Source organism: Miscanthus floridulus, chromosome 3 (genome assembly GCF_019320115.1).
Source record: "Miscanthus floridulus cultivar M001 chromosome 3, ASM1932011v1, whole genome shotgun sequence".
Taxonomy (NCBI): Eukaryota; Viridiplantae; Streptophyta; class Magnoliopsida; order Poales; family Poaceae; genus Miscanthus; species Miscanthus floridulus.
The window spans coordinates 34,008,328-34,080,416 of NC_089582.1; the positions used below are offsets into that span (position 1 = coordinate 34,008,328).

At 43.6% G+C, this 72,089-nt stretch overlaps 3 protein-coding genes across 3 annotated transcripts; 2 read left to right on the forward strand and 1 right to left on the reverse strand.

Moving 5' to 3' along the window:
- Positions 1-19,117: 19,117 nt before the first annotated feature.
- LOC136543495 (uncharacterized) lies at positions 19,118-35,266 on the forward strand. Its single transcript, XM_066535925.1, has 3 exons — positions 19,118-19,240; positions 33,316-34,884; positions 34,967-35,266. Exons 1-3 carry the CDS (start codon positions 19,118-19,120, stop codon positions 35,264-35,266), a joined length of 1,992 nt encoding a protein of 663 aa, XP_066392022.1.
- LOC136543496 (uncharacterized) lies at positions 20,290-55,153 on the forward strand. The gene is made up of 6 exons (XM_066535926.1): positions 20,290-20,364; positions 21,149-21,233; positions 52,620-53,198; positions 53,253-53,676; positions 54,281-54,894; positions 54,981-55,153. Exons 3-6 carry the CDS (start codon positions 52,655-52,657, stop codon positions 55,151-55,153), a joined length of 1,755 nt encoding a protein of 584 aa, XP_066392023.1. The 5' UTR covers positions 20,290-20,364; positions 21,149-21,233; positions 52,620-52,654.
- Positions 55,154-57,686: 2,533 nt separating this feature from the next.
- Positions 57,687-58,379, reverse strand: LOC136545420 (uncharacterized). The gene is made up of 3 exons (XM_066537441.1): positions 58,075-58,379; positions 57,887-58,003; positions 57,687-57,813 (listed from the first exon to the last, which is right to left on the reverse strand). The coding sequence occupies exons 1-3, from the start codon at positions 58,377-58,379 to the stop codon at positions 57,687-57,689; spliced, it is 549 nt and encodes a 182-aa protein (XP_066393538.1).
- Positions 58,380-72,089: the final 13,710 nt, after the last annotated feature.

Genomic DNA, 72,089 nt, shown 5'->3' on the forward strand with positions numbered 1-72,089 from the left:
CGTAAAAAAGTCCGATTTGTGCCATCATTTACTTGTTTTGTAGTAGTGAGACTATTGTTTGTAATTATGTTTGTATGGACTTCGGTTTGTAATGACTTTATCTCTATCTATTATATATGTATGGTCATTTAATTAGAGTAAAATATTTGAGCTGTTCTTAAATTTGTCTCGTGGTGTCATTTAATTAAGTTTCGAAACTCTCAAAATATATTTCTAGGTACCCAAACTTATCTTGACTGTCATCTAGGTCCAAAGCTCTCAAAACTTTATTTTTAGGTCTTCGAACTTGATGTAGAAGCTAGTGCTCTGTAGATGGATCGGAAGAGGTAGGCGAAAGATTCCTTTGTCATTAAGTTCTTACCATGGTCAAGAATGTTGCGGAATATGATTGGGTCTATTAGATCTAATTGACATACTATGGCAAGTTTAGGGCCGGGACCTGGATGACATACTAAGACAAGTCCGAGATCTAAAAATAGCATTTCAAAGTGTCGGACCTAGATGACACATAAAGACAAGTTTGAGAACCTAAAAATGCATTTTAAGAGTTTGGGACCTAAATGACACCTCTAGGACCGAGACAAGTTCAAGGATCACCCATGTATTTTGCTCTTTTAATTATGATGTATTCATTATTGAATCATGTGAGATATATATAGGATGAGAGTGAAATATATGTGATGCATTAATAATATCAAAATATAAAACATTAGATAGTAACCTCTATTTAACAATAAATAATGTATATAGCATCGAGTCTCATGCTATCACTGTTAGGTACGGTGGAAGCTAAACTCGACAGTGTCGGGTCAAGATTAGACCCGGCAGTGATATGTTCATATCATTGCCTGCCAAGTGTGGCAATGGGCAATGATAAGCGAGCCCTTCACTGTTAATTGCCCGCTGCTAAATCTGATTCCGAAAGTAATGCTGGATTTAGACCCGGCAGCTTTACGCAGATCTACATTAGTGGATGCTTCTAATTATTATGATAATTTTTACTTTTTAGGTTTTGTTGAGCCTTCGCTGGACAGAATTGCGTGCACGAGATCGAGTTGCGCAGCGTCGCGCCCGTAGAGGGAATAAATTGCATGGACCATTGGACCTGGGGATTTTGCCTCTAAAACCTCTCGATATAACGGTTCTGAAATCCACTTCCCTCACCGGAGCCCACGAGAGATTCCGGGGATGCAGTACCCCAGGCTGTTTTTCTCCTGACGGGGCAGAACCGTCATGGAAAGGGTCCCAAATCGTTAGGGAAGCCTAGCCCTGATGGTTACCGTTAGGGATCAACCGACAGGAAACAACTGTCAGGGAAAGTCGCCCTTCCTTGACAGGAAAACCATCACGGATTGGTTTCTGACGGTCATACTCGACATGGAAAACTTTTCGTGTCGGTTTCCACATCCCCGTCAGGAATACAATCCCCGTTGGTGTCAAACCGTCTTAGGCGGGCGACGTTGTTTGATAAGCTGCAGGGATGGCTTGGATTTCCTCCGTGTTGCAGCTTGAAATGGCTACATGCCAGTGCATATTTATCAGTGGTATAAATAGGCTCTACTGATTGTGATGGGCAATATTGTCAAGTGTCAACTATCTTTGGAGCTTCGAGGTAACTTCATAAAGCCACAAGGATATGGGTAACCCATGGATCAACATGTACATCCGGTGGGAGAAGCAATCTTGACAAAAAAAAGTTCTACTGAGATTTGTGCCATCCTTTACTTCTTTTGTAGTAATGAGATTATTATTTGTAATTATGTTTGTATTTACTTTGGTTTGTAATGACTTCATCTCTACCTATTATGTATGTATGGTCATTTAATTAGAGAACTAGAGCACTACTACAGCCGAGATTTGTAGAGGTGGCTGGGATGTCTCATAGGGATGGCTGGCCCAACCGCCTCTAAGTTTCCACCTCTAGAAACCAATGATTTCTATAGACGCTCAGCCAACCCTAGAATTCAGATTTCTAGAGGCGGCTCGGAACAACAATCACCTTAGCAAATTGATTTCTAGAGACATAAACCACAACCACCATTACAAAATATGTTCTTGCTATCGCTACATGGACAAAAAAATTCATTTTTGTTCTCAAACGCCATTGAATGGTTGTCTTCAGCTTCAATAAATCTATCAACTTCTTGCCAAAACCTGGCTTCCACTTTAATGAACCATACATCCAGTAGTCCATATTTTCCGACAATGGTCAACAAAACAAAACAAAAAACAAAAAGAATAAGTGAGATATAAAAATCATTGATAACCCTAAAAAATATAATTCTTTTTACCGAATCAGTAGGGGAATCCCCTACCCAATATTTTTTTGCTTTTCAATTAAATGAAAGAATGTTCTGTACAAAGGGAAAAGGAATACAAAAAGCTAAGAACAGGCAAATACAAGGCAGCAAGGCCCAAAAGAAAAAAAGGAATAAAAGCTAGTTATAGCTATCTCTCCAAGTTCTGAGTGCAGCCTGTCGACTTGGCTTGGCCTTTGTGCACACAAGGCCAAGTTCCTCCTTGAACTCTCTTTTCCAGTTGGAGAGGTTGGCTTGTCCATTGTCAAAAATGGTTGCATTTCTTGTTGTCCAGATGACCCAACAGGCAGTGATGAAGATTTCTCTGAAAAGAGCATTACCAAAGACTGTTCTGGCTTCTATGATCATGTCTAATTGCTGCATGTTTGTATTCCAGGCAATGGGAATTGAGCTCCAACAGTCCTGACTGAAAGCACATTCAAAAAACAGGTGGAAGCTGGTTTCCTCACAACCAGTGTTGCACAAGACACAGTTATAGTCATCAAGTATCATGTTTTTCCTTCTTAGCAGGTTTCTTGTGTTCAGTCTGTCCCTGAGTAACAGCCAAAAAAAGAATTTGTGTTTACCCAGATTACTTGATGCCCATAGCCAGCCAAACAATGGAGAACATGGTGTATGCCCAATAAGTAGTTTATACACTTTCTTACTTTTGAAAGTGGATGATCCCCAAGAGTAGCACTACTTATCATCAATAGTCTCATCCCATGATCTTTGCTGCAAAAGGACTTCTACTTCTTCTAGCTGTGCTTCTGCTTGTGTGGATAAAGGCAAGCTGAAAATTCTGTTAAGATCTTGATCAACAAAATACCTGATGGAGCACTTTTGTTTCTTGGTGAAAAAGAAAAGTTGTGGGTACTGATCTTTGAGAATTACTCCCGACCATTTATCTGACCAAAAAAGAGTTGTGTTGCCTTTGCTTGGAATACAATCAGCAAAAATTTTAAACATGTCAAAAAGTTGCATGATTTCTTTCCACCAAAAAGATCCAATAGGGCTTCTAGCCTGTGGAGGAGTCTGTGTGTTTGAATACAACTTGGACCAGGTTAATGATACCCATGGGATGTCAGCCTTGCTATAAAATTGTCTAAGAATTTCATGAGCAAAGCATTGTTTTGACTCTTGATGTCTATTATTCCCAAGCCCCCTTCATCCCTGGGTTTGGTAACTGCTTCCCAGTCAACAAGACAAGTGCCTTTTCTATTGATGTCCCTTTTGTTCCACAAACAATGTTTTCTGTAAACATCAATTTGTTTTATAACTTGGGGTGGGACCTTAAGACTACACATAATGTTGGAAGGGCAGAGAAAACAGAGTTCACTAGAATGAGCCTACCATTATATGATACGTGTTTGCTAATGCTAGGCAGTCTCTTCTCAATCTTTGTTAGAAGAGGTGTGTATTCCTGCATGGTTGGTTTTGTTGTACCCAGTGGTAATCCCAGATAAGTAAAGGGCATAGTGCAACTTTGCAACCAAAAGTTCTAGCTAAGTTAGTAGCTCTATCAGCAGTGGAGTTAATGGTATTAGAAAAGACTTCTGAAAATTGACATGGAGCCCAGTTGAATCAGAGAAGGATCTCAGCCAGCCTTTGAGGTTAAAAAGCATCACCAGGGAGGATCAGTAGAGTATCATCAGCATATTGGATGATTGGGAAGTCTCCACCATTTTGCCAAGCTCTATTAACCACAGTCTGTAAGAGGTCAGATGCAAGTACAAAAAGGAGAGGGGATAGGGGATCTCCCTACCTAATTCCTCTTTTGTAGGTAAATGATTTCCTTGGGATTCCATTGGGAAGGACAGAAGAGGTGCCAGTGCTCAGAATGTTGTGGATCCAATTAACCCATTTTTCTGAAAAACCTTTGTTCCTTAGAACTTGGAGTATGACTTCATGCTCTAGTTTGTCAAGGGCTTTCTCAAAGTCCAGTTTGAGAATGACTCTCTCCCTCTTTGAATGATGACATAAATGGGGGAATTGGAAGGCCCAAGCCAGACAATCCTGTATTGTTCTGCCCTTTATGAAGCCATATTGGTTAGCATGAACCAATTGTAAAATAACACTTTGTAGCCTTTTTGAAAGAATCTTTGTAATACACTTAAGAGTGTAGTTCAATAGAGATATAGGCCTGTAGTCATCAACTGTTTTAGGGCTACCTTTCTTTCGGATGAGTGCAATAATGGAAGAATTGACACTCCTTAGATCAATGTTCATGTGGAAAAAATCTTTGAAAAATCTTAGATAATCATCTTTAACAATACTCTAGCTTTTCTTGATGAACAGACCATTGAAGCCATCTGGCCCAGGTGCATAACTATTTGGCAGAGTTTTGATAACATTTTCTATTTCCTCAAGGCTAAATTCTGTGTCCAAGTGTTCAAGATTATGTTCTATCAAAAGATAACTGAGGTTGTAGGATATGCTGGAGAACTCACTGATTCCAAGTCTTTCCTTGTAGGACGCCCATAGCAAATTTGCTTTCTGATCATGGTCTGTTACAACACTACCATCAGGTTTAGTGAGAGAGACTATGAAATTTCTCTTATGTGAAATAGTTGCCATGGTGTGAAAGAAATTAGTGTTTTATCACCAAGCTTGACCCATCTAACTGTGTTTCTCTGTTTCCAGTATATTCTCTTTGATTCTAAGAGTGAGGCTAGGTGACTTTTGACCAGTTTTCTGAAAGCCTTTTCCAGATTGGAGAGTGGTCTTTGATCTTCAAGACCATCAAGGAGGACCCAGTTGCAGTCGTAGATTAGCTTGCTTAGCATGGAAAGACTTTTGCTCCATTTTTTAGACCAACCCTAACTTGTTTCAGTTTGGATGACAGATTCCTGGCTGCAATGGCAAAAACAGCAGAGTTGTTCCAATGGAGATCAACAATCTTCAGAAATTCAGCATGCTCAGTCCAATAGTTTTCAAATCTGAATAAATTGGACCTCGGGATAGAGCTCCCAATATGTAGAACATAAGGTATGTGGTCTGAAATGGGTCTTGCAAAAGGTTGCACATAAGTGGCAGTATAGGAGAGAGTCCAAGCAGATGAAGTAAAAATGAGACAAACAACCTAGCAAGAGTGGTTGTTAAGGTGTACCTCAATGATGATGCCAAGATCACAGATTCAGTCAAGGTGAATGCCGGGCTCCCCAAGAAAGGTCGCTCCTGGACTGTACCTTGCTTCATTCTAAAGAAGAAAGACATCATCGAACCACAAGATGAAGAAGGTTTTGCCACTGTTGGGCCTCTGCATCCTCATCCACCACAACCCCCTCGTTGGTTGGGGATTGCTCCACCTACATCAACGAATGCCACCCCCACTAGATCTTTTGCAGGAACTGCTATGAACATTGATGCAGGGGTCCAAGTCGCTGGCAGGAACAGGTTGCCCCCCAAGACTCAAAAATGGTAAATGTGTTTGAAGGCCAAGGAGAATCTGATCCTTTTGATGTTTAGAAGCAGATTGGACAGACAGCTCAAGTTCAGGTTGGCAGTGTGCAGATGCAGGCAGAAACTACCCCTATGCAGAGGCAACCCCAGGCTCAAGTCAGTGATCTATGGTCCAAGTGTTCCCTCTAATCCTCTCATCACTATGGTTCCCTCTCTCCTACAAAAGGTACTGAACTTCATTCCTGCCAGCCCTGTTCCTAGTTTCCTTTCCTTTCTAAATCTGTTGGACATTGATCATGGCACTATAATACCAAGTTATTTTCAATGACTCTCACATTCTTATCCATCTAGCCTTCCTTTTGTATCCTCAGATTGGTGGGCCCTCCCTTGAGAAGATTGCCCTTGACTACCTCAGTGCTGGTGAAGAGGATGATGTGGAAATTGAGGTCCTAGAGGAGGCCCTTGCTGTCTTCCAAACGCCACGCAGGTGGACCAGGAAAGGTGTGAAAGAGAAGCTTGATGATAGTTGTCTAAGGCGTAGCAGGAGGATTTCCAAGAAGAATGATGGTTTCAAAGATGCAGAAAGTGCAATGAAGAACATGCAAGCTGAAGAGCAGGCTGCAGCTGAATAAGAAGTTCTTGAAGCCACCCCCTTGGCCATCATCCCAAGGCCTTCCAAGAATGGTGCTACACCCCACCTCTCCAAGGAGATCATAGAAGGAATTGCCAGTGGGTTCCTCCAGATTTAGCCTGAGGCTGCTTCTACTGCTATGTTAGATCAGGATAACTTAGATGAATAAGTTCAGAACTTATGTCCTACCCTGTGCACTAGGAAGAGTGCATCTTTTGTCTTTTGAACACTTGTTTTATCTCTGTGTGAGCTGGTTGGTTAGGTCCAGGTCCCAGTCTGTGTACTGGACAAATAAAATGATGTACTGCCAAATCTGGTGTTGTGACACCTCTGGAAGCCATGTCAAGCACAATGTTCTTAATATCTATCCTAATGTTAGTATTATCATGCTGCTGTGTTTAACCCTGTTCTTTACCTTTGTGTTTTTCACATATTTGTACTTTACTCCCATCTTTACTGTCATGCATCTGATGAAGCACCTTTTACCCTTCTGGGCTTGGATTGTTTTCTTGTTTGACATTTGTATGTTCAAGCAGTCTTTTTATTATCTAAATTGTCTTTATGAATAACACAAGATACACAAAAATCTTGTTCTGGAATATAAGAGGGATTAACTCCTAGGAGAAATGGGATGCCATTAAAGACAAGGTTTCAGAAAGTGCCTGTCAAGTTATTTGTCTACAGGAAACCAAAAGAGAAAATTTTGATATCTTCTACATCAAGAAATTTTGCTCTAGGAACATAGATCATTTTGCCTTTTCCCCATCCATTGGTGCCTCTGCTGTCTTCTTAACTGCTTGGAATAGTAGCATTTTCAATGGTATAGTGATTCAATCTAACTCTTATGCTATCACTGTTAAGCTATCATGCAGACTTGACAACAAAAGCTTCCATGTTACTAATATCTTTGGTCCTTCACATTTAACTAAAAAACAGGGTTTTATCACTTGGCTCATGAACTTTGACACTAGTGGATTTGATGATTGGATTCTTGGTGGGGACTTCAACCTGATTAGGCAAAACCTGAAAATAGAAACAAACCAGATGGTGACTTATCAGAGATGAACATGTTTAATGAATTTTAGATTTGGATTTGGTGGAGATACCATTCAGTGGCAGAAGTTACACCTGGACTAATATGCTGAATTTTTAAAAAATATAATTAGTACTCCATCTGTTCTAAATTGTAAGTTGCTTTGACCTTTTTTTGATATGCATCTAGATATAACCTATGTCATCTAGAAACATAGCAAATTCTATGTATAAAAAAATTAAAGCCACTTATAATTTGGAACAGAGGGAGTACATAACAATATAATTATGGAAGGTCATTCTTATTTCAAATCATAGATTATGTTGATAAACTTTTTTAACCATGATGTTGTCCTAAAAACACATATACCTGCTACATATTCTTCAAGCAAAAATGAGAATAAACAACCTAATCAACCAACTAATGTACCACTAAACAAGTATTTTTTTTACTTTCTTAATTATAGTAAACAATTCTAAAGAAAATAATTAGAACCAATTAATATTTTATCCATTATTGTTCATGTAAACTTAATCCAGTTTATGGAGAAAATAATATAAAAAATAATATGAATGTTGACAATAAAAAAACTAATCCCAAACCCTAGTTCTAGTTCTAGATCTAGATCCAAACCAATCCCTACCTAAAAACTAATAAATAGATCACTAAAACCAAGACATGGCCACTAAATAAGGGTATAATCTTGTTCCCCTACTAAATTCACCGTACTACCTCAAAGATTTGATATATTTTCATCCATAAATGCCTCAACCATCACTACAACATCAAAAAAGGCTTGGAATAGCATTTACTTATCTTCTAAAGCCTCCTCCACCAAAGGAATCAAAATTGAAAAATCATCCTCCTTAGATATGCAATTTTTGGGAGGTAGCCAAGGGCCCCCCTTCCTTCCTCATTGGGTTATGGTAAAATTTGTGAGGAGGAAGAAGAAGAGAAGCTGCTACATGTACCTTGGAGCTTTTGTAGAGTTGGCTCTATATACTGATGCCTCTATAAATGATCTTTAGAGGCGTCTGTTATTACCATTCTAAAGATGTGCGAAGCCGCCTATGCAAATGCATCTTTAGAAGTGGCTTGTATTGCCAGCCACTATAGAGGCGGCTCCTGATTGAGTTGTTTCTGTCCAAAATGCCTCCCGTTGCTATAAATCAATTCTGTGGTAGTGTAGTAAAACATGCGAGCAATTCTTAAACTTGTATTGTGGTGTCATTTAGATCCCCCGAACTCTAAAAATGCATTCAGATCCCAACTTGCCTTGGGGTGTCATCAACTCTCAAAATTCTAGCGCTCCATCTACACGCTCTTCCTATGTTTTCTACCTCCATCTGCATGTTGTCTCCCTCTCTTCATGCTCCAATCTAGTGTAGCATCGCATCATAGTCGTCCACTCACCATATGTGGGGGTATGGCCCCCCGGTATCCACAAGACAAGACATGGGCCGCACCATCAGAGGTGGCCCAGCCCACAAGATCAAGGCGTGCACGGCGCTGCTCGGCGTGCACCGCAAGACATTGTATAGTACCAAATATGATACTTACCTTGTAATCCTACCCCTATAGAATATATAAGGAGAGGCAGTGGTCCCCTAGTGGACAAGATCTATCTACTACATCTCAATACAATACACCAAAGACACAGGACGTAGGGTATTACATCGATCAGACGGCCCGAACCTGTCTAAAATGCTGTCTCTGCGCCTTGTGTCACCATCCGGTTTCTAATTACGCGCACCCCCACCGACAAATCTACCATCGCGGGATACCCCTCGATGGACTACCGAGCATCTTTTGTCGAAAGTTGGCGCTCCAGGTAGGGGTGTGCGCTTGATCCATGACGAGCCAGATGGCAGTTTTCATCGACAACTAAAAAAATCGGGTGAGTCATTCTTAGCAACGTTCTTGATTAGATCGATTTGCTTTTCAAATATCTGATCCAGATTAATTTTTCTCCATGTACCGATCGGATCTCATCATGATGCCTGGCTGCCAACAAGCGCTAGATGATTCCCTAGAATGATGTGGCGCTACACCCATACGACCACCAACAGCGCCGCGGTGGCTGCTACCCTTCACGACAAGATCCAACCACGCCTAGGAGCAACCACCTCATCAAGATCCTAAACCGCTTCATTAGCAGCGTCATCGACAAGCCAATTCCGCCCGCCGAATTCGACTACCCCAACCAGATCAAGAACTCCGAGAAGTTGTGTCCGTCGTTCGAGCTGTCAAGCGAGCGTCCGAGCTGCCTAGCCATATGCATCTACAAGGACATCGCGACACGCCGACTACTCTATCCGGCGACAATCAAGCTAAGTCGCGCTTTAATATTTTTCTAAATATTCTCCGATCTTTGTATATCGCCATAATATTTCTCTGAGTTGTTTTCTCCATGTTTGCTCTCCCAACGATTTTCTTTCATGTATACCATCTTAAAGATGACATACAAATAAGTCTAAGACAAATCCCCGAACATTCATGTTGATGCTCAGATGTCCCCAGAGACGGTCCTGTCTCCGGCTCCTCCCTACACGTGCATGAGTGTCTGTCTTCTGTGTTATGGATGGTCGACATCGGCCCCTTAGCAATGCTTTGTTCTTCCTATATGCACATGGGCTCCGCGCTCCGCATTATGGTTAACGGGCTAGCTAAGGCTGGAGACTCAGCTACACACTAACTGATCGGGCGGTTTGTAATAAATATAAATACATCTACACATCAATTGATCGCCGAACTGCAAACATTATTTCATCACCGTTGCTGATTCTTCTTTGGAGTTTATATATTTTTACATCATGTACTACCCGTTCTATATATTTGTATTGCAGGATCATCGTCCAGGTGATCAGACCACCTAGTGCTCGGACTTCTCCACCGATCAACTGGTCGAACCGCTAGGTTCATGGACTTCGTCGCTGACCAGTTGATCGGACTGTTCGCCGATCGTTTCTACTCAATGCTCACTTCACCGCCGACCAGTTGACCAGACTGTTCGTCGCTCGTGCTTCATCATCAGATACGTCGGGAGCTCCTCGATGCTCGGATATTGCTAGCTACGCCGGGGACTCCTCAGCGCTCGGATTCTTCGTGCTCGAGGACTAAGTGCGCACACTTCACCTTACAGACATCGTTGGTTATGCTAGGGACTCCTCGATGCTCGGACGTCACTAGCTACGCCAGGGACTCCTCGGTACTCAGACCTCACTAGCTACACCGGAGACTCCTCGGTGCTCGGACATCACCAGCTACGTAGGGGTCTCCTCGGCGTTTGGTTTCTTCGTGCTCGAGGAGTAAGTGGGCACACTTCACCGCACGGACGTCGCCAGCAATGCCGGGGACTCCTCGGTGCTCGAACATCGCCGCCTACACACGGGGACTCCTTGGTGCTCGGTCATCGCCAGCGACGCCGAGGACTCCTCGCTCCTCGGTGCTCGGACCTCGCCAGCTTCGCTAGGGACTCCTCGGCGCTCGGACATCGCCAGCTTTGCCGGGGACTCCTTGGTGCTCGGACATCGCCGCCTACACCGGGGACTCCTCGGTGCTCGGTCATCGCCAGCAACGTCGGAGACTCCTCGCTCCTCGGTGCTCGGTCATCGCCAGCGACGCCGGGGACTCCTCGCTCCTCGGTGCTCGGACATCGCCAGCGACGCCGGGGACTCCTCGCTCCTCGATGCTCGGTCTTCGCCGCCTACGCCGGGGACTCCTCGGTGCTCGGTCATCACTAGCGACGCCGGGGACTCCTTGCTCCTCGGTGCTCGGTCATCGCCAGCGACGCTAGGGACTCCTCACTCCTCGGTGCTCGGACATCGCCAGCGACACCAGGGACTCCTTGCTCCTCGGTGCTCGGTCATCACCAGCGACGCCGGGGACTCCTCGCTCCTCGGTGCTCGGTCATCGCCAGCGACGCCGGGGACTCCTCGCTCCTCGGTGCTCGGACATCGCCAGCGACGCCGGGGACTCCTCGCTCCTCGGTGCTCGGTCATCGCTAGCGACGCCGGGGACTCCTCGCTCCTCGGTGCTCGGTCATCGCCAGCGATGCCGGGGACTCCTCGCTCCTCGGTGCTCGGTCATCGCCAACGACGCCAGGGACTCCTTGCTCCTCGGTGCTCGGTCATTGCCAGCGACGTCGGGGACTCCTCGCTCCTCGGTGCTTGGTCATCGCCAGCGACGCTGGGGACTCCTCACTCCTTGGTGCTCAGTCATCGCCAGCGACGTCGAGAACTCCTCGGTGCTCGGACCTCGCTGCTTACGCCGAGAACTCCTCGGTGCTCGGATCTTGCTACGTCTCATCGGTGTGCTATCAAGCTGCTCCATGCTGTTCGGATTAGGGTGCTGATCTTGGGCAGCGCGTCTAGGGTCTTGATACGCGCATGTCAGACGGCGTCGGCAAGCTTTCAGACTTCTTTGATCCTGCTACAAGATTCATTCTTCATCTTCCAGTAGGCTCGGGGACTAAGTGGGCACACTTCACCTTGCAGTGAATGTGCTTGTTCTCATCTCGAGGCTACGTCCAGAGACTGGCTGCCTGCTCGGCTGGTCTTCTACTTTCTGACCCTAGCACCACGCGACTATGTCACCTACTGTCAGGCTCGGGGACTAGCTGTGGGCGTATGGCCCCCGGTATCCACAAGACAAGACATGGGCCGTACCATCAGAGGTGACCTAGCCCACAAGATCAAGGCGTGCACGGCGTGCACCGTAAGATATTGTATAGTACCAAATAGGATACTTACCTTGTAACCCTACCGCTCCAGAGTATATAAGGAGAGGCAGGGGTCCCCTAGCGGACAAGATCTATCTACTACATCTCAATACAATACACCAAAGACACAGAACGTAGGGTATTACGTCGATCAGACGGCCTGAACCTGTCTAATCGCTGTCTCTGCGCCATATGTCATCATCCGGTTCCTGATTACGCGCACCCCCACCGACAAATCTAGCGGGATACCCCTCGGTGGACTGCAGAGCATCTTTTGTCGACACCATCCCTAACCATGATTTCATCATCTTCCACATCAAAGGCCACGACTTCATCTATAGTGGTGGCAGTAAGGCCAAAACTAGTGCTCCTTAAACGGAAGGGGTTAGCAAAAGCTCTTACCCTAGTCAAGAATGAGATCTCCTTGGGCATCGCTTTTGCCATTGTGATATGGCAAAGGCAGCAGAGCATCCAGGAATGATAGGGGAAGGTGTGCCTTGTAGTTCCTTCGGTCCTATAGGTGCAAATCTAGAAAAAAATTAGATTTGTTATTAGCACTAGCAAAATATGTCCGTGCGTTGCAACAGGAAGTATAATTTATTATATATATTGCTCATGCTATGAGAATGAAATAGTTATCTTAGTAGATTTATTAATTGAGCTTGACCTAACCTTAAATTGAAAATAAAAAGTTGATACCCATAATAATGCTGGAGACGCGGAGCGAGCGATGAGATCTGGCCAGGGGAGTCACCTGCGGGCTCTTCCTCAAATCGAGCAACATGAGTTCGGCGGCCAGCGAGCCCGTCCTTTTGTGCAGCGGTGAGCTTGTGCAGACATTGGTCGCAAGCAACATGACGGGCCTAGTTGTTATGTGCGCAGATTGCAGGCAAGCAATCTCACACAAATAGATGGAGCACGACATCTCATATCTCCACTGGACAGATCCAACTGTCGGCTTGATTTTTTTTGTTCTCAGAGGCACCGGAGTCGACTCGACTTGATTCTGTTTCAACCTTTTGATTTTGATCATGATTGACCGGTGGAGGAGGCCGACGGGTGCAGTATGGTTTTGAGGTGTTTGAATCCGCGAACTAAAGTTTTATTCATGTCATATCAGACATTCGAATATAAGATAATTATAAAACTAATTGTATAGACAAAGACTAAATTGCGAGACAAATTTATTAACCCTAATTAATTCCCTAAGTTATGGCTGCTTCTTTTATCCGCTGTTTGCGTGTACATAAAAGCTATAGGATTGGAACTTGCGTAAGACTGTCTCCAATAACGTTACCTAAACGCAAAATGCGTTGGACACAGTGTTTTGCGTAGCCAAAACACCAGTCCAACAGAACACCCAAACACCGGACCCATTTTGCCTATCAGCCGAAGCGAAAGGCAAATACGCGTCTTCGACTGCAGGCGACGCAAATCTCTACCGCGGGCGCGAGCTCCGGGCCGCAGGCGCGGCTCTGCCGGGCGCGAGCTCTGCCGGGCCACGAGCTCCGCCGGCCGTGAGCTCCACCTAGCACGGCTCTGCCGGCCGCGGGCGCGAGCTTCGCCGGGCGCGGCTCTGCCGGCCGCGAGCGCGAGCTCCTTCCCCGCCGAGCGCGGGCGCGAGCTCTGCCGGGCCGCGAGCTCCGCCGGCCGCGGGCGCGGCTCTGCCGGCCGCGAGCGCGAGCTCCTTCCCCGCCAAGCGCGAGCTCCGCGGGCGCGGGCTTCGCTAAGCGTGGGCGGGAGCTCCGGATCCGGCCGGGAGAGGGACGGCCGGGGAAGAAGAAGAAGGGGAGGGAGCGCCGGATCCGGCCGAGAGATGGGTCGGTCGGGGAAGAAGAAGAAGGGGAGGGAGCACCGGGGAAGAAGATGCGTTTGACGGTTGGAGAAGGCAAGTTTTGGGTGCCCTCTCCTTTTACTGTCTGCGACCTAAACCGCTGAATGGGTCTTCCTGCTGTTGGAGATAGCGTAACGATGGACGAGGAAAGGGCACCGCTAGTGCTTATTTTAATTTTTTATATTCCTTTATCTTTTTTTTTCTCATCAGACCACCATGGCACCATCCGTTGAATCCATCCTGCATCTGACCGATGTTTCCCATCCCCGCACATCCCGTCGCCTCCACATTGCGAGTCGCGCTCCAGTCCGTCTCCGTTGCGGCTTCGCCCTGTCCCCGACGACGACTCCTCGCCGCCCCGCGCCACGCCCGTCCCGGTGGCTCATCTCCCCGCCCCGTCCACTTTCACGCCTGGGACTCCCAACTCCATCCCAACCCGACCTAGCTACTCCACTCTGCGCCGCCGTCTTTGGATCTCGTCCGCACCGCCGTCTCTCGACCTCGCCTGTCGTGACCTCGCCCATCCCCACCCCCACCCCGTTTCGGTTCTGTGGAGCTTGTGCTGCACCACCTCTAAGGAAGGTGGCGGAGATCGACCTCTACAAGTTCGATCTGTGGGATTGGATCTGCCTGTGCCAGTTGTGTGCTCCTCTTGCTCCCTGCTCCGTCATCTTCTTGCTCTACCTTCCTCTGTTTTCTCCCTTTTCCTTTTTTTATTAAAATTTAACTTAGTCCGCTCTTCATTCTCGCAAGAAGCGTGGGATCCGACCTCAAAGCGCAGGGAGCCGCGCATCCTCTACCCGAGGAGAGGAGACGAGCGAAAATTAATCGGAGAGAAAATTTCTCTTTTAGACCGTGTCCTTGTGCTCGGATCCATGAAGGATACCGGCTACTGCCGGCTGGAAACGTGATTTCTCTTTGATTGATCTGGAAACGTGATTTTGTCTGATGTTTATTCCTTGGTTCTTATCGGGGGATTATATGACGGTATATATTTGTGCTATAAAAGATAGAGCTTTGTTCTGATCCCATCCATGCTCGCAATCTTTTCGTTGTTGTAGTCTGGATTTAACATCCAATTCGTTTTCTATTTTTGATCTTGATTTTTGATTCTGAATCCTAATGGAACACGGAAGAGACCCACGTATTGTACCTGAACTTCAGTTTCTTTTCTTCCCATCTCTGTTGCGTCCGATTCTTGTTGCATTTGGAAGTAATTTTTTACCCGATCTCCATATAAGGAGCTAGGGAGGCCAGACCAAAAAAAAAATCCAGCCAAAAAAAGATGGCTGAAATTTTGCCTATCTAGCACCAGGTATAGGTATAGATATAGACATTAGTAGTGTTTAGTTTCCAAAATTTTTTAAGATTTTTCGTCACGTTGAATCTTTAGACTAATATAAATAAAAAATAAAACTAATTACACAGTTTAGACAAAATTCACGAGACGAATTTTTTAAGTCTAATTAGACTATGATTGAATATTAATTGCTAAATAACAACGAAAGTGCTACAGTACCGCTTCTTAAAAAATTTCGTCAACCAAACGAGGCCCTAAAACACAATGTTGGACGCTTTGACCAGAAAAATTGGTTCTCAACGCTTCCTATGTAAAGCTTTCCCACATTGGCACTAACAGTTCACCAATCAATTTGACCAAATAATTCACGCCCAAACAAAACTGACTATTCCTTTGTTTCTATGGCATCAAGAGGGAAAATCATGGGCTGAATCCAAACAGCAAAGCAAAGGACGCTTACCTGATGCAGCATAATGAACAGGACAAAAGTAACTCATTACTGCACATAGATATCTTAATCATTTAAGTACAAAAACTTTTATTCATCCGTGTTATATTTTTAGCTGGTAATGGTATACCTGGGTGCTTACCATAAACTTTGGCAGTGGTGCTAGAACCTCGTACACCCTGGCCGCCATCTCCTCCTTATCACATCCACCTGCAGTTTCGTAACAATTAAAAAAACTCATCATCATTAGTTCTTTTTGATGAGACGTCGCTACAAGAAATGGTGCAAAGAGGAACATCCCTGTTGCCACAAGCCCACAACAACAAGCCGCGTCCAAAGACCTGGCCGGCCCTCGTGCCGCGCCATAGCGCCTGTACACCACCCATCCCCTGCCCATACCGTCGAAGCTCCCTAGGGTCAACCTCTGGCTTTGGTGTGGCAGTGTGATGTCCTCGTACACACTAGCGAACCCAGGGCCCCGCGATCCTGGGCATCCGCCCGGGCTTGTCGCTGTTGAACTTTACTAAATTTAACTGGGCAGTGTTTAGTTCCCAAAATTTTTCAAGATTCTCTGTTATATCAAATCTTTAACGCATGCATGAAGCATTAAATATAAATAAAAAATAAAACTAATTATACAGTTTAGACGAAATTTACGAGACGAATCTTTTGAGCCTAATTAGACTATGATTGGACACTAATTGCCAAATAACAACGAAAGTGCTACAGTACCGTTTCCCAAAAATTTTCGCTAACTAAACAAGCCTTTAGGCCATGTTTAGTTGGTGAAAGTTTGGAATTTGGGCTACTGTAGCACTTTCGTTTTTATTTCGCAATTAGTGTTCAATCATGGACTAATTAGGCTCAAAACGTTCGTCTCGCAATTTTCAACCAAACTGTGCAATTAGTTTTTTTCCGTCTATATTTAATGTTTACTGCACCTATCGCAAGATTCGATATGATGGCTACTGTAGCACTTTTTGGGAAAAGTTTTTGAAACTAAACAAGGTAGTGTGCAGGGGGTTAAGCCTACTTAGTTGCATAGCCCACTAAACTGCCCAGGCTCCCAAGTTGCATAGCCCATGTATGCATCCTCGTCTCATTGCAGGCAATGGCAGTAGTGGGGCTGGCTCGAGTCGCACAGTTTGGGAGGCTACAAAATGCAGGGCTCTCGAGGGGATTTGGGGATTTTTGTCTGGGCGGAGAGGCGCTTCATGGGATTTGAGAACACAGCGCCATGTTACTAGACGTCGTTGCTCCCAGCACCGATGGTGAAGAGGTCGTAGTCGTACTCTCCCTCGGCGGAGGTGCCATTGGGGCTACCTTAATGGACGAGCGAGACTTGGTGGCGGCAGGGGCGGATGAGCCTCCAGAGGGCGACGTGGAAGGGGAGGCGGAGGAAGTCATGGCAGAGCTGGCAGGCCCTGTGTTGGGAGAGGGTGCAGGTCAGGGTTTGCAACGTAGAGGGGCATGAGAAGGGGAGTGTCGTGTGAGCCACCATGGCTGGCTCCTCGCCGCAGCAACAGTGGCGGCGCTTCTGAAAGTGTGCGGGAGGGGAGGGGAGGGAGCGGAGAGGCGAAGTCTGGTGTGCAGAGGGGCCACCAGTCACGCGAAAAAAAGCACTGGAGTGGGATGCGAATCGCGGATGACTTCACAGCCGAGTAGATGGGTCCGTTTTAGATTTTTAGTTGTATATAAGAGAGAGAGAAGAGAAGAGAAGAGAAGAGAAGAGAAGAGATAGAATTAGAGCAACTTCAGAAGACTCTTTATATCTTTCTAATTTATAGGAATAGAGATTTGGATGAAAAAAATACTCTTCAACGACCTCTTTAATTGGATTTCTAAATATAGACATTCTTTTTTATGGATTCTTCGCTAGCCAAAGATAGAGTGATGATGGCTCTATACAGTGCACATAAGATATAGAAAATCTGCTGGAGGGTACAAAGGAAAACATTTTTTTTACTGAAATGACTCTCCAAAGTCTAAATGATGATTGAGAGAGTAAATCTTAGAAAAATTCTTAGAGATGCTCTTATGTTTACTTGACCACCTGAGGCAGTTACTTAACTACGCTGTGTTGCTTGACAACAAGAGTTTTGCTTGAGCAACTCTAAGAGAGCTGCTATTTCTAGCATGGAACCAGATTTAGACATTTTGTGCTACAAAATAGACCCCGACAGATGTTGTATCCGGAGTTGTAAAATAACCAGCCATCTATCTTGCGAACCTCGGTGGCCAAAGAAAGCTAGCGACTGTGTGGCTCCGCACAAACGCGGCCTGTTGCCGCGCTGTCCTAGCCGTTCCTCGTCGTGAGTTGCCGACTCGTCGGCTAACCTTTCCGGCACTCCGAATGCATGTTCCTCACCACGCTGCCCCACCCCTTCGAGCTCCTAAAAAAATCACGCCGTGGCACTACGCAAGCTTGTCGCATCCGCTATCTGCAGGAGCTCCGCCCTGCGTTGTACATACTCATTCCCCATCCTTCCTAGTCAGACGGCGTCATGGCGCCAATCCCTTTTCCAACCGGCTACATTCGATTTTGATAGATAGGGTGACCTCCAAGTGCTAGCCAAGGCCGGTTGCAGCTGGCCATGGCCAGATGCACGGGCGTCAATACGTAGCACGGCCACTGGCCGCTGCTGTAGCTTGGGTGCAATTAGCCAACGAGACGAGCTACCACCATGATGGTTGTGTGTAGGTGGCAGGTCACGGAGGAAGGCCTGGTGACGTTCCGGCGGCGGACTACTGCGCTATGGAGCCTCAAAAAAGATGATGTGACGAGCTATTTAGAAAGACTGTTGCAGTTCACTGTCTTTTTGAGATGTTTTCTATTTCACACGGTGGCTAAATCAAAGGGTTTAGCATATATTTTTAGCACATCTATGGGAGATGCTCAAGTCTTGGTATGGCACACCGCAGCCGTACCACACCAGTACCTCAAGAGGTGTAATAAATTTTATTTATTTGCTTGCATGTTGAACCGTTTAATGGCCCTGTTCGCTTCTCCTATAATCCGTCTTTTTCAGCTCGTTTTTTCAGTCGAAATAGTGCTTTTCTCTCACAACAAATCAATCGGAACAGTGTTTCGGCTTGTTTTTTCAACGATGCGAACAGGGCCGATGTGTATGTACGGGGATTGATTTCTCGAAGCATTCCAACTTTGAAACAATCACAGATTTTGAGTACAACATTGTAACTTGTTGATACTGCTTAGGATCTCGTTGACACTGCCCAGGATCGCCTGCGCGATCACTTGCTTCCTGCCTGAATTTGAGGTTCCTCTCCTGCCGTCCTTCCCCGAATTCCTAGCACCGCCTCCAATCCCTGTGTATTCACGGTGACATCGTGGTCGAAGACTGGTCGTCTCCGTCACATTTGCGGTCCGGTTCACTGGTTCAGGAAGACAGCGCTTTGCTTGTAGTCCCATGCATATGGAGCTTTGTGCGTGCATGGAAGGGGTGAAAGCAGCAATAGCGCTGGGTATCAGAGACATTGTTCTTGAATCAGATGCAGCCCAAGTGGTGGAAGCTCTCCTAGGTGATGATTTCAGGCTGTCGGTGCTTGGTGGTCTGGTGCATGAGCTGAAGGAAATACTGGCTAAAATTTTTATCTCGCCTCAAGTGAAATTTGTACCACGTAAATGTAACCGACTAGCACATGAGCTAGCTTCCATACGAAGTTTGAGTACTGGGGGAATGCCCTCTGTAATGGCCAGAGTGCCAGACTCCACCGCTAACGATCAAGTTGGTATGATTGATTAATAGAACGTGAATTCCTCTAAAATAAAAAGTAAAACTCCACCGCTAACGATCAAGTGCTTCCTCCTCCATATGAGCTCCACCTGCGTCAATGTTCACTGTGATCCATTATTCTTCTTATTGTTTTCTACATGTAGATCATATTTTCCAGACATTGTTCCAATAATTTCGTTAATCAAATGCACAAAGTCATGTCTTCATTTTCTCTGATAACTGTAATGGGCCATTATGGGTATTGCCGTATTGGCACTAGAATATAATGATCCGCAACGATATGGCCGTCTCCCTTTTGCCTTGCCCGCGCCAACTCTATTATATTTTCCTGAAGGTTTTCTAACCTACAGCTACAGGGCATTTCCTGTGGTGATGTGGGGAAAAAACATCTCTTCTCTCTTTTTCTTACTTCAAGAAACGCATCTATAAAAGGAAAGCATGCCACCCTAGGATGGTCAGTACCCTCAGCTTTGCACCAATCGAAAAGTGAGCAGAATCATGTTAGAGCAAGCCTAATAATCCAGTCGGTTTGCTGGCGGTAAAGTTCCTTGCAGCCTTCTCTCAGCCCACTCATACAGTAGTTAGCTCTTTACAGTCAATATATGGCCCACTTATCTCTCTCACAGACTTTCTTGGTTCTTGTGCCTAAGCCAGCTGTAAGCTTACAGCCCGTTTCTCCTCTCTCTCCTCTCCTCTCTCCTCCACCTCAGCATTTAGTCGGCTCACAGCCTGCTATTATACTTGCTCTAAGAAAAGCATCTCTTTAACTATTCTTTGCTCTTCCTGCAATAAATGCATAAAGCTCGGATAAGACTACATGCCTACTCTTTTGCTCCTTCAAGGAAGAGCTACAAACATATATATATAAATATCCCTGCTAGAAACGATCATACCGTGCACTAGAGATTCAGAGACACAAATTACAATTTGTCTGATTGGCCGAGGTACGCACAAATACTTTTTGAGTACTTAATTAGTCAATATGTAGTCCATTTTCTTACTGTGATACTCCATAGGTGTACTCTTAAATTCTTATCGGTTCTTCTATACGGAGCTTTTGAAACTCCACTCAGATGTCTTATATTGCTCTTATAGTACTAAGGGTATGTTTGGATAATAGCTGTTAATTTTTAATAGGGGTTGTTTGGATCCGCCTGCTAATAGATGGTTAGATAATGAATGAGTTAAATGTCCATATGAACTATTAGCACCTGTTAGCAACTCCAAACGTGCTAATGAACTAATAGTTAGTAGCCCTCCAGCTAATAATTAGTATGTTTATTAGCAGGTCTATTTAGATCAATTAATACTAATTTTAGCTGCTAATTTTTAATGATAATAGATCCAAACATGCTCTAATAAAGAGGAGCGTCCTGAGTGCTGACTAGAAACCCGATGGGGTTTGGCATTGGGCTAGTCTAGCTCAATCATGAGACTCCTAGCGTTTTGTTGTTTAAATTTACTCTTATTTTTTTCCTTGTCTCTTAGAGTTCCTGTTCTTTTAGGAATTTGGCTGAGAGGTAGAAGTCGTTGAACGTCAGCTGTAAATTTCTTTTTGTCTCATATAACACAATGACACACATACCTTCTGTGTTGTCACAGAAAAGGAAAGGAGTAGCCCACAATACTGAAATAAATATTTGCTTCAGTCATGAACAATTGTATTTGACAGTTGACACCATGAAATCTTTCCGATGATAAGCTTTTTCAATGTTCGATGACACCAAGGCAAGAGGCAGCAACGTGTTACTACCTCCATCGACGGCGCCATCAGGGCTTACTTTCTCACCAAGATTGACAGTGGTAAACCGATGTGAGTATCCAAACCATACAAGACAAATTAAGGCAATAACCCCTTCCCTTACAATTTCATTTTGTCAATGATATATTCAATGTTATTTTTGTTTGAATGCTACTACTTGAATGCCATATTTCTTAGTGATATAACATATAGTTCAATTGGGAATTTAATAATCTTAGTACCTCTAGGTTTCATGATCTAAGTCATCTATAATACTCCACCAGTTCCAAATTGTAAGTCAATTGTTCTGACTTTCTACATACATAACTTTTGCTATGCACTTAGATATATAATATGTCTAGATACATAGCAAGGGTTATGTATCTTGAAAAGTCAGAATCATTTATAATTTGGAAGGGAGGGGGTACTAGATTCACTGGTTGAAAATACATACTTCCCCATCCTAGAATACAGTGTATATAGGCATTAAAAAAAGAGTAAAGTTTGATTGACCTCTTGAAACCAGTCGTCGCACCTTAACTTATTAAATCAAACAAAATACACCCTTGACAATTTTAAGCTGGTTTGACAGACACGGCCGTGGGGCTCACGTGGCAGAACCGCCTAATCTAATATCCTCTCAAGAGCACTTGTCTTCCATTAGACACTAAATACCCAAGAGAGTGCACTAAATCATGCTATTCCGTCGAGCACATCCTAAGAGAGAACTCGAAAATCCACATTTTTCCATTAGGATCATAAACGAGAGTGTAAAGCTTACAACATCTTTAGTCATTTCTTACATCACTTTATTACAGTAATAGAATACTACCTCAATTGATTATAACAGCGGAATATAACAATGTTATCAGAGTTACAGAGGAAACAAATATTAATTTAATGACACCGTGGAGTATTAACGTAGTGGACATTTATATACAAGACATGCTAGCAGATTTTATATCTTTTTTTATAAAAACCTTTAGTGAGGGTTATGAATAAACACTACGGTCGTAGCGTGAAAGGAATCTTCTCTGAGCCCACCAGGAGATTTCCACACACAAGAGTCAGCTCTAAGTATCCTTCGATCACCTGCAACAGGGGGAATAAAACCCTGAGTACTCGATTATACTTTGCAAGACTTACCCGACATGAGGAAAATAAAAGACTCCAAGGTTATGCAAGGCTTATTTGTCTTGTGGGTTATTGCATCTGTGGAAGCATTACTAAACGTGCGTCCTTATATTCAATTTTATTAGCAGTCATCATTAGTTCATTAACTAACCATTCTATGTAAGCACCTATGCTACTTTCAAGCAAGTGGTAAGCAATCAAACCCATTTTATCACCGTTCAAGTTCCAGTTCTTACTAAGGTGCTAGACCCTAGCCAAGTCATACCGTCTCACAGAAACAGCAATTCACGAATCAATGTATCCCAGCTGGGTACTCCGAAACACATGTGCCGTTTGTACCCCTGACACAAACAAGACCAACCCATTCCACTCCTATCGAGGGGTCTAGGTCCCCGTTCAAACTTGGACTCCAAGCCCCCACACTTGAGATCCGGTCTCAGCATGGTGCTTAGACCTCCACCTTTCCCCACCTCCAATCAGTCGGTCCAGAAAGAGTCAGAACCCACAACAAGAGCTTAACGAGCATTCTCGCTCCCATAAGCAAGTATGTGCTCAGGATAATAAGTCTTTGACCTGACTACCATCCACAGCAACAGACGGTTCTCAATCGACATAAATAGGGAAAATAGTGTAACTAAGCTAAGCCCCATTGGCTGCGGGACACAACCTGTTACACTCACCAATACCCATACCATATCCATACCCTGTCTTCATTTTCTTTTCATTATTTTATTATGAGAGTAATAATAATCACCTATTGTGAGTAACGGTAGGTTACTCACGCTATCGAAAGCCTAAGCATAGCAGCTACTCGAACCTATACTAGTAAGACTCATAGAACAGTTATATCTATGCAGGTGGTTTCCATAAAATTCATGTAACGTAAATGCACATAACATATATAAATAGTGATTATAAAAAATAAGGGGTTATACACCGGAGTTTGCCTGGGTAAGATATAACCAAAAGTTAACATTCCATTGTGGTGACACGATCATCAAGGCACCATCCTTTCCGCTACTCCAATCATCTCCGCGTTCCATCGTTGTTCCTTTTATGATATACGTGGATGCAACGCAAGGACGTAAATAATCAACGGCAATCGAAACTCTTAGAAATACAATTACGCCTCGCAAGCTAACGAGATAGCTCTAATACCTAACGTGCTAGGCTATGTATCCACGTCATCAGGTAAGGCATTGTTTTCGGAAAAAATGTTTTAGTTCTAAAATCCCAAGGTGTTTCGGCATTTTATTGATTAAACATATATTTTCGAACTTGGGCTCATTTAGCTACCTTAGCAAATTAATTATTATGGTGCTATAAAAATTACAGTGAGCACCTAATAATGTTAGGAATTTACTATGAAAGTTTCAGAGCCAACACTATCACCAATCTATCACAAAAATTCATACAAGTTTATATCTTAACAATATTAAGCATCTCAAATTAATTATATAACTCCTAAAAATATTATAAAACTATGTGAACAAAATATACTAGCAGATAGATCATGATTTTAGGGACCTAACAAAATTAGTTTCACAATTTTTTGCCAACTACATAAATTTATATTGAATTTACAAGTTTGCTTAGAAACTAAATTAGAAAATGCTTTAGAAAAAGAAAAGGGCCGATGGCAACTAATTTGGCCCAGCAGCCCGGCTTGGCCCAACGCGGGACGCGGGCGCGTGCAGCAAGTCGGCCTAGCAAGCGGCCCAAGGCAGGATCCCTCACGCTCGCTGGCTATTTTGCAGAGAAGACCATGATCTATCAATTTATTACGCGACATTATGCGCACTATTGTAGAAGAGACACGCCTCGCATCTAACACCCTGTAAAAACTCGCCTCTGTAACGGCATGCCACTGGGCACGTGCGCGCGACGGTGTGGCTCACCGATGGCATACGGCAGATATGTCGAGCAACCCAGCAGCACTCTGGTGAGAAAGAGGGGTCGACTGGGCTCTATGGCCAAACACGTAATGATGGGTTGCGGTAGGGAGCTTAACGGTGCACTATCGAAGCCTAGCCTCGACGATGGATAGAACCGTGTGGCAGCGCGACTATTTCGGTGGCCTAAGGCACTATCGAGGTAGTGAAGATAGCGGGTAAGCACCAGTAGCTCACCGGGATTCGCGCTATGGTGGCGGTTGAGGCAAAGGTGTGCCGAGGTGGCCTGGCCATGTGCGCGCAGTGATATCAGCGGCGCTCCAAGGTTGACACTGACACGTCAGGTCTTCACTCGCGTCGTTCCTGGTCCAACGAAGATGAGCAACAACACAAGGGGACCAAGGTGAGCTCATAGGAACAACTAGTTGAACCCCTATCAAGGGGTAGGGACTTTGTGGCAAAACCACCTCATCTAATGCCTCCCAGGAGTACTTATCTTTCATTAGACACTAAGTACTTGAGAGAGGACACTAAACTACGCAGTTCCGTCGAGCACACCCCAAGGGAGAACTCGAAAATCCACATTTTTCCATCAGGATCATAAATAAGAGAATAAAGCTTACAACATTCTTAAGTCATTTCTTACATCACTTTGTTATAGAATAGAATATTACCTCAATCGATTATAACAATGGAATATAACAATGTTATTAGAGTTATAGGGGGAGCAAAGATTAATTTAATGATATGGTGGAGCATTAATATAGTGGACATTTTATACAAGAGATGCTAGAAGATTTTACATATTTTCTTATAAAAACCTTTAGTGAGGGTTATAAATAAACACTATAGTTGTAGCGTGAAAGGAATCCTCTCTAAGCCCATCAGGAGGTTTCCACACACAAGAGTCAGCTCTCAGTATCCTCTGATCACCTGCGACAGGGGGAATAAAACCCTAAGTACTCGATTGTACTCAGCAAGACTTACCCGACATGAGGAAAATAAAAGACTCCAAGGTTATGCAAGGCTTATTTGTCTTATGGGTTATTGCATCTGCGGAAGCATTACTAAACGTGCGTCCTTATAATCAATTTTATTAGCAATCATCATTAGTTCATTAACTAACCATTCCATGTAAGCACATATGCTACTTCCAAGCAGGTGGTAAGTAATCAAAACCATTTTATCACCTTTCAAGTTCTAGTTCTTACTACGGTGCTAAACCATAGCCAAGTCATACCGCCTCATAGAAACGGTGATTAACGAATCAATATATCCTAGCTGGGTACCCTGAAACACACACCCCGTTTGTAGCCCAGGCACAAACAAGACCAACCCATTCCACTCCTATCAAGGGGTCCTGGTCCCCGTCTAAACTTGGACTCTAAGCCCCCACACTTGAGACCCGGTCTTAATATGGTGCTTAGACTTCCACCTTTTCCCGCTTCCAATCAGTCGGTCCAAAAAGAGTCGGAACCCACAACAAGAGCGTAATGAGCCTTCCCGCTCCCATAAGTAAGTATGTGCTCAGGATAATAAATCTGTGACCTGACTACCATCCACAGCAACGGACAGTCCTCAATCGACACACGTGGAACAAATACAATCTGAGCCTCGCTCGAATGCCTAACCAAGTCCAGATCCAAAGTACCATTTTGCTCGGTCTTCAATTATCCTCCTTATATATATTCCATATGATAGTAATATAATAACAACAATAATATATTTCTTATCTCTCGTGAGTGATAGGTAATCACTCGACTTCTACTGGGTCCTATAGCATAGCAATCAACACGATCCTAACATACTAGTAGGACTCATAGGGTAAGGATATATATATGCAAGTGGGTTTTTATTCAACTTCTTAAAACTTAATGCAAAAGCATAAAATAAAGTGCAGAATAATAGGGGTTATGCACCGGGGCTTGCCTAGGTAAGATATAACCAAAGATTAGCATTCCATCAGAGTGACACGATCATCAAGGCACCATCTTTTTCACTACCTCGGTTGACTCCATGATCCATCGTTGTTCCTATTATGATATACGTGGATGCAACGCAGAGACATAAATAATCAACGACAACTACAACTCTAAAATACGATTACGCTCCGCAAGCTAATGAGCTAGCTTTAATGACTAACGTGCTGGTCTACATATCCATATCGTCAAGTAAGGCTTTGCCTCCAGAAAAATGTTTTAGTTCTAAAATATCCTAAGGTGTTTCGGCATTTTATTGATTAAATATATATTTTCAAACTAGGGCTCATTTAGCTACCTTAGCAAACTAATTATTATGGAGCTACAAAAATTACGGTGAGCACCTAATAATGTTAGGAATTTACTATGAAAGTTTCAGAGCCAACACTATCACCAATTTATCACAAAGATTCCTTCAAGTTTATATCTTAACCATATTAAGCATCTCAAATTAATTAGATCACTTCTAAAAATATTATAAAACTATGTGAACAAAATATACTAGCAGATAGATCATAATTTTAGAAACCTAACAAAATTAGTTTCACAATTTTCTGTTAACTACACAATTTTATATTGAATTTACAAGTTTACCTTAGAAACTAAATTAGAAAATGCTTAGAAAAGGAAAAGGGTCGGTGGCCACCATTCGGCCCAGTAGCCCGGTGGCCCAGCCGGAGCACGGCCCACGCGCGAGATGGCCCACGGTGGGGAGCCCACGCTGGCACTTTAGCAAATGAGCCCTTAGACTTTTCCCGAACCACAACTAGGTCCTAATACTATTTCTTCCTTTCTCTAGCGAATTCACTTAACCCCCTGGATTTTTCCAAATTTCCCCGCGTGCACCCCCGGCCACCGCATGCACGGTGGCATGGGGAGCAACGGCACTGGGCATCCACGCCGGCCACAAGGGGCCTACGCGGACCCATTTAGCGGGTCAGTCGCCATCTATGGCTAAACGCGCTAAGATGGGTGGCGGTTAGGGGCACAGATGCGCACTGTCGTGAGCTGCAGCGGCGAGCGGCGTGACTGTTTCAGCGAGCCTACACCCACACAGAAAGGTAGAGATGGTGGAGAAGCATCAGTAGCTCATCGTGGTACACGCCCTACTAACGGTTAAATCAGGGGAGCACTACGATGGTCTAGCCATGTGCGCATGGGCCCGGCAGCGACACCCTGAGCCAGACACCGACGCGTCACCACATCACCGATGAGTTCCCTGGCAAAATTAGTGCGAGCACCGGATAAAGGGAGTCAAGGCGAGTTCCGGGTTATGAGGAATTGAACTGTTACCACTCCTACGGCCTTACCCCCAACCCTCTAGTCACGGCGGCGCACATGACCGGCGGTGAGGAGAAACCAAAATTGACCATTGATAGACCAAGGTGGGCTCGATGAGAATGCGACACCTAGCTAACTTGCTATGCTACCCACCGATGCAAAGAATTGGATTGGGAGGGCTTGAGCTAGTGATTAAGAAAGGGGAAGGGAGAGTGGTGCACTACCACCGCCATGTCATGGGAAGCGGCCCCGGTAGAGGTGGCCCGACCACGACCCCATGAGGCATGGCAACGCGGGGATATGACCTCACGAGGGAGGGATAGGCGGTGCGTCGATTAGTGCTTCGACAGAGCCATTGAAGGTGTGCCTGCGTGTGGCCATGCGCATGTAGCAGCACGGCGTCGCGATGCAATAAACTGTGTACGACGCTGAGCTCAGGCTTGGTAGGTGGGTTGTGCGGCTGGGAACAAATGCTACAGCGCTCGGGTGAGTCGGAGGCCTGGGACAATGCCATGAGCAGTGGTGTGGCTCGAGACAAGGAGGGCAGCGGGTGAGGCGGCCGTGTGGTAGGGTGGCAGTGGCGGCCAAGGGGCGAGTGTCGAGGCCATCGGCCGGTAGCAGGCGTCGCAGCCAAAGGTGGCCAGGCCACCGCCACGCCACAGCCAGGCCAAGGGCGGCCACCAACAGCCTGTCCATGCACGCACGCGGCTAGAGGCAGCCATAGCGCGCACTGAACGCGGTGACCACGCACTCCCGGTCAAACGGCCAAACACGTGCGAAGCACAAATTTTAAAACTTCAAAACCAACCGCTTAGAGCCCAGTTGAGATTAAAACAAGAGTTCAAGATCCTAGTAGCCACTAAGGGCTTCTCGTCCGAGCAACGAGCATGGCCAAAGAGTGAGCATTGAGGGAGATAGAGAGGTGCAAACAGGAGCTCATCGCGCTGAACACTAGTTCATGACCGAATCCTGAAACAAGATTGATAGCGCATTCTAAGAAAGTTAGGGCAATTTCTGCGACGCCACGACAACTCCAACTCATCTGTGGACTTCACCATGCTAAAGTACTCACTTAGAGGCAACTAACACTATGAAATCATGGAGCTAGTGTTTAAGTGTTTTAGCTAGAATTCAATTGCTAAAATATCATTGTCTACAATCCTTTTCGGATTTAGAAAAGGGCAAGAGTTTCAGTTCGAACTAAACAACCACTAACGCTTTTGCCCTAATTTTTAAAATGTCTAAACCTTATTAATTTCAACCAACAAGCATTTCACACAATAGTCCATACTTCATACTAACCCATAGGAGCAAAATATTTAAGCACCTTTTAACAATTCTGGTCAATATAATTCACGAAAAATGGCATTTTGAGCATAAGTTCAATTTCTTGTCGATTTAACAAAAAATTCTAGTTTAGATTCCGAATTCGATTTTTGAGCTCCCAAAACACTAGTTATCAATATTTATTTTCCAAAAGTTAAAGTTGCATTTCCATCTACTAAACTTGTACTTTGATTTTTATTTAAGTACTAAATACAAGTTATATTTCATTTTTGTTCATACAAATTGTTTTTTCGTGCCAAACAATTAAAATGACTTATCCCATTTTTCTCGTTAGGGTTTTCATTAGGACTTTTACGAACCAAGTAAGTTAACTTGGATATTTATTTGTGTCCACAAAAGTGAGTCACATATGATTCGCTTATCATTTCACACGCGTTATAAATTTTTAAAACCCGAAAACTTGTTAGTCTAATCCTTCTAGGACCTAAATCTTGGTGCTAAGTAAGCTCGTAACACCAGAGGTGTTATAGCCTTACCCTCAAGTCATCCTCTGTTTTTGAGGCGTGATGACCAGCGACCGCGGAAACACTAAATTTGTCCGTGCCGAGGCGTGGCAAAGCCTCACTAGGGGTTGCCTGACTAGTCGACTCCCTAGGCCACTTGCTGGTGCAAGGAATTGAACTGCGAAGCTCCGAGCTAAGCGAATCGAGAGGCAGAGTGCACGGTGCTCCCGCTGTGGTCATGTCGTGGAGACGCACATGAGTGAGCTCGAGTGGATTAAGATGGCGGCTTCGACCGATAGCTGTAGTATGAGCACGTGCGCACATGTGATGAGACTAGGGAAGGCTTGGTGTGACACGCTTGAATTGGAGTGGCCGAACCCAAGCAGGTCGCACCAGCGTCGGCTAGCGAGGCGGGACAGGGAAACGTCTCATCACCACGGTGACCGGGGTCATCAACCTAGACGCGCAGGCAGCGCCACATGCCTAGAGGCTCGACGTGGTAGGTAGGACAAAGGGTGGGGCAAGCGCCACGTCATCAAGGTGGCGACCGTCGTAGCTCCGCCATGACCCCGCGCATGGCTCGGTGGCTGGACGTTGGCACGCGTAGACCGCGGCAGTGGGACCAGACCATCTCTAGCCGGGTCGGGCCACGCAAGGCCTGGGCGCAGCGCGGCATTGGCCTAGCGCACGCGCGGGCCGGCGGTCGTGGCTTGGTTGCAACGTGACCCCGATGCCAACCGCGCTGTGCCCACGGTGCTCATGAACACAGTCCGAACGGCTGCCCTAGGTGACGTGCACGTGTTTTATAGCATAGCAAAAGTTACTAACAATCACAGTTGATGTTCAACTAACTCCCCTATCGTAAAGTCCACATTGCCAATGACCTAGCAACCAGGGAAGGAGATAGATGGATGCCAACACGAGCCCATCGCGCTGAATGTCAGTTCGTGAACAAAGCACCAAATCATGGTTCACAACGCGTTCTAAGGAGGTTAGTGCAAATTTATAGCGGGCAACGTGACATCCAACACAACTTCGACATACACCATACTCAAGTGCTTACTTAGAAGCAACTAACAGTACAAAACACATGGATCTAGTGTTTAAACATTTTAGTTAGAATTTAAATGCCAAAATAACATTGTCTACTACCCTTCCATACTTAGAAAAGTTAAGGATTTCAGTTGGGGCTAAGTAACCATTAATTTTTTTGTCGCAATTTTTAAAAGGTCTAAACCTTGTTAACTTCAACCAACAATTACTTCATGCAATAGTCTATACCTTATACTAACCCATAGGAGCAAAATATTTAAACACCATTTAACTATTTTGCTCTATATAATTTGCCAAAAATGGTATTTTAACAATAGTTCAAGTGTTTGCCGACTTAACAAAAAGAGCTTATCTTAATGTCAAATTTGATTTTTTGAGCTCTCAAGAACACTAGTTAACAATATTTATTTTCCAAAAGTTAAAGTTGTATTTTCATCTACTAAACTTGTACTTCAATTTTTATTTAAGTACTAAATACAAGTTATATTTTATTTTTATTTATAGAAATTATTTTTCGTGCCAAACAATTAAAACGACTTATCCCATTTTTCTCGTTAGGATTTTCATTAGCACTTTTACGCACTAAGTAAGTTAACTTGGATATTTATTTGAGTCTACAAAAGTGAGTCACATATGAGTCGCTTATCATTTCCCGTGCGTTATAAATTTCTAAAATCCAAAAACTTGTTTGGCTAATCCCTCTTGGACCTAAATCTCGGTGCTAAGCAAGCTCGTAACATCAGGGGTGTTACAGCTCACCTATCATTAGATTTCTCTTTATCTTATATAAAAAGCATAACTTTTTTATGGTCATATATATGAATACAAACTTTATGTTAAAGTTATAGAGTTTGACACGATCTACACGTTGATAAATTTTTATTTAATATATTTTAAAGGCTTAAATATTCATTTTAAGTACCAAATTTTAACGTTCAAAAATTTGAATTTCTCAAATCACCTTAGATGTTGACATAGTCTATATCAAAATTGTAGTTCCCAATAGGATCTTAATTATAGTCCACAACTTTTTTTATTTGAGATCGTTTAGTGGCCAAAATATTTGATTTAAGTTCTCTAATTTTGAAATTCATTTCTTTTTATTTTTTCAAATGTGACACGGTCTACACCAAAGTTGTAGCTCTCAATTTGTGCAACAACTTTGTAGTTGATAATACTTTTATTTGAGGTTGTATGGAGTTAATTTCTCAAATTTTGAAATTTAATTTCTTTGAATTTTTCAAATGATAAAAATTTGGGCCTCTAAATGGCCTCAAATAAAAAAAATTAATCAACAACAAAGTTATAGATAATGTTCAAAGCTACAACTTTCATGTAGACCATGTCAACATCAAAGGTTGTTTGAAAAATCTAAAATGATTGAATTTCAAAATGAGAGAACTTAAAACAAATATTTGAATCTCTAAACAATCTCAGATAAAAACATTGTCAATTATAAAGTTGTACATCTTACTAGGACTATAACTTTAGTATAGACTATGTCAACATCTGAGTCCATTTGAAAGAATCAATTTTACAATTTTAAAATCTGGTAACTGAAAATGAATATTTGAGCCTTTAAAATATATTAAATAAAAATATTTACCAACTACCGTGTCAAGCTCTACGTAATTAACATAAAGTTTATATTCATATGAAAAAGCTATGCCATTTTATATATAAGAGAAGGGAGAGACCAAGTGATAGGTGGGCTCCACTGTCACGTTAGCAAAATCATCCAAGAAACCACTTTGAAATGGTTAAGGAGGGTATTGTATCTGGTTTTAAAAGTTCAGGTGTGTATGTCGTTCTATATTGAAGTTCCAAGGGGCTTTGAAATTAAGTGACTAGTTCAAGGGGTGAATCGAATACTCCATTAAATAATTCTACCCAATGTAAGGGATTTTTTTTGGACAAAAGGGCAATTTTATAGCAAATCGCCACACAAATTTGGTATGTATTATATTTTTTTTGTCATTTATATAAAATAAAATGGTCCTTTACTTAACGTCTATACGTGAAAAAATTAAATTGATTACCAAATGAAGTCAGGTCAGATGTGTCTTTTCTATTATAATATGTCTTATAATCTAATAGAATCAGTATGGGGTTATTTTGTTTATTACCTTACCCAGGCAACGTTGTCTCACCAGTCAGCAATCTAGGCTCTCAATTTTGAGTGTCTGGTGGCCAGATTTGTTGCCTGGCAGGCATCAAGATTCAACGATTGACCTCAGTATAGTTGTAAATTCATTTGTTGGATGTGATAACTTTATAACTATCTACAATGACTTTAATTATTAAGTTAGGAACGTGTACAAATAGGAAACTACACAAATTAATTAGCTATCTGTTAAAAGCATCACCAACAGTCCCCAATACCTCATCCGATCCTCATAAAACTATTATATTAGGGATACTCATGTTTTTTTTGCTCCAACAATTCTCCAATACCTATCCTTTTTTTTGTGACCAACAATATTTACCTCATCTCCCCTCAAATAAAGAGGGGGGGGGGGGGGGGGGGGGTTGCATCTCCCCTAGTGTAGCATGTGGCCCACCTAAACTTTCACTTCTCAGCTATCTTTTTTCTTACACACCTATGGGACCCACTTTTCATATTAGTATTTGGAAAGATATATTAGGGTACTACCGTAGCAACTCCCCTAATATTCACAAAAAAATATATATTTGGCTACCCCAATACATATATTAAGGATACATTATTGGAGAGATGCTGGAGATGCTCAGCTATAAAATTATGAATAAATATCTACTATACTCTTTTCATCAATTAATAGTTCCTAAATTAAATATAACGTATAGAACTTTAGCACTCTAAACTTTAATGTTTATAGTCGATGTTTAATTTAACTGTTTATTTATCCATTTGTCTTGAGTTTCTACTATTTATACTGAGCATCTACAAAAGACATCAGTTTTAATATGTACTTTTTATTTCTTACACCACACCATACTTATATGTACATAACTGCAATCAACAGTGGTAATTAAAGGCGCCTAGGGAATCAAGTACACGACGCAGAACATCAAGAAACTCTGGAATGAGTGGGAAATTCAGTTCTTGGTGCTCCTCAGTTTCACATTACAGATTTTCCTCTTTTTTACTGGCAGTCTTCGGCGGCGTAGCACCAACATGTTACTTAATTTCATAATTTGGATAGCTTACCTAGGTGCAGACTTGGTAGCAGTTTATGCCCTTGGCTTTCTTTCAAGACATGAGGATACAACTACTGGAAGTGACACTTTAAGAGGGGTCCACCAATTAGCTTTCTTTTGGGCACCTTTCCTGCTCATACATCTTGGTGGACAAGACACAATAACCGCTTTTGCCATTGAGGACAACTTTTTATGGTTGAGACATTTGCTGAATTTGATTGTTCAAGTTACCCTTGCCATCTATGTATTTTGGAAGTCCATTGATCAATACAGTCATCAACTTACAGCTTCAGGTATTTTTGTCTCTGTTACTGGAATCAAGTATGGGGAAAGGACAATGGCCTTAATGTATGGGAACCTAAGAAACATGGGTGGTGCTCTTCAGAAAAACAAAAACACGAGTGGCTCCAATACTAATGAAGATGATGGCTCTCATATCACTGAAAATGTGGAAGTGGTTCCAAGACTAGAGCAGGCTGATGATGTTGATTATCTTGGCATTGTTTCTTTTGCTTTGCAATCAGCTCCAGGTGTCCGAGAACTCTTTGCAGGACACACCTTGTACCAAATGGAAGATTACCAAAGGAGTGTACTAACATCATCTAGAATTCTCAGGGCCCACATGCCCAAGTTATTGGAGGTTGAACTTGACCTAATGTACGATGATCTCTTCACCAAGGCTCAGGTGATTCGTACAAAAGGTGGCATCGTACTTCGAAGCTTGTCTCAAATTTCTATGGTAGTCGCTTTTGTGCTCTTCCTTGTAAGCGACCATCATGGATACAGCAGGGCCGATCTTGCAATCACATACTTGTTATTTTCCGGAGCCTTTTTCCTGGAAGCTTGTGCAGTATTTTTGTTAGTGATGTCGCCATGGACTTGGTCATGGTTGAAGGCTCGAAGGTGCTGTGGGCTCGCTCATGTATGCACATCCCTCCTCTCCAGCTGTATCAGGCAGTCTGAGGGGAGGACGCTGTGGTCAAATTCCATGGGGCAGTACAACTTTCTGAGCTATGTGGGTTGCGAGAAGTCGAGGCTGTCCAAGCTAGTGAAGAGGGTGGCGAGGATGACGGCAATCCTAGTCGGAGCCAATGAAGGAAAAAAGCCATTGCTGTGGCTGAGCAAGCTGTTGGATACTGAACATGTCAAGGTGGACAAGACGACAATGGAGTCTATCATACAGACAGTGTATAGATCACACAGAGATCACCCAATCAGTCTAGTGGATGCCGAATGGCCTAACATAGGCCCCTTCCTCAAATATCTGCTGCCCGACTTTGGAGCCAGTCTATGTTATGGCATTGTGTGCTTTCACATATTCACGGAGGTATACTTACAGCACACTTTCATAGATGATATCAGTCACTTGGTAACTGCATGCCGCAATCTATCCAACTACATGCTCTACCTTGTGGTAACACGACCTGAAATGCTGCCTGTCAGTGGCACCACCGGACCTACCATAAAATTGTTTCTTGACAAGATCGCTCAAGAAGATTGGCACACATGGGACCGTTCCTCCAAATTGTGGAGCCAGACATCTTCTGCGACGCTTGGGTTTATCATCCGAACCTCCAGCATGCAGAGAAACGCTGGAGGAGTTAATGAGCGTCTGGACGAAGCTGCTCGTTTACTCCGCCGGCAAGTCGCGAGCAGCAGTGCATGCGACGTCGCTAAGCACAGGAGGGGAGCTCATCACCTTTGCTTGGTTGCTCATGGCGCACAAGCAGTTGGAGATGTTGGACAACCGTACGGGCCAGTTCGGCTGGTCCCATAAATTCACTGTGCACGGATGAAAGTCACTATTCCCGGCTTGTTTCCTCTCACAGATTAACCATCCAAGCGAATATGCCTTCTTCAATGTTGGCGATGTTGGTCCTAGTCCTCCATTCAGGGCCCAACGTATAGAACTTTAGCACTCTAAACTTTAATGTTTATAGTCGATGTTTAATTTAACTGTTTATTTATCCATTTGTCTTGAGTTTCTACTATTTATACTGAGCATCTACAAAAGACATCAGTTTTAATATGTACTTTTTATTTCTTACACCACACCATACTTATATGTACATAACTGCAATCAACAGTGGTAATTAAAGGCGCCTAGGGAATCAAGTACACGACGCAGAACATCAAGAAACTCTGGAATGAGTGGGAAATTCAGTTCTTGGTGCTCCTCAGTTTCACATTACAGATTTTCCTCTTTTTTACTGGCAGTCTTCGGCGGCGTAGCACCAACATGTTACTTAATTTCATAATTTGGATAGCTTACCTAGGTGCAGACTTGGTAGCAGTTTATGCCCTTGGCTTTCTTTCAAGACATGAGCATACAACTACTGGAAGTGACACTTTAAGAGGGGTCCACCAATTAGCTTTCTTTTGGGCACCTTTCCTTCTCATACATCTTGGTGGACAAGACACAATCACCGCTTTTGTCATTGAGGACAACTTTTAATGGTTGAGACATTTGCTGAATTTGATTGTTCAAGTTGTTAGGATTGATCTCCCACCGGCCTAACTGGGCCTTGTCCTCGCGCCCTGATCGGGGGCGCCCAACCCTACATGGTTGGTGGGCCCCCGTCGCACAGCGCTATAAAGGAAAGGTGGGGGCCAGGGCTCGCAGTATGAGGTTCACCGCGCCGCCAGTCACCCCACCGATATCCTATCCCTAGACCCGATCTTGAGAGGGGCGCTGCCAGCGACGGGAAGCACCACCGACGCCGGCAACGCCACCCCGACGCACACGCCGCCGCCGAGGACGCCACAGCGCCGACTCCCTCTCCACCGAACGTCGCTGCCGGCGCGCAGATGGCGTCCGTCAATGAAATCCCAGCCGGAGCTTCCACAACTACGGCATTTGATGGTTTGCAACCTATCACCCCCTTTCTCTCTGTCTCTCTGTGATCCTGAACACCTATTCTACTACTATGTATCCCGATCTAATGAACATGCCTAAATCAAAATCTAACAATGGTACCGGAGCCACGGTTCGACAAGAAATCAGATCGGGTAAGTGAAACCGACCGATCTGATGCGGATCGGGAAAGAAAATAGAAAGCCGAACCCTAAGACCTAACCCTAATTCCCCAAATCAAATCTGAAGAAGGGATTGAAGAAGGGGAAAAGGGAGGGTCGGATTCCGAGAATCCTAGACACAAATCCAAAAGAGAGAAAAGGGGAAGAAGAAAGAAAGAAGGGTCGAAACCCTAACCCTAACCCCAAGTTTTCCATTCGGATGAACGAAAAGAAAGAAATCAAAAGCAAAGAAAACGAATCGGCAAGAACAAACCCTAACCCGAATCGGCAAGAACAAACCCTAACCCTAACCCTAGTTTTTTCCCCATTCGGATAAACCCGAAAAGAACAACTCAAAGAAAGAAAGGGGAAAGTAGGGGTAGGGTTAGGGTGCATCGGATGAACTTTTTCGCCGGCGCGGGAGAAGAAGCCGAGCCGGGGGCGCGGGCTCGCCAGGCTCGGCCAAGGGAGCGCCACGGCCAGGCCGCTCGACGGCGGCGTGCTCACCCGTTGGGGAGCACGCGCGCTGGCGAGGGGGCTAGCGACGGCGCAAAGGACCGCTCGCTCGTCGCTCTTTCGCTCTCGGTTGCGGCTCGCTGCTGCGGCTGAAGAGAGATGAGAGAGAGCGGCAAAGAAGAGAGAGAAAGGGAAGGGTCGAATGGCTAGGGTTTCCAGGGCGCCGGCCGCGGCGACGCTTTTGATCCGCGCGAAACGGCCGCTCGGCCGTCGGATCAGATCGAACGGTCGAGATTCGCTGGGCCAACTCGCCGGCCCAGGCGGGCGCGAGGGCGCGCGGCGCTTTGCTGGCCCAGGCCCAGGTTGCGGCCTGGGTGCGGCCTGTGCGCGCGAGGACCGCTGGGCCGAGCTGGTTTCAGCGCGTCTTGGGCCGCGCTGGGCTGAAAGAAGAAGAAGAAAACTTTTCTTATTATTTTCCAGGAGCAATTTTAAATGCATATTTTGATGAATTTGAATGATTTTAATACAATTTTCTGTGCAAATTTTATCCAACGATATTTTGCTCAGAAAACAGTGAATTTTTTAGTGCTTCTGGAAAATAATAATATGAAAAGATTATTAATATTTCCGCTGTGCATGATAATTATTATTCTCTTTGATTAAATTTGAACCAATGGGATAATTTAATTTTAAGAGAAATGAATTTCTGATAATTTTGATACGATTATGATATTGTTATTTTCTGACCAACGTTGTTAATAACAATATTATAATTTTTGATCCATTAGAAATTGTGCATTAATTTTACTTCTGCCCAACGGTGATGTAAAATGTTTGCATGGATGAATTATAAGTTTTAATTTGACCAACATTGAGTTAAAGCATGGAATTTTATATATAAATGTTTCTTACTTACTCTAGTGTGATTTCAGGAGGCAAATGCATTATGAATATTGCCAACATCCTGACACTCAACGGAACCCATCACCGTGTGTGGCGGGAGAAGTATGAATTAGAACTTGCGTTAGGAGAGGTCGATTTTGCCATCACCTCACCGTGTCCTACTGAGCCAGAGGACCCGGTGAGAGGTGACAATGAATCTGACGTTGATTTCGCTTCTCGAAAGCGTGATCATGCTGAAATAAGAATGAAATATGACCTTGAACATAGGCAATGGACTCTCTCCAACCGCAAGTGCCTGTTGGTAGCCAAAGCCACCATAGAAGAACAGATAAGGGGCTCAATCCCTGAATGTGCTACTGCCAAAGAATATCTTGAGAAAATCAAGAGTCAGTTTACTGGGTCTACCAAGGCCACAGCAAGTTCACTGATTAAGAAGCTTGTGAATAAGAAATTCACTGGTGGTAGCATAAGAGAGCACATTTTGAAGATGAACACTACGGCATCCAAGCTAAAAGAAATGAATTTGAAGGAGGAGGATTTCCTGATTCATTTGATTTTTGCTTCTTTGCCAAAAGAATATGACACCTTCATTGTGAACTATAATATGTAGCCTGAAAGATGGGGCATAGAAAGACTCATCTCAATGTGTGCTCAAGAAGAGGAGAGGATAAAATCCTCACAAGGTGAATCTGCTCATTTTGTGAAGGACAACAAAAGAAAGAACTTTAATGGCAAGAATTCTAAACCACAAGGGAAACCTAAGTGGGATAAGACCTCTTCCTCCAGTTCATAGGGAAAGAAACCCCAGGATTCTGAGAATCAGCAGTATGGTGGAGCTAAAAAAGATAAGTGCAAGCACTGCTTCAAGAAGGGACACTACAAGAGGGATTATCTAGACTTCCTGAAATCTCTGCTAAAGAAAGATGATGAATTTATTACATTTGTAGATGAATCCCTGTATTTATGTCATGATAAATCCACTTGGTGGGTTGATTCAGGAGCAACTACTCATGTTGCAAATTCTTTACAGGGGTTAAGTGGGACGAGAACCTTGCAAAGAGGAGAAAGAACGATTAAAGTTGCAAATGGACTGCAAGCCAATGTTGAAGCCATTGGAGATTTTTCTTTAGAATTGAATAATGGTTTTGTACTTAGACTTAAAGAAGTACTTTATGTTCCCTCTTTGCGTAGAAATTTGATAAGTGTTTCAAAACTTGATGATGATGGAATTGATTGCCATTTTGGTGATGGCAAGTATAAGATACTGGTTAATAATAAATGTGTTGGTCTTGCCTTCCGACAAGATAAGCTTTATTTATTATCTCTTGCTGAGAATGCGAACAATGTATGCGATGAGAATGTGAATGATTCCCCATCTATGGATGTAACTAAGAAGCGGAAGAGAATTGATACTGTCTCTTTGAAATTATGGCATTGTCGCTTGGGCCATATTTCAAGGGGGAGAATGGATCGATTGGTTAAGGAATCAATTCTCCCGCACTTAGAGTTTTGAGATTTAGAACAATGTATTGATTGCATCAAAGGAAAGTATGTCAAGAAAATTAAGAAAGATGCCAAACGAAGCACAGGAATTTTAGAAATAATCCACACAGATATATGTGGTCCTTTTCCTGTGAAAAGTGTGGATGGTTATGACTCGTTTATAACATTCACAGACGACTACTCTCGTTATGGCAATATTTATCCAATTAAAGAAAGATCGGAAGCATTGGATAAATTCAAAATATTTAAAGCTAAAGTTGAAAATCAGCACAATAAGAAAATCAAGATAGTACGATCAGACCGAGGTGGAGAGTACTATGGGCAACATACCCCATATGGCAAAATTCCTGGACCATTCGCAAGGTTCCTACAGGAAAATGGCATAGTTGCTCAGTACTCCACACCGGGGGAGCCTCAGCAGAATAGAGTGGCTGAAAGACGTAACCGTACCTTAATGGATATGGTAAGAAGCATGATGAGTTACTCCACATTACCAATTAGTTTATGGATGGAGGCATTGAAAACCGCCATTCACATACTTAATCGAGTACCAAGTAAATCGGTGCCTAAAACACCGTATGAATTATGGACAGGAAGGGAACCCTCACTCGACCATTTGCGTGTGTGGGGCTGTCCAGCTGAGGCAAAAGTGTTTAACCCAAACATAGGAAAGTTAGACTCTAAGACAGTCAGCTGCCATTTTATTGGCTATCCAGAAAGATCGAAAGGATATCATTTCTATTGTCCTGACAGACATACGAAGATTGTAGAAACAAGACACGCTATGTTCTTGGAGGATAACATGATCAGGGGGAGCATGGTAGCACGAGAAATCAGCCTACAGGAGAAGCGGGTACATGTACCCACTCCGATGGTTGAAGAACCATTCTTCACGCTACCTGCTGCTGTTGCACCGACAGTGCAGGACACTATAGTGCCAACACCTGTTGCAAGTTCTCCCGTGGTGACAATAAATGAACATGAGGAACCTGTCCTTGAGGAACCTATCCTTGAAGAACCAATAGAACCAAATGTTGCACATGAGGAAGAACAACAACAGCCAAATGTGGAACAAGTGCCGGAGGCACCTAGAAGGTCTCAAAGAATAAGAAGATCAGCTATTACTGATGACTATGAAGTTTATGAAACAGAAGAATGTCAGATGGGGGATGATCCCACCTCATTTGAAGAAGCTATGAGAAGCGACCACTCATCAAAGTGGCTTAAGGCCATGGAAGATGAATTGAAATCAATGAGTACCAATAAAGTTTGGGACTTAGAAAATATCCCTAAAGGAGCCAAAACAGTAGGCTGTAAATAGGTCTACAAAACGAAATATGACTCCCAAGGGAATATAGAAAGATTTAAAGCGCGACTTGTGGCGAAAGGCTTCACGCAAAGAGAAGGGATTGATTACAATGAGACGTTTTCTCCAGTCTCATGTAAAGATTCCTTCAGAATTATAATGGCACTTGTAGCCCACTATGATTTGGAGTTACATCAAATGGATGTAAAGACGGCTTTCCTAAATGGGGATTTGGAAGAAAATGTTTATATGGCACAACCGAAAGGTTTTGTCGTAAAAGGAAAGGAAAATATGGGATGCCGCCTGAAGAAATCAATCTACGGATTGAAACAAGCTTCAAGACAGTGGTATTTGAAGTTTGATAGAACGATAAAAGGTTTTGGGTTTGAAGAAAATGTTGAGGACAATTGCGTTTATGCAAAGTTCAGGAATGGAAAGTACATATTCCTAATTTTGTATGTGGATGATATCTTGCTTGCTAGTAGTGATATCAATCTACTAATGGAAACGAAGAAATTCTTGTCCTCAAACTTTGATATGAAAGATCTCGGTGAGGCCTCGTTCATTTTGGGAATAGAGATTCACCGAGACAGGAGAAAAGGGGTTCTAGGATTATCGCAAAAGGCATACATAGAAAAGGTCCTGAAGAAATTTAGTATGCATGCGTGCAGTCCTTCACCTGCTCCTATAGTCAAGGGCGATAGATTTGGGGAACATCAATGTCCCAAGAATCAATATGAAATTGACCGAATGAAAGCGGTACCGTATGCTTTAGCTGTTGGAAGTTTACAATATGCTCAAGTGTGTACACGCCCTGACTTAGCTTTTGTTACCGGGTTACTTGGCAGATATCAAAAGAATCCAGGAATTAAACATTGGAAATTAGTGAAGAAAGTCCTGCGTTATTTGCAGGGTATGAAAGGCCTCATGCTTACGTATAGAAGATCTGATTCCCTGCAGATAGAGGGGTATTCAGATTCTGATTATGCGGGAGATGAAAGAAAATCCACGTCAGGATATGTATTTACTCTCGTAGGAGGGGCTATATCGTGGAAAAGCTCCAAACAAACCGTGACTACATCCTCGACAATGTATACCGAGTTTGTAGCATGCTATGAGGCAACGGGGCAGGTGAATTGGCTAAAGAAATTCATACCCGGATTGAAAGTGATTGATGATATAAATGAACCACTGAGATTGTATTGTGATAACAATCCAGCGGTACAGTATGCTCACAACAATAGGTCAAGTGGTGCTGCCAAACACATTGACATAAAGTACTATGTTGTGAAAGATAAAGTTCGGGATCATATAATAAATCTTGAGCATATAAGCACAGAGAAAATGCTCGCGGATCCACTCACAAAGGGCTTACCACCCAACGTGTTCAGAGAACATGTAGCCGGCATGGGTTTAAGGGAAAGCCTATGATTCCCGAACATACGAAGGGTCCAAAGAAAGTTTACATTTCAAAATGGAGAAGTGTATTGTGGCTGTTAGTCCAACGGCACTAATTGCTGTGACGATGGGACAGTTCTATGCACTAATTTGTGATGAAATAGGATGGAAGCAAGAAAAATATGAATTGAAAGTTTTGAGTATGAAATTAAAGAACGAAGAATAGATGAGAGATCAAGGGGGAGAATGTTAGGATTGATCTCCCACCAGTTAGGCCCAACGGCCTAACTGGGCCTTGTCCTCGTGCCCTGATCGGGGGCGCCCAACCCTACATGGTTGGTGGGCCCCCATCACACAGCGCTATAAAGGAAAGGTGGGGGCCAGGGCTCGCAGTACGAGGTTCACCGTGCCACCAATCACCCCACCGATATCCTATCCCTAGACCAAATATTGAGAGGGGCGCTGCCAGCGACGGGAAGCACCACCGACGCCGGCAACGCCACCCCGACGCACACGCCGCCGCCGAGGACGCCACAGCACCGACTCCCTCTCCACTGAACGTCGTTGCCGGCGCGTAGATGGCGTCCGTCAATGAAATCCCAGCCGGAGCTTCCACAACTACGGCATTTGATGGTTTGCAACCTATCACCCCCTTTCTCTCTGTCTCTCTGTGATCCTGAACACCTATTCTACTACTATGTATCCCGATCTGATGAACATGCCTAAATCGAAACCTAACACAAGTTACCCTTGCCATCTATGTATTTTGGAAGTCCATTGATCAATACAGTCATTGACTTACAGCTTCAGGTATTTTTGTCTCTGTTACTGGAATCATCAAGTATGGGGAAAGGACAATGGCCGTAATGTATGGGAACCTAAGAAACATGGGTGGTGCTCTTCACAAAAACAAAAACACGAGTGGCTCCAATACTAATGAAGATGATGGCTCTCATATCACTAAAAATGTGTAAGTGGTTCCAAGACTAGAGCAGGCTGATGATGTTGATTATCTTGGCATTGTTTCTTTTGCTTTGCAAGCAACTCTAGGTGTCCAAGAACTCTTTCAGGACACACCTTGCACCAAATGGAAGATTACCAAAGGAGTGTACTAACATCATCTAGAATTCACAAGGCCCACATGCCCAAGTTATTGGAGGTTGAACTTGACCTAATGTACGATGATCTCTTCACCAAGGCTCAGGTGATTCGTACAAAAGGTGGCATCGTACTTCGAAGCTTGTCTCAAATTTCTATGGTAGTCGCTTTTGTGCTCTTCCTTGTAAGCGACCATCATTGATACAGCTAGGCCGATCTTGCAATCACATACTTGTTATTTTCCGCAGCCTTTTTCCTAGAAGCTTGTGCAGTATTTTTGTTAGTGAAGTCGCCATGGACTTGGTCATGGTTGAAGGCTCGAAGGTGCTGTGGGCTCGCTCATGTATGCACATCCCTCCTCTCCAGCTGTATCAGGCTAACTGAGGGGAGGACAATGGAGAAATAACAAGAAAATGATTATCCAAAACATGGCGTATGTCCAACAGATCCAGAAAGAGGAGACTGAGAACTCAAACATCGTGAACCCTAAGACCAAACTAACCAAAGGTGGACTTGAACTTCTTCAACGAGAAGCAGATACCTTCTTCTTCTTGGATTACGCAATCACCTCTGACTGGCGATCCTAGTTCTACGAGCGACGGCTAGATCTCGTAGCTCTGCCTCAGATTCGAGGGGATGGAGATGAAGGAGAGGCATACATGGTGGCATCTTATAGCTTGGTGGACGGAGGTGGGAAGAGCGTTGGCCATGGTGCGCTCCCTACACGAGCTTGAGTGGAGGAAGATAAAAGTAGAGGAGAGGGGGTTCGCTCGACGAGGAGGCGTGCGAGCGGCCATGTCCCCAAAAGAGAAAAACAGGAGGGGGGGTCCGGTACAGGAACGAGGGCGAGGATCGAGAGCTGACAGGATGCCGAGAAAAGGGGAAGCGCACAGTGCACGAGTACGGTGGATGTGGCATAATGCCGTGGTTACGCTAGAACAGGGTACTAGTTGACCCTAACATTGACGATGTCAGCAGGGCACGCGGCAATAGTGATTGGCATGTGTAACGTCGTCATGCTGGACACAGGGCTTGAGACATAACGTCCACTCAGGCTTTTCCAATCACTCCCTACTACATGAGGCTAACTTTTCCTTGTTACTCTTCTTTTCCTTCCCTTCCTTGTCCACAATATGCGCCAACCTGAGATCGCAACATACATGCTTCCTCCAAAACCACATTCTCTTGTTTACTTTGAGGGAACACTATTTTGTCAACCCATTGTGGATTTTTCGTTCGAACACTCGAATATTTCCAAGAAGAATATTTTGTATCAAGAGCGGTACGGCGGTATAACTTGGCAAAGGTACTTGGTCAACAACCTCGATACTAGCACGTGTCGAGCAGCGTCACCATGTGGCAGCTTTTCCACAGGGGCCCTCGGTTTTGTCGCGGCACCATAAGCTATTAACCAGACAACTATTACCAACTTACACGCAATGAAGGCGGTGGGGTCATAGACCACAGAATCAGAGGAGTATTGCAAGGGAAGATTCAGACAACAAGGGTTCCTTTTGCAACAAAGGACAAGAAATTCAAATTCCACAATGGATTTAATTTAAAGAGGTTCAAATGTTCTGTTGTGATATCCACAATTAGTTGATACAGTGCCCTCTATTATCCAATCATGGCTGGTCTGCTCGCACCTAAAAAGTAACTTCTCTTGTAACTCACTTAACGTCATCCTTGAAAACCCTAAGCACGTCTAACGAGACCTAAGGGTAGATGGACGCAATAAACACAATGAAATAAATAAAATGCACATTCCAAACGTCCTTATGCCAGTACAATATACAGGCACTCACTCTCCCATTGTCGACACATCTTCACCTTCCCTATGACCAGATGATCTCAACAACTACGGATGAAATACAACGGAAAGATTACAATACTGGAGGACAGCGTTGAAAGACACCACTAACTACTGGTCCATCTTCTCAAGGAAACTAATCTACTTTGTCGGACAACACATCTTCATTCCTAGGCTTGGCTGATTCTTTTACCGCCCTGGCTATAGATCTACCTCCTCTCTTGGCAGTGGTTGACTGAGGGGAAGCAAGGACTCTACTTCTAACACTTCCGAAGGTGGGGGTGCTGGCGGTACTGCAACACCAGTTCTCCTTATTTCCGGCGGGTGGATAGGGATTCCCTCCAAGATGAAGGGATCTTGCCTTTTAGCAGTCTGCATCCTACTCTTGGCCCTAGTGACAAGGTAGGCCTCTCCCAACTAATGGGCATGCTGATCTTCAGCCTCCTTAAGGGCTTCCAACATGGCCACCTCCCAATTCTCTGCGGCTGCCACACTAGCATGCGCTTCAACAAGCTGCACCTAGAGGATCCTGGAGAAGATCTCGGCTTCCTCGGCTCGCCGAAGGCACTTCCTCAGCTCCAAGGCTTGCCGGTCATACTACTCATCCAGAATGAGTAGGTACGTGGTCAAGTGCACCACGGTTGGGCTGTCTTCTTGCGCATCCCACCCTTGCAAAGCCTCTATGCAAGCCCTCCATACCCGTCGATTCTTTTCCAAAGGTGGAAAGAACCTCATGGGGGTACCAGCAATGGGCTCTTTATAGATCTAGCAAAGGTGCGCAAGGCTTTGCGGGCCACAACTTCATAGGTATCGACGAAGCGAAACCCGATTGCGGTCACATTCTAGGCTTCAGTGATGTCAGGGAACTCCTCACTCTTCCCAATATAGACGGTAACTTCACACCGCTCAGTGCTATGCTTTTCATACTCACGGCCCTCATACTTGGGATGATCTTTGACTCCGGGTTTTTGTAGGGTGGCATACAAGATTTTAGGAAAACCCTTAGTGTTTAGGCAGTAACTGCTAACCCAGGCTCCTGCCATCCTGATGGGTGGTTGCAAAGGAGGATTGAGTGAAAAGCTTGCTCAAGAGGAAGGGCTAGGTGAGCTGGAGTGCCCCGAGGGGTGGTACCAATGGCTAGGTCCTTTTGTAATGGCAGAGCGGTCAGTGGTACTGGCACAGTCCACCTTCGGTTCCTGTGCAGGGCCACTACAAATGAATCGATCGAATTTTTCACACGTTCTAGGAGAGCATTGTCTGAGGCCATTAATGACTAGTACGGTTGCAGGGCAAGGGTCCGACAAGAGCATAGAAAAGAGTACAGAGAAACGTGGGGTCATGGTAGGCGTGAACCATAGGCGAACACGAAGCACGAAGCCACAATTTAGTAGTAATTCCCGAACAAGAACCTGTCAGTACTACACAATACGACTCGTGTGACATCTATGAAGGGCGCATCTACCAGAAATACAATGACTAAGGCATTACTAGTGTGCCTGACTTAAAGATTGTACACTATGCGAGAGTTAGTCTACCGGAGAAAGCCTAGTTAAACCTATTCTGAATACTTAACCATAACAATAGGGCTACTTATATATTTCGTAGTTAAATGCCCTAACTTTTTACAAAAATAGGTTATCAAATTTTAGTTTAGAAAAGGGTTTTGAAGCTTTATTTCCTCATTTATGCTTTTGATACCACCTGTGGTAGAACCACCTAATTTAATGCCCTCCCAAGAGTACTTATCTTCCATTAGACACTAAGTACCCAAGAGAGTGCACTAAATCATGTTGTTCCGTCGAGCACACCCCAAGGGAGAACTCGAAAATCCATATTTTTCCATCAGGATTATAAATGAGAGTGTAAAGCTTACAACATCTTTAGCCATTTCTTATATCACTTTATTACAGTAATAAAATACTACCTCAATTGATTATAACAGTGGAATATAACAATGTTATTAGAGTTATAGAGGAAGCAAAGATTAATTTAATGATATGGTGGAGCATTAACGTAGTGGACATTTATATACAAGAGATGCTAGCAGATTTTACATCTTTTCTTATAAAAACCTTAAGTGAGGGTTATAAATAAATACAACGGTTGTAGCTTGAAGGAATCCTCTCTGAGCCCACCAGGAGGTTTCCACACATAAGAGTCAGCTCTAAGTATCCTCTGATCACCTGCAACGGGGGGAATAAAACCCTGAGTACTCGATTGTACTCAGCAAGACTTACCCGACAGGAGGAAAATAAAAGACTCCAAGGATATGCAAGGCTTATTTGGCTTGTGGGTTATTGCATCGGTGGAAGCATTACTAAAGGTGTGTCCTTATATTCACCTTTATTAGCAGTCATTATTAGTTCATTAACTAACCATTCTATATAAGCACCTATGCTACTTTTAAGCAGGTGATAAGCAATCAGAACCATTTTATCACCTTTCAAGTTTCATTTCTTACTACGGTGCAAGACCATAGCCAAGTCGTACCGTCTCACAAAAATGGCGATTCGCGAATCAATGTATCCTAGATGGGTACCCCGAAATACACGCCCCATTTATACCCTAGGCACAAACAAAACCAACCCATTCCACTCCTGTCGAGGGGTCTAGGTCCCCATCCAAACTTGGACTCCAAGCCCCCACACTTGAGACCCGGTCTCAGCATGATGCTTAGACCTCCACCTTTCTTCGCCTCCAATCAGTCGGTCCGAAAAGAGTCAGAACCCACGACAAGAGTGTAACGAGCCTTCCTGGTCCCATAAGCAAGTATGTGCTCAGGATAATAAGTCTGTGACATGACTACCATCTACAGCAACGGACGGTCCTCAATCGACACAAATAGGGAAAACAGTGTAACCAAGCTAAGCCCCGTTGGCCATGAGACAGAACCTGTTACACCCACCAATACCCATATCATATCCCTGCCCTGTCTCCCTTTTGTTTTCATCATTTTATTATGAGAGTAATAATAATCATCTATTGTGAGTAACGGCAGGTTACTCATGCTATCGAAAGCCTAAACATAGCAGTTACTCGAACCTGTACTAGTAGGACTCATAGGATAGTTACATCTATCCAGGTGGTTTCCATAAAATTCCTGTAATGTAAATGCATATAACATATATAAATAGTGATTATAAAAAATAAGGGGTTATGCACCGAAGCTTGCCTGGGTAAGATATAACCAAAACTTAGTATTCCATCATGGTGATACGATCATCAAGGCACCATCCTTTCCACTACACTGATCATCTCCATGATCCATCGTTGTTCCTATTATGATATACGTGGATATAACGCAGAGACGTAAATAAGTAATGGTAACCAAAACTCTTAGAAATATAATTACGCCTCGCAAGCTAACGAGATAGCTCTAATAACTAACATGCTAGGCTATGTATTCACATCATCAGGTAAGGCTTTATTTTCAAAAAAATATTTTAGTTCTAAAATCCCATGGTGTTTCGGTATTTTATTGATTAAACATATATTTTTGAACTAGGGTTCATTTAGCTACCTTAGCAAATTAATTATTATGGTGCTATAAAAATTACAGTGAGCACCTAATAATGTTAGAAATTTACTGTGAAAGTTTTAGAGCCAACACTATCACCAATTTATCACAAAAATTCGTACAAGTTTATATCTTAACAATATTAAGCATCTCAAATTAATTATATAACTCCTGAATATATTATAAAAACTATGTAAACAAAATATACTAGCAGATAGATCATGATTTTAGAAACCTAACAAAATTAGTTTCACAATTTTTTGCCAACTACATAAATTTATATTGAATTTACAAGTTTGCTAAGAAACTAAATTAGGAAATGCTTTAGAAAAAAGGGCTGGTGGCAACTAATTCGGCCCAGCAGCCCACCTTGGCCCAATGCGGGATGCGGGCGTGCGCAGCATGTCGGCCTAGCAAGCGGCCCAAGGCGGGATCCCTCGCGCTCACTAGCTATTTTGCAGAAAACACCATGATCTATCAATTTATTACGTGACACTATGCGCACTATTGCGGAAGAGACACGCCTCACATCTAACACTCTATAAAAACTCATCTCTGCAACGGCATGCCACTGGACGCATGCGCGCGATGGCGCGGCTCACCGACGGCATACGGCGGATACGCGGGGCAACCCAGCGGCACTCTGGTGAGACAGAGGGGTCGACCGGGCTCTATGGCCAAACACATAAGGATGGGCAGCGGTAGGGAGCTTAACAGTGTACTACCGAAGCCTAGCCTCGACGACGGATAGAACCGTGCGGCGACGTGACTGTTCCAGCAGCCTAAGGTACTATCGGGGTGGTAGAGATAGCAGGTAAGCACCAGTAGCTCATCGGGATTTGCGCTGCGGTGGCGGTTGAGGCACAGGAGTGCCGAGGTGGCCTGGCCACTGCGTGCAGTGATATCGGCGGTGCTCCAAGGTTGACACCGACACGTCAGGTCCTCACTCGTGTCGTTCCTGGTCCAACAAAGATGAGCAACAACACGAGGGGACCAAGGTGAGCTCATAGGAACAACTAGTTGAACCCCTACCGAGGGGTAGGGCCTTACCCCCAAGTCATGCTCTGTTTCAGAGGCGTGATGACCGGCGACCGCGGAAACACTAAATTCGTCCACACCGAGGCGCGACAAAGCCTCGATAGGGGTTGCCTGGCTAGTCAACTCCCTAGGCCACTTGCTGGTGCAAGGAATTGAACTGCGAAGCTCCGAGCCAAGTGAATCGAGAGGCGGAGCGTGCGGTGCTCCCGCTGTGGTCATGTCATGGAGAGACACATGAGTGAGCTCGAGTGGATTAAGACGGCGGCTTTGACCGATAGCTGTAGTATGAGCACGTGCGCACAGGTGATGAGACCAGGGAGGGCTTGGCGCGACGCGCTTGAATTGGAGCTCTCAAGAACACTAGTTAACAATATTTATTTTCCAAAAGTTAAACTTGTATTTCCATCTACTAAACTTATACTTGAATTTTTATTTAAGTACTAAATACAAGTTATATTTTATTTTTGTTTATAGAAATTATTTTTTGTGCCAAACAATTAAAACGACTTATCCCATTTTTCTCGTTAGGATTTTCATTAGCACTTTTACGCACCAAGTAAGTTAACTTGGATATTTATTTGAGTCTACAAAAGTGAGTCACATAGGATTCGCTTATCATTTCCCGTGCGTTATAAATTTCTAAAACCCAAAAACTTGTTTGGCTAATCCTCTCATACCTAAATCTCGGTGCTAAGCAAGCTCGTAACACCAATGGTGTTATAGCTCACCTATCATTTGATTTCTCTTTATCTTATATAAAAAGGATAACTTTTTTATGGTCATATATATGAATACAAACTTTATGTTAAAGTTATAGAGTTTGACACGATCTACACGTTGATAAATTTTTATTTAATATATTTTAAAGGCTTAAATATTCATTTTAAGTACCAAATTTTAACGTTCAAAATTTTGAATTTCTCAAATCACCTTAGATGCTGACATAGTCCATATCAAAATTGTAGTTGCCAATAGGATCTTAATTATAGTCCATAACTTTTTTTATTTGAGATCGTTTAGTGGCCAAAATATTTGTTTTAAGTTCTCTAATTTTGAAATTCATTTCTTTTTAATTTTTCAAATGTGACACGGTCTACACCAAAGTTGTAGCTCTCAATATGTGCCACAACTTTGTAGTTGATAATATTTTTATTTGAGGTTGTATGGAGTTAATTTCTTAAATTTTGAAATTTAATTTCTTTGAATTTTTCAAATGATAAAAATTTGGGCCTCTAAATGGCCTCAAATAAAAAAATTAATCAACAACAAAGTTATAGATAATGTTCAAACCTACAACTTTCGTGTAGACCATGTCAACATCAAAGGTTGTTTGAAAAATCTAAAATGATTGAATTTCAAAATTAGAGAACTTAAAACAAATATTTGAACCTCTAAACAATCTCAGATAAAAACATTATCAATTATAAAGGTGTACATCTTACTGGGACTATAACTTTAGTATAGACTATGTCAACTTCTAAGTCCATTTGAAAGAATCAATTTTACAATTTTAAAATCTGGTAACTAAAAATGAATATTTGAGCCTTTAAAATATATTAAATAAAAATATTTATCAACTACCGTGTCAAGCTCTACGTAGCTAACATAAAGTTTATATTCATATGAAAAAGCTATGCCATTTTATATATAAGAGAAGGGAGAGACCGAGTGATAGGTGGGCTCCACTGTCACGTTAGCGAAATCATCCAAGAAACCACTTTGAAATGGTTAAGGAGGGTATTGTATCTGGTTTTAAATGTTCAGGTGTGTATGTCGTTCTATATTGAAGTTCCAAGGGGCTTTGAAATTAAGTGACTAGTTCAAGGGGTGAATCGAATACTCCATTAAATAATTATACCCAATGTAAGGGATTTTGTTTTTGGACAAAAGGGCTTTCAGCCTGTTCGCTTGCTCGTAAACGATCGTAAATTTCCAGCCGGGAACAGTGTTTTTCTCTCACACCAAACCAGCCAGCAGTAAATAATCCACGATACGATACGGCCTCCCGAACAGGCTAGCAAATAGCCACACAAATTTGGTATGTATTATATTGTTGCTTGCCATTTATATCAAATAAAATGGTCCTTTACTTAACGTCTATACGTGAAAAAATTAAATTGATTACCAAATGAAGTCAGGGCAGATGTGTCTTTTCTATTATAATATGTCTTATAATCTAATAGAATCAGTATGGGGTTATTTTGTTTATTACCTTACCCAGGCAACGTTGTCTCACCAGTCAGCAATCCAGGCTCTCAATTTTGAGTGTCTAGTGGCCAGATTTGTTGCCTGGCAGGCATCAAGATTCAACGATTGACCTCAGTATAGTTGTAAATTCATGTGTTGGATGTGATAACTTTATAACTATCTACAATGACTTTAATTATGAAGTTAGGAATGTGTACAAATAGGAAACTACACAAATTAATTAGCTATCTGTTAAAAGCATCACCAACAGTCCCCAATACCTCGTCCGATCCCCATAAAACTATTATATTAGGGATACTCATGTTTTTTTTGCTCCAACAATTCCCCAATACCTATCCTTTTTTTGTGACCAAAAATATTTACCTCATCTCCCCTTAAATAAAGAGGAGGGGAGGGGGGGGGGGGGGGGGGGGGGGGGGGGTTGCATCTCCCCTAGTGTAGCATGTGGCCCACCTAAACTTTCACTTCTCAGCTATATTTTTTCTTACACACCTATGGGACCCACCTTTCATATTAGTATTTGGAAAGATATATTTGGTTACTGCCATAGCAACTCCCTTAATATTCACAAAAAATATATATATTTGGCTACCCCAATACATATATTAAGGATACATTATTGGAGAGATGCTGGAGATGCTCAGCTATAAAATTCAGAATAAATATCTACTATACTCTTTTCATCAATTAATAGTTCCTAAATTAAATAAAACGTATAGAACTTTAGCACTCTAAACTTTAATGTTTATAGTCGATGTTTAATTTAACTGTTATTTATCCATTTGTCTTGAGTTTCTACTATTTATACTGAGCGTCTACAAAAGACATCAGTTTTAATATGTACTTTTTATTTCTTACACCACACCATACTTATATGTACATAACTGCAATCAACAGTGGTAATTAAAGGCGCCTAGGGAATCAAGTACACGATGCAGAACATCAAGAAACTCTGGAATGAGTGGGAAATTCAGTTCTTGGTGCTCCTCAGTTTCACATTACAGATTTTCCTCTTTTTTACTGGCAGTCTTCGGCGGCGTAGCACCAACATGTTACTTACTTTCATAATTTGGATAGCTTACCTAGGTGCAGACTTGGTAGCAGTTTATGCCCTTGGCTTTCTTTCAAGACATGAGGATACAACTACTGGAAGTGACACTTTAAGAGGGGTCCACCAATTAGCTTTCTTTTGGGCACCTTTCCTTCTCATACATCTTGGTGGACAAGACACAATCACCGCTTTTGCCATTGAGGACAACTTTTTATGGTTGAGACATTTGCTGAATTTGATTGTTCAAGTTACCCTTGCCATCTATGTATTTTGGAAGTCCATTGATCAATACAGTCATCAACTTACAGCTTCAGGTATTTTTGTCTCTGTTACTGGAATCATCAAGTATGGGGAAAGGACAATGGCCTTAATGTATGGGAACCTAAGAAACATGGGTGGTGCTCTTCAGAAAAACAAAAACACGAGTGGCTCCAATACTAATGAAGATGATGTCTCTCATATCACTGAAAATGTGGAAGTGGTTCCAAGACTAGAGCAGGCTGATGATGTTGATTATCTTGGCATTGTTTCTTTTGCTTTGCAATCAGCTCCAGGTGTACGAGAACTCTTTGCACGACACACCTTGCACCAAATGGAAGATTACCAAAGGAGTGTACTAACATCATCTAGAATTCGCAAGGCCCACATGCCCAAGTTATTGGAGGTTGAACTTGACCTAATGTACGATGATCTCTTCACCAAGGCTCAGGTGATTCGTACAAAAGGTGGCATCGTACTTCGAAGCTTGTCTCAAATTTCTATGGTAGTCGCTTTTGTGCTCTTCCTTGTAAGCGACCATCATGGATACAGCAGGGCCGATCTTGCAATCACATACTTGTTATTTTCCGGAGCCTTTTTCCTGGAAGCTTGTGCAGTATTTTTGTTAGTGATGTCGCCATGGACGCTACTAGAGAACAGACTTTAGAACGATGTCCCAATTTGGCATTAGCCTCGGCATTCTTTGCCTCCGGGACTAGAGAGGCCTTTAGTCCCGGTTGGTGTCTCCAACCGAGACTAAAGGTCCCTGCCCAACGGCTACTGCGCTCAACCGGGACTAAAGGTGGACCTTTACTCCCGGTTGGAGCCACCAACCGGGACTAAAAGTCCTCCAGCCTAAGGTAGACCCTTTAGTCCCGATTAGTAACATCAACCTGGACTAAAGGTCCCCCGATGGGTTAGTTCAAAAGGAAAGCATCACATCCATTGTTAGATGTGTTGTGTAGGTGGGGTGGTAGGCTACGCGCGAGGCAGTGCATGAGGTCTTGGGTTCGAATCTCACGGGGCGCAGCGGTGGAAGACATTATTTTTTTTAAAGCTAGGAGGATCTTTAGTCCCGGTTGTGGCAAACCGGGACTAAAGAACAACACCTTTAGTCCCGGATTGCTAGTCCCAATTGGGAAACCAGGAGTAGAGCTAGTTCCCAACCGAGACCAGTCCGGACTTGGTCATGGTTGAAGGCTCGAAGGTGCTGTGGGCTCGCTCATGTATGCACATCCCTCCTCTCCAGCTGTATCAGGCAGTCTGAGGGGAGGACGCTATGGTCAAATTCCATGGGGCAGTACAACTTTCTGAGCTATGTGGGTTGCGAGAAGTCGAGGCTGTCCAAGCTAGTGAAGAGGGTGGCGAGGATGACGGCAATCCTAGTCGGAGCCAATGAAGGAAAAAAGCCATTGCTGTGGCTGAGCAAGCTGTTGGATACTGAACATGTCAAGGTGGACAAGACGACAAAGGAGTCTATCATACAGACAGTGTATAGATCACACAGAGATCACCCGATCAGTCTAGTGGATGCCGAATGGCCTAACATAGGCCCCTTCCTCAAATATCTGCTGCCCGACTTTGGAGCCAGTCTAGGTTATGGCATTGTGTGCTTTCACATATTCACGGAGGTATACTTACAGCACACTTTCATAGATGATATCAGTCACTTGGTAACTGCATGCCGCAATCTGTCCAACTACATGCTCTACCTTGTGGTAACACGACCTGAAATGCTGCCTGTCAGTGGCACCACCGGACCTACCATAAAATTGTTTCTTGACAAGATCGCTCAAGAAGATTGGCACACATGGGACCGTTTCACCAAATTGTGGAGAGCCAGAGATCTTCTGCGACGCTTGGGTTTATCATCCGAACCTCCAGCATGCAGAGAAACGCTGGAGGAGTTAATGAGCGTCTGGACGAAGCTGCTCGTTAGTCGCGAGCAGCAGTGCATGCGACGTCGCTAAGCACAGGAGGGGAGCTCATCACCTTTGCTTGGTTGCTCATGGCGCACAAGCAGCTTGGAGATGTGGGACAACCGTATGCCTTCATTGTTGGCGATGTTGGTACTGTTCCTCCAATCAGGCCGTTGCTGCCCCGGGCCAACCATATAGTTTAGCACTCTAAACTTTAATGTTTATAGTCGATGTTTAATATAACTTTATCCATTTGTCTTGAGTTTCTACTATTTATACTGAGCATCTACAAAAGACATCAGTTTTAATATGTACTTTTTATTTCTTACACCACACCATACTTATATGTACATAACTGCAATCAACAGTGGTAATTAAAGGCGCCTAGGGAATCAAGTACAGGATGCAGAACATCAAGAAACTCTGGAATGAGTGGGAAATTCAGTTCTTGGTGCTCCTCAGTTTCACATTACAGATTTTCCTCTTTTTTACTGGCAGTCTTCGGCGGCGTAGCACCAACAAGTTACTTAATTTCATAATTTGGATAGCTTACCTAGGTGCAGACTTGGTAGCAGTTTATGCCCTTGGCTTTCTTTCAAGACATGAGGAGTGACACTTTAAGAGGGGTCCACCAATTAGCTTTCTTTTGGGCACCTTTCCTTCTCATACATCTTGGTGGACAAGACACAATCACCGCTTTTGCCATTGAGGACAACTTTTTATGGTTGAGACATTTGCTGAATTTGATTGTTCAAGTTACCCTTGCCATCTATGTATTTTGGAAGTCCATTGATCAATACAGTCATCAACTTACAGCTTCAGGTATTTTTGTCTCTGTTACTGGAATAATCAAGTATGGGGAAAGGACAATGACTTTAATGTATGGGAACCTAAGAAACATGGGTGGTGCTCTTCAGAAAAACAAAAACTTACTAATGAAGATGATGGCTCTCATATCACTGAAAATGTGGAAGTGGAAGTGGTTCCAAGACTAGAGCAGGCTGATGATGTTGATTATCTTGGCATTGTTTCTTTTGCTTTGCAATCAGCTCCAGGTGTCCGAGAACTCTTTGCAGGACACACCTTGCACCAAATGGAAGATTACCAAAGGAGTGTACTACCATCATCTAGAATTCGCAAGGCCCACGTGCCCAAGTTATTGGAGGTTGAACTTGACCTAATATGTTCTGAAGGATTACAATATGCAACAAACATATGAATGACCTTTGTCTTATTGCACTTTGTAAACATTATCATCAACTCTTTGTCAATTTTCATTTCTGGAAAGGTTTTGGTAACATCATCATAGTATTGAAGATGGGCAACTTCCAAGTAACCAGATGGAACTGCTCTACGATCGATTCAACTAAGTCATTATAATTTGTCAAGTCTGAATCTACTACTTTTTCAGCACAGAAACATCTCATGTCCTTTCTAGACTTCTTACGATTGCTCAAAAGCTTTATTTTCAACGAATAACTTGTATTTTGATCCATCCTATGATCAAAAGTAATCACAAAATCCATGAGAAAAGTTACTACATAGAAGAGGAAGAGATGAGGGATGAACTCATCCGTCGTGAAGCCACTCAGGAAGAGATGTTGGGGAAGCTGGCACCTTTGTTGTATCCGCACCAGTACATGGCGTTGAGGGCCACGCCGGGGTGGCCGGTGCCCATCGACGTCGGGGAGGCCCATGCTGCCGCCTGTGCCGTGTGGCCCGCATGCGCAGGGGACGCGCGCGGACCTGCTGGCCCTTTGCACGCTTGGGCCGGGGAAGCGTGCGTTGCCGGCCCTACTATGCCTGCCCGTGCCGAGGAGGGGCTCGACACCGCCGCGCTATGCTCTCCCGCACCGGGGAGTCACATGCAGCCGCAGGCGCCGTGTGCCCCACTCGCGTCATGGAGCTATGCACCGTCGCCGTCGCTTTGCCCGCTAGGGCCAGGGAGGGCCGCGCTGCCACAGCCGGCTCATCCTCTTTGACCTCCATGCATGATCTAGGGTTCAGGTAGTGACAGAGAAGAGAACATGGGAGGATTAGAACCGGCCAATGTAAGGGCATTGGTCCAAGTTACAAAAAACTAACAAGTCTACATGAGAAATTTGCTATAATGGGACTTCAAAGAAGTCGTTTTGTTAAAATAGGAATCCTAACGTTTGCTTCTTTAAAATGGGACTTCAAACATTTGTTTTTTGTTTTTCATGACATTTGGTCCTTTTAATCTCTTTTCTTATCTAAATATATGTATTTGTTCCCTGAAATGACTATTTTACCCTTGAGTCATTAAACACCGTGCGTGGCTTTGCTAGCTGCCGCTACTTGGCTGGCCTGGGCTAGCTGCCTTGTTGCCGTGCTGGCTGGCCCGTGCTGGCTGGCTTGCTGGCTGCCGTGGTGGCTGGCTTGCTGGTTGCCGTGGTGGCTTTCTGGCCGGCCGTGCTGGCCTGGGTCGCTGGCCGTGGTCATGGCTGGCCTGGGCTGGCTGGCCGTAACCATGGCTGGCTTGCTGCCATGTACAGTTATATAACAGCATGAATTAATAAAGTGATTCATACACAATTACAAGCAATATATAATAACAAGAATTTAGCACAAACAAGTTCATCTCGTAAAACCATGTTTGTAGCATAAACAACATAAACATGTTCATCTCAGAAGACAATAATGTAGTTCCAAACGAGATCAAAGTCATATGAAATAAATCTTGAGTTTACATCTCATCACAACTAAATTAACTCATCATCCAATGTGTAGCTTTCTCTTTGGAGTCATCTTTTTTGGCGGCACCACGGTAGGCATCCTCACGGGGCTAGTGATGTTGTCAGTTTGTGAAGATGTGCCCTCTCCAAATAACATCGCAAGCTTGCTGCACAAAAATAAGATCGACAATTAGATGTATGGAAAAATAACTGTATAGTAAATGTGTTAATATTCCTTACCATCTAGTGACCCTTCCTGGACTATCCCGTAGGATTTCTTCCCTAGTCGGCCTTCGTGGGGTGCTAGGTTCTGCGGGCCTTTCTTTTGTCACATTCTTCCTAGGTTGCCTATGCTTGCTACAAGTAATGAATTAAATTAGTATAGGCATGTTCATTTTTGTTTCTTGATAAAGAAAAAAACTTATTACCTCTTTTTTGCAGTCCCATTGTAAGGGCACTTGGCACTAGCTTGCCTGTGACCTTTTTCTCCACATCTTTTGCAAGTCATATGTCCTCTGATCATCTTCTGTCCCTTTACATTTGTTGGAACAGTATCGTTGTCACATCCCTTCTCACCTTCACCCTCATTGGTATATTTACCTTTCTTCCTGTGTCCACCTTCCTCCCATCCCTTAATTCTTAGTTTCCTCTGTCTTCCAATAGGTAATTTAGCCAGAGGTGCACCAACTAAGAATGGTAGGTCGACTTGTGGCCATTGTATTTTATCTGTCATTGGCTCAATTTCTCTACCATAAGCAGCCCTGAATCTATTCACAGAGTAGTAGTCATGCACGAACTGTTCTATATTCACTCCCCTTTCTTCAATTGTTCCATGAACCAAGTCCAGTTGTCTGTTGTTTCCGAAGCCATGAAGCCATTAGCCACTAGATACATCCAATTGTGACCATCAACTGCTACAGCTGCAGCCAAGTGACCATTCCACCTCCCATTAAGTGCTGTAGCATCTACGCTCAAATGAGGCCTACAACCTTCCAAGAAACCATCAATGCATGGTTTAAGGGCACAGAAAAAACGGTGGAAATATACGTCATCATCCACCTCAAGAACATCAATCTCAACGACACTCCTAGGACTCCGCTTCATCACCTCGGCCTTCCACCTAAACAATAGCTCAAAACTTTCTGACCATTTGCCATAAACCTGCTCAAGAGCTCTTTGTTTACCCCGCTGAAAGGTCCTAATGGCTAGAGGGGGGGTGAATAGCCTAATAAAAATTTCTACAACAACACTTAACCAAATGGTTAGACAATTATGAGGCGAAGCGAGTGTTGCGCTAGCCTACTCAATAATGCAAGCCACCTACCACAATTCTAGTTTAGATAGTGTCAATTCACACAAGAGCAATGACACTACCCTATGTTAGTGTGCTCTCAAAGGCTAACTAAAGAGCCACACCAACCAAGCATGCAAGCTCTCACAACTAGCTACACTAAAGAGCTTGTCAACTAGTTTGCGGTAAAGTAAAGAGAGTGATCAAGAGGGTTATACCGCCGTGTAGATGAATGAACCAATCAATCACGAAGATGAATAACAATGATGACCAATCACCTCGGAATCAAATGATGAACACAATGATTTTTACCGAGGTTCACTTGCTTGCCGGCAAGCTAGTCCTCGTTGTGGCGATTCACTCACTTGGAGGTTCACGCGCTGATTGGCATCATTCGCCAAACCCTCAATAGGGTGCCGCACAACCAACACAAGATGAGGATCACACAAGCCACAAGCAATTTACTAGAGTACCTTTTGGCGCTCCGCCGGGGAAAGGTCAAGAACCCCTCACAATCACCACGATCGGAGTCGGAGACAATCACCTCCTCCACTCAACGATCCTTGCTGCTCCAAGCCGTCTAGGTGGCGGCAACCACCAAGAGTAACAAGAGAAATCTGCAGCGAAACACAATCACCAAGTGCCTCTAGATGCAATCACTCAAGCAATGCACTTGGATTCACTCCCAATCTCACTATGATGATGAATCAATGATCTAGATGAGTGGGAGAGCTTTGGCTAAGCTCACAAGTATGCTATGTCAATAGAAATGGCCAAGAGTCCAAGCTTGAGCCGGCCATGGGGCTATAAATAGAGCCCCAATCAAATAGAGCCGTTATACCCCTTCACTGGGCAAAACGCGTTCTGACCGGACGCTCCGGTCAGACTGACCGGACGCTGGCTCTCAGCGTCCGGTCGCTCGATGTCAGCCACGTGTCCAGACTCAACGGTCATCAGCCTCGACCGGACGCTGCTCCTTCGAACTGACCGGACGCTGAAGCCTGTGTCCGGTCGTTTACAGTAAGCTCCCGAGCATGACCGGACACGTCCGATAAAACTGACCGGACGCTGAAGCCCCAGCGTCCGGTCGTTTCCAGTAAGCTCCCCGAGGCATGTTTTTTCGACCGGACGCGTCCGGTCCACCTTGACCGGACGCAGCCAGCGTCCGGTGCTCAACCCTAGCCACTGTGCCGTCTGACAGCTCGACCGGACGCAGCCCTTCAGCGTCCGGTCGCTGAGTGACCCAGCGTCCGGTCAGTAGACCGACGCCAGCATCATTTCGATCAACTCTATTTCGACTCTTACTTCTTCACCCTTGCTCAAGTGTGCCAATCACCAAGAATTTTGCATCCGGCGCAATAGAAAATAGACATTTCATTTTCCCGGAGAGAGGGACCCAAACCCATCTCAACCCTACAAACACCTTGTGCACATGTGTTAGCATATTTTCACAAATATTATCAAGGGTGTTAGCACTCCACTGGATCCTAAATGCATATGCAATGAGTTAGAGCATCTAGTGGCACTTTGATAACCGCATTTCGATACGAGTTTCACCCCTCTTAATAGTACGGCTATCAAACCTAAATGTGATCACACTCTCTAAGTGTCTTGATCACCAAAACAAAATAGCTCCTACAAGTTATACCTTTGCCTTGAGCTTTTTGTTTTTCTCTTTCTTCTCTTCAAGTTTAAGCCCTTGATCATCTCCATGATATCACCATTGTCATGTTATGATCTTCATTTGCTTCTCTACTTGAAGTGTGCTACCTATCTCATGATCACTTGATGAACTAGGTTAGCACTTAGGGTTTCATCAATTTACCCAAACCAAACTAGAGCTTTCAATCTCCCCCTTTTTGGTAATTGATGACAACCCTTATACAAAGATAGGAATTGAAATTCAATTGAATCCATGTTGCTTGCCCAAGCATATTTACCATGTGTAAAAGAATATGGACAAGTTTCATGAACCCTAAGTGATAGCAATTGCTCCCCCTACATATGTGCTAAGAGTTTGGATTGAAGCTTGCACATATGCTTAGATAGGTAATGTAGGAGTCAATGTCTACCATATGATGCTAAGGTATAAAAGATTGACCTTTGAAGCGTGATACCAATCGGAGTGCACCAATATACCATCCTTAGCACCATGGTTAGCTCAATACCACTTAGAAATATTTGGAAGTGAAATCACTAGATATCCTATGCATGCTAGTTTGTATTTTATCATTCAAATCTACAACTAGCATACATCACACAAGCATGGATATTATAAATATGGAACTTATGCTATGCAAGCAAACATATGAAATGCACGTTCAAATGCACCATACAAGTTCATGAGCTTGCTCCCCCTACTTGTGTGCTCAAAATTTTGTAGTTGATCCCTTTCCTTTGTTTCTCTCCCCCTTATCCCCTTTATCTTTGTTTCTCATTTTTTAGTTGATCCCTTTCCTTTGTTTCTCTCCCCCTTATCCCCTTTATCTTTGTTTCTCTCCCCCTTTGTCATCAATGACCACAAAGGTTCTAAAAAGAATTACTTGTAGGGTCGAGATTATCAATGTCAATCAATGGGGTGAGGGTCATTGTCCCAAATTTGGTTCAATTCTAGATTATTTCCCAAAGATATTTAACTCGGTTTGATCCAAGGACAAGCTTCTTCACACCTCTAAATAAGGGTTATCTTGTACCATGTTGAGTTAAACACTTATAGTTCATTTTCTAGATTAAACACTAGGTTTACAAGCCCATAAACATGTTATATGCCATCACTAGATCAAGTCAAGCATAGAAGCAATAGTGATACCATATTGACATCAAAATTCATTTGATTTTCATGAATGAGCCTAATAAGATAGAACCACTTGCAAGGTCCTAATGAGATTGAAAATATGACTAGATGCACTAATCATGTCCTTAGCAAGAATGTATGTCATGCCAATCAACTTTTACCTTAGATTGCTCGAAGGAGAGGCATGTCATATGAGTGGGGGTTGCATCAACACATATTTGAGAAATCCAATATGTTCAACTCATTTCTTAGCTTGCAAAACCTTTTCTCATCCAATGGCTTGGTGAATATGTCGGCAAGTTGATCTTCGGTGCCTACACTCTCAATACAAATGTCCCCTTTTTGTTGGTGATCTCTTATGAAATGGTGGCGGACATCAATGTGCTTTGTTCTTGCATGTTGCACCGGATTGTTGGTTAGCTTGATTGCACTCTCATTGTCACATAGCAATGGCACTTTCTTGAACTTGATTCCAAAATCACTCAAAGTGGCCTTCATCCAAAGTATTTGTGCACAACAACTACTGGCGGATATGTATTCGGCTTCGGCGGTTGATAATGCAACACTATTTTGCTTCTTTGATGACCATGAAACAAGTGATCTTCCCAACAATTGACATGTGCCCGATGTGCTCTTCCTTTCAACCTTGCATCCCGCATAATCCGAGTCGGAGTAACCAACTAGCTCAAACTTTGCTCCTTTGGGATACCACAAACCAACATTTGGTGTATGCTTCAAGTACCTCAATATCCTCTTTGTAGCCTTCAAATGACTTTCTCTTGGTGAGGCTTGAAATCTTGCACACATGCATACACTAAACATGACATCCGGCCTTGATGCGGTCACATAGAGTAGGCTTCCAATCATAGACCGATACAACTTTTGATCCACCATGTTTCCACTTGCATCACTATCCAAGTTGCCATTGGTTCCCATTGGTGTGCTAATGACTTTGCTATCAATCATTCCAAACTTCTTGATCATGTCCTTGATGTACTTGCCTTGACTCACAAATGTACCATTCTTCAATTGCTTGATTTGAAGACCAAGGAAGTAACTCAACTCTCCAATCATGGACATCTCAAACTCATTAGCCATCATCTTACCAAACTCATCACAAAATTCTTGATTGGTTGATCCAAATATGATGTCATCTACATAGATTTGTAATACAAATAGATCTTTTCCAATCTTCTTGATGAAAAGAGTGGTGTCAACCTTGCCCATTGTGAACCCTTTAGAGAGTAGGAAGTCCCTCAATCTCTCATACCATGCTCTAGGTGCTTGCTTCAAGCCATACAATGCTTTCTTCAACTTGTACACATGGTTGGGCTTCTTATCATCTTCAAAACCGGGAGGTTGCTTAACATATACTTCTTCATTGATATAACCATTGAGAAATGCACTCTTAACATCCATTTGATAGAGCTTGATGTTGTGGGCACAAGCATAGGCTAGCAAGATTCTAATTGCTTCCAATCTAGCAACCGGGGCATATGTTTCTCCAAAGTCAAGACCTTCAACTTGTGTATAGCCTTGTGCTACCAATCTTGCTTTATTCCTTACGACTATCCCATCTTGATCTTGCTTGTTTCTAAAGACCCATTTGGTTCCAATCACATTGTGTCCCTTTGGTCTTTCTACCAATTCCCATACTTGATTTCTTGTGAAGTTATTCAATTCTTCATGCATAGCATTCACCCAATCAACATCCTTCAAAGCTTCATCTATCTTCTTTGGTTCAATGGATGACACAAAAGAGAAGTGTTCACAAAATGATGCCAATCTTGATCTTGTTTGTACACCTCTTGAAATATCTCCAATGATTGTATCCAAAGGATGATCTCTTGCAATACTTGTTGCTTGAAGGATTGGAACTTGATTGCTTGCACTTGCTTGATCATTTGGTTGAGATGATGTACTAGCCATTTGATCTTGATCAATATCATGAGAGTCACTTGCACTAGCTTGATTTGTGTCATCTTGCACATTAGAGTTGGAGAGCACTTGCACTTGATCATCTTCATCATCGTTCACTTGCCTAGGCCTCAATTCACCAATATCCATGTTCTTCATGGCATTTGAAAGTTGAATGCCTCTAACATCTTCCAAGTTCTCATTCTCTACTTGTGAACCCTTGGTTTCATCAAATTCAACATCATGAACTTCCTCAAGAGTACCACTATCCAAATTCCAAACTCTATATGCTTTGCTTGTGGTGGAATAACCAAGTAGGAATCCTTCATCACATTTCTTATCAAACTTGCCCAATCTTGTGCCTTTCTTCAAGATATAGCATTTGCAACCAAAGACCCGAAAATATGCAATGTTGGGCTTTCTACCATTCAAGAGCTCATACGGTGTCTTCTCTTTCAATCGGTGACAATAGAGGCGGTTGCTACAATAGCAAGCCGTGTTGATAGCTTCGGCCCAAAAAGATTGACTCACATTGTACTCACTAAGCATAGACCTTGCCATATCAATGAGTGTTCTATTCTTTCTCTCAACAAGGCCATTTGATTGAGGTGTGTACTTGGCCGAGAATTGATGTCTAATTCCAAATTCATCACATAACTCACCAATTCTAATGTTCTTAAACTCACTACTATTGTCACTTCTAACTCTCTTGATGGTTGTTTCAAATTCATTGTGAATGCCTTTGACAAATGATTTGAATGTTGCAAATACATCACTTTTGTCTACTAGAAAGAATACCCATGTGTATCTAGTGTAGTCATCCACTATCACAAATCCATATTTATTTCCACCGATACTAGTGTATTGTGTTGGCCCAAACAAGTCCATGTGCAATAACTCAAATGCTTTACTAGTGCTCATCATGCTTTTCTTAGGATGGGTGTTTCCAACTTGTTTGCCGGCTTGACAAGAGCTACAAAGCTTATCCTTTTCAAACACAACATCTTTCAATCCTCTAACTAAGTCATGCTTAATCAATCTATTCAATTGTTTCATTCCAACATGACCAAGCCTTCTATGCCATAACCAACCCATGCTAGACTTAGTGAACAAGCATGTAGATAATTTAGCTTCACTAGCATTGAAATCAACCAAGTATAGATTCTCATATCTAAAGCCTTTGAAGATCAAGTTAGAGCCATCTACACTTATGATTTCTACATCATCTACCCCAAATATGCATTTGAATCCAAGATCACACAATTGAGCCACGGATAGCAAATTGAAGTTCAAGCTCTCTACTAGCAAAACATTGGATATGCTCAAGTCATTGGATATCGCAATCTTACCAAGCCCTTTGACCTTGCCTTTGCCATTGTCACCAAATGTGATACTATCATAGCCATCATTGCCATTGGTGTTGATTAAGTTGAACATTCTAGCATCACCGGTCATGTGTTGAGTGCACCCACTATCAAGAACTCAATGCCTTCCTCCGGCTTTGTAATTGACCTACAAAAGAAGATCAATTCTTTTTAGGTACCCAAACTTGCTTGGGTCCTTGAAGGTTAGTAACCAAGCTCTTTGGCACCCAAATGGCTTTCTTCTTTGAGCCCATCCATGGTTTGCCAATGAACTTAGCCTTCACACCATTTGTACCCTTAACAAGCATATAGGAAGAATTAAGCTTAATAGAGGATACATTAGCATTTTTGCTTTTGTTGGTGCATTCATGCTCTCTATGACCAACTTGCTTGCAACTAGTGCAAAACCGACCATTGTTCTTCACAAAACTTGTCTTGTGAGGAGCAAAGGCCGCCTTGCCTTTCTTGGGGGTATAGCCCAATCCCTCTTTGTAGAGAGAAGCTCTTTGGCTACCCAAGGCCATAAGCAAGCGGTCCTCACCACCATAAGCCTTAGCCAAGGTGTGAGTGAGCTTAGTTACCTCCTTCTTGAGGTTCTCATTCTCAACCACTAGTGAGGTATCACAAGTGTGACCATCACTACTAGATGAGGTAGAAGTGGAAGTGCTACAAGAAGGGTTAGTTGGAGGAACAATGATAGGCATAGATAGTGATGTATCAATTAAATCACAAGTTAAACCTACATTGCAAGTTTCAACATGCTTCTTTTTAGTTTGCTCATCAAGCAAAGAAGAATGAGCTTTTTCAAGCTTTTTGTGAGCCTTGCAAAGCTTCTCATGGGCATCCTCTTGCCTCTCATGAGATGCATTGAGCTCATCAAAGGCTTGCTTAAGGGCTTTTACTTCCTTACGCAAGCTTTTGCATTCCCTTCTTGACATGTTAAAGTGTTCTCTAGCATCTTCTAGCATGTCAATTAATTCATCTTTAGTGGGTTCATCATCATCATTATCACTATCACTATCATGTTCATTATCACTTCCATCATCACAAGATTGTACCTTGGTAGCCTTAGCCATGAAGCATGATGGAGAGTCGAAGAGAGAAGGCTTCTCATTGATTGCTATGCTTGCAAGTGCCTTCTTCTTGGTGGTCTTGTTGTCATCACTATCATCATCATCACTTGTGGAAGCATCACTATCCCAAGTGACTACATATGAACCACCCTTCTTCTTTTTGAAGGACATCTTGTCCTTCTTATCTTTCTTTTCTTTCCACTCCTTCTTCTTGTTCTTGTTGTCATCATCTTTCTCACTATTGTATGGACATTTGCTAATAAGATGATCTTTGCTTCCACAATTGAAGCATCTCCTTGCCTCTTCCTTGCTCTTGGATGAATACTTCTTTCTTCTAGCTCGATAGCCCTTCTTTACCATGAACTTGCCAAACCTCTTGACAAAAAGAGCTATCCTCTCATCATCATCATCATCCCATGAATCATCATCCTCACTTGATGTTTCTTGCTTGGCTTTGCCCTTGGATGATGTGGCCTTGAAAGCCACGCTCTTCTTCTTGTCATCCTTCTTCTCATCTTTCTTTTCTTTCTTTTCTTCCTTCTCATCATCATCTCTATAGGCATCATCGGTCATGATATCTCCCAAGACTTGGTTTGGTGTCATTGTGTTCAAACCACTTCTTACTAGCAAGGTGACCAATATTTTGAATCTTGCGGGCAAACATCTCAAGAACTTATTTGAGAAGTCCTTGTCCTCTATGTTCTCACCGAGTGCCTTGAGATCATTGACAATCACTTCCATCCGGTGGAACATGTCCGGCACACTCTCATCCTCCTTCATCTTGAAGCTTGCAAACTTTTCTTTGAGGATGTATGCCTTTGCACCCTTCACGGCTTGAGTACCCTCAAAAGATTCTTCCAATTTCTTCCAAGCTTCATGAGCCATCTCAATATTTTTGATTTGCTCAAATGTTCTCACATCAATTGCATCATGAATGGCACTTAGAGCAATGTCATTGTTTTGGAGAAGCACTTCTTCGGCGGCGGTGGGATTTTCCGGATCACTAATCTCAATTTTGGTTTCTACCACCTTCCACACCTTTCTATTGATTGACTTGATATGTGTGGCCATTTTTGACTTCCAATAAGAATAATTTGATCCATCAAATTGGGGTGGCTTCTTGGTGTTGTTGATTTGAGCCATTTTAACACCGAAGGTTGTTAAGCCTCAAATAACGGTGACCTCGGCTCTGATACCACTTGAAAGGTCCTAATGGCTAGAGGGGGGGGTGAATAGCCTAATAAAAATTTCTACAACAACACTTAACCAAATGGTTAGACAATTATGAGGCGAAGCGAGTGTTGCGCTAGCCTACTCAATAATGCAAGCCACCTACCACAATTCTAGTTTAGATAGTGTCAATTCACACAAGAGCAATGACACTACCCTATGTTAGTGTGCTCTCAAAGGCTAACTAAAGAGCCACACCAACCAAGCATGCAAGCTCTCACAACTAGCTACACTAAAGAGCTTGTCAACTAGTTTGCGGTAAAGTAAAGAGAGTGATCAAGAGGGTTATACCGCCGTGTAGATGAATGAACCAATCAATCACGAAGATGAATAACAATGATGACCAATCACCTCGGAATCAAATGATGAACACAATGATTTTTACCGAGGTTCACTTGCTTGCCGGCAAGCTAGTCCTCGTTGTGGCGATTCACTCACTTGGAGGTTCACGCGCTGATTGGCATCACTCGCCAAACCCTCAATAGGGTGCCGCACAACCAACACAAGATGAGGATCACACAAGCCACAAGCAATTTACTAGAGTACCTTTTGGCGCTCCGCCGGGGAAAGGTCAAGAACCCCTCACAATCACCACGATCGGAGTCGGAGACAATCACCTCCTCCACTCAACGATCCTTGCTGCTCCAAGCCGTCTAGGTGGCGGCAACCACCAAGAGTAACAAGAGAAATCCGCAGCGAAACACAATCACCAAGTGCCTCTAGATGCAATCACTCAAGCAATGCACTTGGATTCACTCCCAATCTCACTATGATGATGAATCAATGATCTAGATGAGTGGGAGGGCTTTGGCTAAGCTCACAAGTATGCTATGTCAATAGAAATGGCCAAGAGTCCAAGCTTGAGCCGGCCATGGGGCTATAAATAGAGCCCCAATCAAATAGAGCCATTATACCCCTTCACTGGGCAAAACGCGTTCTGACCGGACGCTCCGGTTAGACTGACCGGACGCTGGCTCTCAGCGTCCGGTCGCTCGATGTCAGCCACGTGTCCAGACTCAACGGTCATCAGCCTCGACCGGACGCTGCTCCTTCGAACTGACCGGACGCTGAAGCCTGTGTCCGATCGTTTACAGTAAGCTCCCGAGCATGACCGGACACGTCCGATAAAACTGACCGGACGCTGAAGCCCCAGCGTCCGGTCGTTTCCAGTAAGCTCCCCGAGGCATGTTTTTTCGACCGGACGCGTCCGGTCCACCTTGACCGGACGCAGCCAGCGTCCGGTGCTCAACCCTAGCCACTGTGCCGTTTGACAGCTCGACCGGACGCAGCCCTTCAGCGTCCGGTCGCTGAGTGACCCAGCGTCCGGTCAGTAGACCGACGCCAGCATCATTTCGATCAACTCTATTTCGACTCTTACTTCTTCACCCTTGCTCAAGTGTGCCAATCACCAAGAATTTTGCATCCGGCGTAATAGAAAATAGACATTTCATTTTCCCGGAGAGAGGGACCCAAACCCATCTCAACCCTACAAACACCTTGTGCACATGTGTTAGCATATTTTCACAAATATTATCAAGGGTGTTAGCACTCCACTGGATCCTAAATGCATATGCAATGAGTTAGAGCATCTAGTGGCACTTTGATAACCGCATTCCGATACGAGTTTCACCCCTCTTAATAGTACGGCTATCAAACCTAAATGTGATCACACTCTCTAAGTGTCTTGATCACCAAAACAAAATAGCTCCTACAAGTTATACCTTTGCCTTGAGCTTTTTGTTTTTCTCTTTCTTCTCTTCAAGTTTAAGCCCTTGATCATCTCCATGATATCACCATTGTCATGTTATGATCTTCATTTGCTTCTCTACTTGAAGTGTGCTACCTATCTCATGATCACTTGATGAACTAGGTTAGCACTTAGGGTTTCATCAATTTACCAAAACCAAACTAGAGCTTTCACCCGCCATACAGTGTCATAACCAATTGTACATTTATTATTCAGATCATTCTCCAACCTCGTTTGTAGTTCCTTAGTACCAATGTTTGGTTGAACTCTAAGGATATCCATAGCCTTGCTACATACCCACTTGCAACTTGGAGTTGTAACCTGTATCCTCTGGCTAGACACACATTCATGTTTATCAACTAAAACGGTTACCGGCAAAACAAAAAAAATGATATTAATTTACATAACAAGAACAATGAATGAAGTCATACAAAAAATTATTCACCTCCACAATTGCGCAACCATCCAATTTGTTGCCATTTATCTTCAAAGGACAAGGGCTAGTCATCTCATCACCAGACTTGCAATAAGCCCTATATCTCTTCTTACATGACTTCTCTACTCCTAAATGGAACTCCTTCTTGATGACGAATTGGCGAACTGCCAGCTTGAACTCTTCCATTGTTGGGTACTGTGTCCCTACCTCCATGCATGGGTTGTTCTTGTCATATGAAATGACCATCTCACCTGGTACGTCGTCATTAGTAGGAATGGCAGCACCATCAACATCTTCCCCACGGTCATTATCATTGCCTTGTTCATCCATTCGACGATCAAATCCCTGTATAGGTATATTTGGTGTGCCCTCATCTGTCAAGCCTAAAATCTCACACATCTGACTCTCACTCATAAGTTGAATTCGACCTTCATCATCATGAGTCTCAACTATTTGTATGGTAGCCCAATCAACTCTTTCCATATTTTCCACATTATTTATTTGGGAACTGCATAATAGGGACATATTAGTGTAATAAACAGAAGCACTAATTATATGTTTAATATAAATGATGTGCAGTAATTATTTATTTGGGAACAGCATAATAGCGACATAAAGTTGACAGGAAGAAGATAACTATAAATACTTCAGATCCAACAACAACTTTGATTTTATTTAATATAAATGACAAGCAAACATATTACAAGTACAAGTTACTTTTATGAGCTGTGCACCAACAAGCTGAAGCTAGCAGCTCTCAAGAAAAATTATGTATACACTACACTACGCTTGCATACACGACACCCTTCACACTATAGCCCTAAAATTGTGGCAAATTGATACCTAATGTCATATAAAAAAAAGTGATGGGTGAGTACTGTGGTTAACGCCCTAATAAATTCACATGTATCCCAAATAAATAAGTTATCACTACCTTTCCACTTGAAGAACAGGAAGGTTGTACTCTATTGCCGGAAGAGGAGCAGCAGGCAGCAGTGCTCTTGCTAGGGCTATAGCATTGTTGGTGTTCTCCATGGCAAGCTGTGGAAGGCCATCAGCTGCTCCGGCCTGGGCGGCCAGGCCACCAGGAGCCGCGGCCAGGGCACCAGTGCCGTGGCCAGACCACCATCAGCCGCGGCCAGGCCTCCAGCACCAACCTCGACGGGATGGCCTTCAGGCGTCGCGGCCAGCTCTCCTAGCGCCGCGAGATGGCCACCAGGAGCGGCGGCGAGGCCTCCGAGCGCCGCGGGATGGCAACCAGGAGCGACGTCGAGCCCTCCACACGCCGCCGCGACCATGGCACCAGGCGCAGCCTCGTCTAGGGCACCAGGCGCAGCTTCGTTGTCCATGGCCGACGGCCCTCCACGGACTCCGTCGGGCGGAGGCTCTCCATCCATGGAGAGGAGAAGGCGGCATGGGGAGGGAAGGAAGGGCGGCGGTCGACAGTTGGCGGGCGAGCAGCGGGCGGCGGCGCGTCTCGTACGTGATGGAGAGGAAGACATCGGTCTCGTTTGTTTCCGTACAGGTAGATGAATCGATAGATGAGATTAGACAAAAGGGTAATACGGTCATTAAAGAAAAATACACGTATTTAAGAACCCAAATATGATTAAAAGTATCAAAATGTCATGGAAAACAAATTGTTAATGTTTGGAGTCCCATTTTAGAGAAGCAAATGTTAGGATTCCTATTTTAGCGAAGCCAGTTCTTTGGTGTCCCATTATAGCAATTTTCTCAGTCTACAGTGCAACCTTAAGATGGAAGGCTAACAGAAGTGACTGCAATGTTATTTTACGCACCAAAGATACAAGTAGTGTTAGATAGGGCATTCATAGTTTTAGAGGGCTAAGAAAGGAATACTTCATCTTTTTGGTGTCAAATAAGCAATACTCTCAAAATAAAACGGTGACCTATTAACTCCTAGATGGTAATAAGTCTATCTTTGTCAAATCTATTTCTAGATGGATAGGACAGTCTATAGTTATATAGATGTACCATAGCAAATCCCATTTGTATATGGGTAATGACTTTGTTTCTGCCGTGCGTGTGTTTGCTGGCGCGCACGCACGCTCCTCTTGCCGTTGATGGATCATCCAAGGCTCAGCGTGCATCTGGCGTTTCCAACCCAACTGCAATGCCTGGCCAACTAGTCATAGAGAGGGGAGGAGTAACTGTTCAAATCTTGGGACTCGCGCTTCCTCTCTCCTCCTGACAGCGACGCCTCAGATAGAGCTCGCTTAATCTGCGCTCGCTTCGGCTCCGTCTCCATCAACGTCAAGAAGAATCCCCCGCGGCGACCCGATGACTACGCCGGTGACTGCAGTTTTCCACCGGACCCGGATCCAGGCGGAGAACAGGTCACCATGCTCACCGGAAAGTTGGATCCCATCCCGACGCTTCCACCTCACGGATTTTATTTGGATTTGTTCCACATCTTACTCCAATCTCTTCCGATTCCATGGTTTGCTGGGTGCGCCATGCACTGAAGGTAGCCTAGGCGGCACCATTCTCGGTTTGCATGGCGAGAGGACCGATTCGGATGAGGCATATACCGACGGATTTGGTTGATTTTGTTTCACTTGCAGGCTTCT

What these genes read in the sequence shown, in the direction of transcription:
- LOC136545420 (XM_066537441.1), bottom strand. Translation starts at nt 58,379, where the DNA reads ATGACAGATAAAATACAATGGCCACAAGTCGACCTACCATTCTTAGTT. An exon ending in AATGGGACTGCAAAAAAGAG is followed by an intron (nt 58,004 to 58,074) that starts GTAATAAGTTTT and finishes CATTACTTGTAG; the next exon opens with CAAGCATAGGCAACCTAGGA. An exon ending in CCAGGAAGGGTCACTAGATG is followed by an intron (nt 57,814 to 57,886) that starts GTAAGGAATATT and finishes ATTTTTGTGCAG; the next exon opens with CAAGCTTGCGATGTTATTTG.
- LOC136543495 (XM_066535925.1), top strand. Translation starts at nt 19,118, where the DNA reads ATGGAAGGGGTGAAAGCAGCAATAGCGCTGGGTATCAGAGACATTGTT. An exon ending in TGTCGGTGCTTGGTGGTCTG is followed by an intron (nt 19,241 to 33,315) that starts GTGCATGAGCTG and finishes AAAGGCGCCTAG; the next exon opens with GGAATCAAGTACACGACGCA. An exon ending in ACTACATGCTCTACCTTGTG is followed by an intron (nt 34,885 to 34,966) that starts GTAACACGACCT and finishes TCGCTCAAGAAG; the next exon opens with ATTGGCACACATGGGACCGT.
- LOC136543496 (XM_066535926.1), top strand. Translation starts at nt 52,655, where the DNA reads ATGCAGAACATCAAGAAACTCTGGAATGAGTGGGAAATTCAGTTCTTG. An exon ending in TTAGTGATGTCGCCATGGAC is followed by an intron (nt 53,677 to 54,280) that starts GCTACTAGAGAA and finishes CCTCCTCTCCAG; the next exon opens with CTGTATCAGGCAGTCTGAGG. An exon ending in AGATCTTCTGCGACGCTTGG is followed by an intron (nt 54,895 to 54,980) that starts GTTTATCATCCG and finishes AGTCGCGAGCAG; the next exon opens with CAGTGCATGCGACGTCGCTA.